General features: G+C 42.9%; 3 protein-coding genes across 4 annotated transcripts; 2 read left to right on the top strand and 1 right to left on the bottom strand.

The window, feature by feature from the left end:
* Nucleotides 1–31,713: 31,713 nt before the first annotated feature.
* On the top strand, nt 31,714–36,031 carry LOC115011731 (ectonucleotide pyrophosphatase/phosphodiesterase family member 7-like). Its single transcript, XM_029436942.1, has 7 exons — nt 31,714–31,948; nt 32,374–32,519; nt 32,872–33,501; nt 34,744–34,978; nt 35,372–35,392; nt 35,680–35,782; nt 35,977–36,031. Exons 1-7 carry the CDS (start codon nt 31,714–31,716, stop codon nt 36,029–36,031), a joined length of 1,425 nt encoding a protein of 474 aa, XP_029292802.1.
* Nucleotides 36,032–38,550: 2,519 nt separating this feature from the next.
* On the top strand, nt 38,551–43,997 carry cbx2 (chromobox homolog 2 (Drosophila Pc class)). 2 transcript variants are annotated; one of them, XM_029438559.1, is made up of 5 exons: nt 38,551–38,634; nt 38,730–38,773; nt 40,214–40,279; nt 40,618–40,687; nt 40,773–43,997. In XM_029438559.1, the coding sequence occupies exons 1-5, from the start codon at nt 38,563–38,565 to the stop codon at nt 42,108–42,110; spliced, it is 1,590 nt and encodes a 529-aa protein (XP_029294419.1). In that variant the 5' UTR covers nt 38,551–38,562; the 3' UTR covers nt 42,111–43,997. The 2 variants fall into 2 exon arrangements, with proteins under 2 accessions (XP_029294419.1, XP_029294418.1); XM_029438558.1 differs by having other exon boundaries at nt 38,562–38,773.
* Nucleotides 43,998–61,803: 17,806 nt separating this feature from the next.
* On the bottom strand, nt 61,804–63,241 carry nog1 (noggin 1). The gene has a single exon (XM_029438074.1). It carries the CDS (start codon nt 62,820–62,822, stop codon nt 62,154–62,156), a length of 669 nt encoding a protein of 222 aa, XP_029293934.1. The 5' UTR covers nt 62,823–63,241; the 3' UTR covers nt 61,804–62,153.
* Nucleotides 63,242–72,089: the final 8,848 nt, after the last annotated feature.

Here is a 72,089-nt window from a genome sequence, read left to right as displayed (position 1 = left end):
CTGAATGCTATTTGGTGCATATTTGTGGAGGATCCGCAGCGCTCTGACTCTCTTCTTAGAGTGCTACTTTTAGCTTCCTCTCCCGGGATCCCCCCCCCTAAAAAGTTACCTGATGAGCCACCGTCCTCACAGGAAAGGAGGAAGAGGAGGGTGGGGGGTAGAAACAGAGACAGAGAGAGAGAGAAAGCTCTCATTATTTCTCCCTAATTGCCCACGAGTGACCCTCCTGATTCCCCCCTCTGCAACCAGGTACGGTGCCTCATTACAGGCAGCCTCCTCAGTTCTCCCAGGAGAAACCCATGAAAAGGCCATGAAAGGCCTCGTCTGACAGGGGCCAGCCAGACTGGACCAATTAACAGGGTTTTTCTGTGCTCTGACTCGCCACACTGCAGTTTGCAACTCATCTACGGTGTGAGACTTGCAGACGTCCTAGGTCAGGTTGGGATGGTTTGTTCAGAAGGTAGAAAGGATAAGGGCAGTGCCATCCAGCCAGTGCGTCTGTGCCATTTACATGTTTCTCACGCTTCCTTTAACTTCTTTTCTCACTTTTTTTGGGACACGTGGCTGACTCTAAAACATTGCCTTTTTTATGTTGATTATCTTTGAGAAGGAATATTAAGTGAGAATGTATTAAAGTTCACAGCAGAGACATTTTTTAATGGTATATTCAGGGCAATAAAATGTTGTTTAATCATTTTGGATTTCCACTTAAGCTGCGACAGTCCATGGAAAGTTTAAAATATAGATGTTTTCTGGTGCCCTGGCATCATTGCTCCATGAAGGCTAAATGCAATTGTCTCTCAGCCTCCAAGTGCCAGGTGACTTAGTGTGTGTCTGAATAAATGACCCAGTCAAGGTGAGCTCCCTGTGTCAGGCCAGGAGCATCAAAGACAAACCATGCAACCTTGCCACAGGGCCCGTTTTCCTATCACCCGGAGAACTCCATTTTCACTCTCCAAGGCTTGATGCATTCAAGCCCGTCCTGATCTTTGTAATGACTGGTCAAAAACAAAGTAATTCCGACAGCCTTCTGTCTATTAGTGACATGAAAGACAGGACTTTCAAAGAGCGTTCTCCTTCCTCTTCAGCTCTAAGAGACACACACGTTCCCTTCAAGGTCACATCAGTTTCCACTTGAGTGATTCAAAGCAAAAAATCACCTGAACGTAAACAGCGCTGACTGATAGAGTGGAGGACAATGATGGGGGCCAGCGACAACGATCCCACTCAGCCAAAGAGTCCATGACAGCTGCAGTGACAGTGTATTTGGGCAGAGGAAAAAGGGGATGAGGGTTGTGAGGGTGGGGCTGGATGGAAGAGGGGTACTGATTGGCTTGCCATCTCATAGGCTGCGTGTTTGCCTGCAGGGAAAGGTCACGGGAGGGAACAGGAGTAACGAGGTGTGAAGGGAAGGCAGTGTCCTCGGCTCCTGGGCCCTAGGAGACATCCCCGGCAAGGTGTTAATGCAGATGCTGCAGCCACCCAGGTTCTGTTTATTACACCTTTCGAGGGAAGCCAGCCCAGAGTTTCACCATGAGTCAATACAGCTGAAAGCATGCTAATCAGAAGCAACATACTGGCAGCAGATCTGACTCCTACGCCCAGAAACACACAAACACAGAATGTGGAAAAGCTTGCTTGTGCGTTTCTTGATATTAGTAATGTTCACGTCACACTGTGAACATATTTCACTGAGAAAGAAAGAGTTCAGAGTCTTTTTGTTCTTTCTCTCAGTAATTGGCCGTGTCACAAATCCAGTTCATTTCTCTGTGGGCATGCCCACTCTTCTGTCAGGATCTGACCTTCGACCCCACACCATGAGCTGTGACAAGAGCTCATATTATTATACAGATGCTTCATGTAGTATTTTTAAACATCGACATTAACAGTTTTAACTTACACGTGACACCAACGAGAGAGCCAAGCAGGTTTGAGTGTCTAAGAATTCATTTCATTTAAAGTGGATGAGTTTTTGGTTGATATTTCCAATACACACGTTTTTGTATTTATAGACTGATTTGAACTTTGCACACACAGTCTTGGTTTGTGCACACATGGAAATTAATAACTGGTATATGCTGCTTTCTGTGTTGTCTTGGGGATGTTATTTCTAGCTGCTTCCAATAACTTGCATGTGGTATATTATCATAATTAGTTACCTGCAACAAGATGGTTTGGAACTAAGCAGCATGTTTGTAATGCAAGTGCAGTCACTGCAACATGTGAATGTTATTGTAAGTGAATAAGTTAATGATGTTTGAATATACTGACTTATTATGATAGTAGCTTTCATACAACAAGTTCCTTCCAAAAACAAAACATTTTCAAATATACAAAGTCACAAAATGACCTTAACACAACCTGACGTGTTACAAAGTCTTGTTTTGTTTCCAGAATGGTCCCTGCAGCCGCAGCAAAACTGCTGTCTCTCCATGAACTCAGCCTGAGAGGGGACCACGAGGGAGACCGACCCTCATTATGTGTAAAATATCATTAATTAACTTTATTGAATGAGTCACAGTATGGTTTCCACCACATGGTTCCCTCAGGGTCTCTTGCCCAAGACCCCACCTTGCCCTGTTCGGAGCGAGTGAGCCAGCATCCTTCACATCAGCCAGTTGTGTTAGCCGAGGCTGGTTCTAGGTGACTTTTCTCCCCTCTTGTCATTGCTTAGAAAGCTGCCAGTAATTTATAATGTTGTGACAGTCAAATAAACAGCACTGCTGCTCGCTGGAGTGAAAAGTCCTGTATTAAAGGGAATCAAAACAGCTCCAAATGGTGCCTTGAATGGAAATAATCTTGGTGTAAGATCTGTTCTGGGCTGGCTAATTTAAATTTGTTCAGGGTGACAGCTTACTGGAAGAGGGACATAATGAAGTCCATTATCATCAGTGGTGCAAATTCTAAAGAACGAGAACTCTCATTATCAGCGCTTTCCTGTATACGAAGGAAATATGTTCATCCATTATGAAATGTGCTGAGAATGACAACATGGAGCAAACATAAGACAATGTAAGCTGTGACTCGGTACCGGGGGAAAAAAAAGGAATGGAGCTCGTTGGAGACTGGACAAGTCCCTTTTTTTTGTACAATGCCTTCACTTTATTTAGGGATAAGGTGATGGTGATTTCACTGCACACCAGAAGGCCATGTATTGGATTCTAACAGTCAAGACTGTAATAGGCTGATAATTCTGATATCTCACAATGTTGTATACAGTGGTGTGCAGCAGCGAGACAGCCTGTGCTTTTATTTACACTGCCTTTTCTTGTGCTAATCTGACATCTGGTAGACCATGCCAGACCTTGAACAATGTCTTCCCAAGCATTATCTCATAAAAACAGAGCCTTGATAATGCTGTTCCATTCGGCAAGTAGCGGAAATAACAATAAGTCATTTTGGCCAGAATTAACTGATAAAAAGGGGGAATGAGGGAAAAGTCTCCAGATCTGTAACCGCCGATAACCACCGCTACGCTAAACTTAGGGAGCGAGGACTTCAAGCTGTCTCTACAATATATTCACTTCAAAGAGCGTAGAAATATGTTTGGTGCCAAAATAATCATCAAAACTGAGCTCAGTGCCAGAAAAATGTGTTGCTGAATGAATTGGAGTGGAAGAAATGTGAAAGCCAGGTGTTGGGGGGAGTCGCACGCACATACTAATGTGCTATTAAAAGTCAAGTGCACACATTCAGGGACAAGAGACTGAATCAAACACAAAGCAATGCACTAATAATTAAAGTGGCAACAGAGAAGTTTTTTTGCTTTAACTTATCATTATGAAGTTTATTACACAATGTAATTGCTATAGAATAATGATGATAAGCCTCGCTGTCACCACGCAGATCTATCTGTCACCGGGTGCGACCAAAACAGGAAGCGGATAGCGCTTTTGTGTTTCCCAGATATCCTTCCCCAGTTATCAACGAGAATCAAATGTAAGTTCATTGTAGTTACTTTCCCCAGGAGCGGAAATGGTGGACGGTGAAACAACCATGTACCTGTGGAAACCAAAATGCAGCGAGCGCCGTGTTGTTGGTAGTTGCTAGGTTCTGAGGAAAACAGAAGCGATCCATTTGTTTGTGCCGCAGCAGCAGCGCCAACAATTATTCCACTTAGAAACGTTAGGGGGGTCAACAGGTTTCCACATAACTCTCATGTGGCAGGACTGAAACTATCACAACTGAGTAACTGTCATGATCTTGGTTTTCTGTTTCCTGTTTTAGTTTGAAGTTTCACTGCCCCTTGTGTCATGTCTTGTTTTACTTCCTGTCCTTGTGTGTTTTCCCTCCCCTTCTGATTGTTCATTTGTTCCTCATGTGTCCATTCACCCTGCCCTTATGTCTTTGCCTTTCTCCCCAAGCTGTGTCGTGTTCCCTCGTTTGGTGTCTGTGTATATATCCCTGTCTGCCCCAGTGTGCCTTGTTGGATCGTCATTGATGTTACGTTGTGTCTTCCTTGTGTCTTCCTCATGTCTTCCTCATGTCCTGCTCATGTCTACCCCGTGTCCTGCTCGTGTCTACCCCGTGTCTACCCGTGTCCTGCTCGTGTCTACCCTGTGTCCTGCTCGTGTCTACCCCATGTCCTGCTCGTGTCTACCCTGTGTACTGCTCGTGTCTACCCCGTGTCTTCCCACGTGTCCTGCTCGTGTCTACCCTGTGTCTACCCCGTGTCTTCCTCTCATTGATTTGATTTATTTTGTTACTTTGTATTTTTGTACTTTTGCAAACTTTTGTTAATAAAGCTCTCTCGTCTGGCGTCCTGCAATTGGGCCCTCCTCTGTCCTGAATCGTGACAGTAACATCTTTCCTCAGTTCATGAAACGATAACAAGTGATGATAACAATGGTCTGATATTTAGAAATAAACTTTTTCAGGAACAGGTCATGATGAATGTACATCTGGGATTATTAACACACTGCAGATCCACCATCATCAATATCCTGAGAGTGATAGAAACGTTTCATTCAAGTAGCAGAGCAACTTTTCTTTCATCTGTCCCTGAAACATAAGGCTCCCACCAGCTTAGCTTAGCTTAGTTTAGCATAAAGACTGGTAACAGGGGGGAACTGCTAACCTGGCTCTGTCCAGGGAGTCCAGCTATAATTAACATGTTATATCTTGTTGGTTTAATCTGTAGAAAACCAAGGTTAAAAAAGCATTTGCCTTTTTTTTTTTTACAATGCTGCAATATTTCTTGGATGGAAGCAGCAAGTACCTTGTGTCTCCGCTGGTTGCCTGGCAACTGGTCCAAGCTAAGAAACAGTCCAATACATAACCCATGGGTGTATTCTAAGTATTGTATACTTTAAGGGCTTTTATTAGCATAACATCAGGACGTATCAACTGAATTTGTCCTTAGATGACGAATTACGTATTATTTTCTTCTTTCCCCTACATTTCAAGTATCCATTAGTTTCTTTATGTTTGTTGAAACTTGTTGAAGGTTGTGTCATCCATCACAGAGAGAATCAAGTCAAGTCCCATTATTGTGATGGCAATAATATTGAAACTTTGTATAGAAATCTCTGAAGACTTAACCTTCATTGTGAAGGATTAGACATCTGAGAGAAACTTCAACAGTCTGGTAATTGATTTTCATGCGCTACGAAAATGAATAGAAATCAAGGGCTGCGAGCAGGATATAAAAAAGTACGAAACACTACAACGTGCTTCTGAAAGCAGTCAATGGTAGTCGTTTCAAAATAAACCTCAATCTTCACAGGAAACAACTTGGTTACGTTCAGGGAAAGATGGTGGTAAGTTACGGTTTAGACCTGGTTTCCATCCATCCATCGTCTACCGCTTATCCGGGGTCGGGTCGCGGGGGCAGCAGCTCCAGTAAGGAACCCCAAACTTCCCTTCTCCGGGCCACATCCTCCAGCTCCGACTGGGGGATCCCGAGGCGTTCCCAGTGAGGAGATATAATCTCTCCACCGAGTCCTGGTCTTCCCCGGGGTCTCCTCCCAGCTGGACGTGCCTGTAACACCTCCCTAGGGAGGCGCCCAGGTGGCTCCTTACTAGATGCCCGAACCACCTCAACTGGGTTTCACACGGGACATTAAGTACGTGTCGCTCTTTATGCTTCCTGGTTCGTGATTACGTGGATTACACACAAGTTGATGGTGTGGGATACATACAAGTATAATCACTTTTCGTAGTTATAGCTTCATGTATATGAGAACAGCCTGATCTAAAAGGTTATTGTTTTATTCACATTTCTGCTAAAACAAGAGCTACTTTACCATATTGTGCTCGAACACAACTTAGAAAGAGATCATGGTTATTGTTATCGGCCCCTAAAATTCTACATCTGTGCATTTCTAATCAGCAGTAATCATTTCCTTTAATTAAATGCTCTGGAAGGTGAACTCTGGAACAGGTTCATGTAAAAACCTCAAAGCGGTGTTGAAAGACCTTAAAGTAGCTACCGTCACCTTCATTATGAAAATCAGATGCTAAACAAAAGTCTTGGATATGAGTGACTTTCAAGGCAAGAAAGACAAAGGACACATATCAAACACACTCGTCCTCTAACTATGTTCGCTGCAGTCTGTCCCTGTTCCATCTCACAGGATCTTCATGTCCCACACGTTCCTCTTCACCCACTCCTTCAGGTCAATATTAGCACAAGGAACTACAGCTACTTGATGTACCCCAGTCAAATTTACCAAACACTGTTTGACTCATGCTATTAAATCTGAAGATGAAAGAATCGCCAAGGGCAAACAGCTCCTAAGGCTATACACCAAATACCCAGACTCTCTACTTTTAACAGTAAGGCACAATTAAGAATTTAAATGGACCCAGCATAAATGTGCTTCTGCTGCCTGACTTTGAAAACATCCATAATTAGTGTCAAGCCTTAATGACATTGTGCAAAGTGTAAAGTCCAGCTCTCTTCACTGATGCACTGCAGATACGTTTATCCCTGTGAGTTCAGGGTGAAACCAGGAAATATGAGACAAAATGTACCCAAGAAAGAAAAATATAATTAAGTCAGGAGCTATAGACGTGAGCTGGAGGGGCCTCGCTGAAACCTACATCTTTTTTTATCTCAACACTATTTACTTTCAACATATAATTCCAACTCTATTACAGGAGATAGACAAGGACAAATATGACAGACAACAGACGAATGGGAAGGAAGAGTGAGAGAGGTGCAGTGAGGAGGGAGAGGGGGGGTGAGCTGTGAGAGATAGGCAGAGTTGGGGATGATAAGGAATCACAGATAAAGCCTCTAGGGTGCAGACGTGTTCCAGAGAGGAGTGACCAATCAAGATAGAGTGAAAGAGGGGTAAAATTGTGATAAGAGTGATGAGAGAGTGTAAAATGACTCAGTCAGCCCTGGCAATGGCATTGGCTCTGACCTCGCATTCCTCATCCCAGTTCAATGGAGTCCTGAGGTTCAGGGCTGTGCCAGCTGGTTGTAGGACAATTTGAACCTGCTGATTTCAACAAAAGCTAAAAAGCTGTAAAAGCTCCCATACAAAGGCATCCCCTGACTCTCACAGTGTTCCACAAACAAGGGTTTAAATGTCAACAAGTTCTCCAAACTAAAGGCGTTTTGTCATTGCCCTCCAAAATGTTGCAAGAGTTTCAACATTGAGAAAAAAAAACGCTGTTTCAGTCGGTACCTTTCATAAAACATATGACTTGTGCTCATGGTCAAGAGAATCCATCCTTGGCAGGTAGATTGGAAATCTGTCTGCAGTTTCAAAGTCACCTATGTTTGTTGACCCGTCCAACACGGACCTCCTCTCCAAAAAGGTTGTGTGGATCATTTTAAATGTTTGAACTAACAACCGATGCTGTTGTTTTTCTGCTGAGGGCAGTTTGATTTTGACAAAAGCTGCAACCTCTCCAGACCTTTACAGCGTTTTACACACACACGCTTGATTTGCAGGTTAAAAGACTTCTGGCTGTAAACAAGTCTTCCAGAACTAAATAACAACAACGTTCTAGAACAACAACCCAAGTAAGAGTTTTCTGATGTTGCTTCCCAATTGGCAGGACAACATTGGTGGGTTGTATGTCCTCTGATCTGCCACTGCTAAGGTAAAGGGGTAAAGGGTTATTTGGGTTTAGGCACAAAGACTACCTGGTTAGAGTTGGGGAAAGTTCATAGTTTGGGTTCAAATAAACTGACTGTTGATAGGAAATGACATGTGGACAGCGGCCTTCCTCACTTTATTGATGTATCTGTTGTTTTAAGATTGTTAGCAAACTGCCAATTCTGCTGTTCTTCTGATGCAAACAAAAGCTAAATGCTCCAACACAAAAGCCTCTGAAGACCTACGTCTCACAACAACAGGATGTACTCTTAAGTATTGGAGATCTGCAGGTCAAAAGACGTCTTGGTGACAAAATTAGGAAGGAAAGTGTTATACATGTGTAGGTTACATAACTATTGTTTCATTAACTCTCGTAAGGACCTGCTTCACATTGAAATATGATATGTACTTTAATAAGTGGGTTAGAAGAAGGTTTTAGTGCAAGTTTTAGACACGTACATCTGTTCCTCTGGATCAGCTGGTCTGGAACTGTAGCAGGACCCTGTCAAATGTACCGCACACTAACCTTTTCAAATAAACAGCTAGTCGAACAAAACAGGACAGGGATGTGTGGACGTCATCATAACAAGGAGTTGGAAGAGTTTGAGAGGGAGGCATGTTGAAGCCCGTTAGAAATCACAAAACAAGGTGCACCGGGACGTTGTTGCAGAAACACAGTGGAGGCAGAGATGAAGGAAAACGAAAGACACTTTTGACCGTCAAAACAAGAAGAAGTTGTCTCGTCTTTATCTTTACATTATTGACTGGACTATACAAGATCCTTTACTCAGTGGATTTGTGCATTTAATTGAAATGTGAGACACATTTGAACAGCTTGAACTATTACGTGAAGCCCCATCTTCAATCTCCCAATAACTCCACGTCATTTGAAAACAATTGTATTGTTCAAGCTCAGTGTAAATCTCAGTTAAATCAACTTTGTATTTTCTACCTGCATCATGCATTTTCATAAGCAGTTGAAGCGAGGGGCATATTTTGTTTTCTGAGTAGTTGACAGTTGCAAAGTGCACACGTATTGACAGTGATTAGAATCTGCGAGGGCTCACGGCCGATGAATATTCAAGAGCACCTGTCTGCAGCTGAATCCGCGGTTCAACAATGCGTGGTGGGAGCGTTCAATCGGAGTCTCTAAGATGGAGTCCTGCTACACTCTGCGAAATGTGTCGGGTGTGCACTCAACAGAATACACACTTTTTAAATCAAGTTGATTTACTCACAATACAAAGATATCAGGTCATTCTCTTTATGTGTTTAGTTTGTTGTAATTCTGTTTGAATCGCAGTCTGCTTTTAAGGATTTGCTCATTCACTCATGAAAAGTGCACCTGCAAGATTTAGCACTTTTATTTGATGAAACTTCATTGTTCATTTATACTCTGTTTGAATTTTATATATTTTTATTTTGACTATATTTAAAAGCTACTGTTAAAGACACAAAAACAAACTAAGTGGACACCCTGTCTACTTATTTGTGAGTACTTTTAGTCTTTTGGTTTTGGGCCACTTGGTTCCAATGAAGAAGAAATCTTCAAGCTTCAGCACAAAATAACATTTTAGACAAAAGTGTGTTTCTAACTCTGGGGAACAGTTTGAGGGGGAAGGCCTCTGTGCACGAAGGAAGGTCTGTAAAGAAATAGATTTTACCACTTTGTTGGCACAGAGTCCTAATCTCAACCCCGCCCAACACCTTTGGGAGGAACAGAAACGCCCAACATCAGAGTTGCACTTCTCTAAAGCCTTTGTGGAGGCTGTTGTACCAGCATATCACTGCCTGGGGTTATGGAATGAGATGTTGTGCGATTATAGAACATATCAGCAACTTGTGGCATAAACAATTGAACTAGACCAAAGCAGAAAGAGAAATCTAAAATCTGTTATTCTTGACACCAATCTGCACCAGTTCTGCAGACGCCCCCCTGCTGTGCCTCTCCTCCACCTTTGGCGCAGTTTACACAATGAGTCACCAAAATACCAAACGGGATCAGGCAGGAGTCTGCCTGCAAAACAAAAACAAGTGAAGGAGCCACTTCGCTTGTTGAAATCACACTGAAGAATATCATTTAGCCTTTTAACCAAATGGAGAGCCGAGTGTCTTGCCATGTGAGAGACACGGAGCTCTTCTATCATTACAGGAGTTCAATCTTCGTTGACTCATTTACAATAATTTAACCTAGTAAATATAGATCCGTGTGTTGGATACCTGCCTGACGAAGCCAGCTGGTTCAATTAAGAGTGTGATGTTATCTCTGGCACGGAGAGTGAAATCAGTGGGTGGGAGGCAGTGAAGCGGTTTCAGGGTCTGGGATTGATATCATTGTTTGTGGTATTTAAATGATGCTGATATTTGATAAACACGGATGTAAACTACACATCATCTCCCGCAAACAAGTTGTCAAAGCAATAGTGGAAGACTTTAATCCGAATTTCATCTTTACACCGCCGAGTGCATTAGTATCCATCTGCAGAATGACCGGCACTGACACAACACCGCCTGTCAATCACATCGTATTAATAAAAATCTTTTTTTTGTGCAATTAAGCTGCATCAGTGAAAACGCTGTATTTCGTGTGAAGTTGAACGCCGCTATAGATAGCAACTGTAACCCTGCCATTCTGTAACTATGGAAACAATAATGAGGTCACTGCTATTTTCGCTGGTTTACTTTGGAGATCATTACTGACGTCACCAGACTCTCAGCTCAAGTTAGTGGAAGTTGAGTAAAATAGAGACTGAGGGAAGTTGTCACACACAGAGTTACATTAAGCTGTAATGCTGCCGGCTGTAACCTTGAGTGATCTCACATGGAGCTCATTAGTTACTGCAAACAGTTCAATAAGCCATGTCGGAAACATCCACTTTTTTATTCACAGTAATTACATTTTGTTTGGCCTTCAATCTTCTTAGAAATTCTTCATCTCAAACTTAAATTATTTTAGGAATTAAACATTTGTTCGCTGAACGACAAGCTGTGCAGAAAATGTGAGAGGTCTGGTTCACCAAGCAGTCTGAAGGTACTTCTTCATAAAAGGTTCCCATCGCGCTTGTGGTGCGACTAAGATGTCTAAATTGAAAAAAATTCCTGCTGCAGCTTCTTCCATTCACAGTGGGGGGGGGGGGGGGGGGGGGGGGGCATCATTTGAGCACCCTATGATAACGCCTCCATCAAGTAAAGCACGAAGCCTCGACGAGCAAACCCAGACTTGTTCACCCTCCATTCACAGCCTTAGACTTCAGTGTCACTGCTGAAACTGAAGAACAGACAACGTGTCTGACACGAGAAGGACGGAGGGTTTGATCAATTGCTCCGCGTGTCGTGTCGAGCCGTGACCCTCAGGACGAGGTCACGAAGACGCCGATAGATGATGTTAAATATTCAAGCGTGATTCCATGTTACCTGCAAGTTAAAGGTTCTTTCTCTTCCTCATATACCAACTTAATACCAACAATAGGGGAAGATTATGGAGCTTTTAGTGTTACAAAACTGTCATCTCAGTTCAAATGACCCATATTTACATATATTTACATTTGGCTCAGACGCAGAAGTGGAGGTGGTGTGGCAAACCTACGCAAAACATATGCAGGAGGACATCGAGCCGTCTTTCAAGAAGTATTTCACATATACATTGTCGGTTTTAAAGACTTTGCTTTGGCTCTGGTTCTGATCACATTTGTCTTTTTCCCCAATTTCCTCTCTTGACCTTTTCTCAGAAAGACCGTGCTCATCTGGAAGGAACGAGTTGACTTTAGTTTGAGCATTGCAGCAGATACCACAGCTTTGTATGTAAGTATAAAGCAATCTGCTGCTTTTAAAACACATCAGGTCATAGTGACAATAGAAATGAAGATAATATTTGATAAACAGAACATAACAAGTAAACCATCATAAACTACAAATGTGCAATTTGTCAAAGCAATTGTTTCTCTCTGAGTGCATTAGTGTCCTACTTTTAGATATGTATCTGTAAGTCAACACTAACTAACGTAAGAAGAACCAATATTGATTGTAAATCGGACATGTGCAACACAAAACTCCAAATGTGTCCCGGAAAATTGCAAATGAGTCATTTTAGGTCCATATGGATGAAATATAACAGCGATACAATAATTAAAAACTCATCCCAGAGTTCGTATGTTATTTGTTAATGCTACAACGATGCTGTGTTGGTTAATGAGGGACAACTGAAGATAATGGAAAGCGATGAAGTGCACTGCACAGAAAGGCATCGCAGGTCAGATCGCTGCTCGCACATCGCAGCACTGACCAGTTTTCACACATTCTCTGAGCATCGGCGGGAATTTTGTCCCCCATGTCTCGGCTCTGTCCTTAACCATTTGTACTCTGGTAATGACTCCAACATGCTGTGTTCACTAGATCGAAAAGGAAGAGAAGATGGGGGGGGGAGGCTTATCGTACAGTTAAGCTGCAGCTGCAGTTTCCATAACAACTACCTGCAGAAACCCTGCTCCCTCGACCATCATTAGAATAACATTTTTACTCGTCAAGTAAGCATTAGCAGAATCTACGTGAGCAATGAGAAGGGAGTGACACGGTGGGATCAGTCGCCTGGCAGGGACGTCTCAGTGTGATTACAGGATGCTTCCCTGGGAACTGTACGCACGGTGTCTTCCAGAGGTTTGCTGTGCATAGTACATTATCTATACCCAGGCTGGGTTCACACTGAAACACACCAAAATAAAAAAACATCCCGCGCAGAGCTCGGGGCTTAAGAGGCAGACCCTTGATCATAAACGCTCCTTTTCTTTCTACCGGCAGGAACTCCGGCGAGCGACTCAAGGAGAGACGTGTCTTTCCCGTTCAGCCTCTCCTCTGATCATGCATTACAATATCAAGTTGAAAAGGGGATAATCAAGAGTTTAAAGAAAAAGTAAAGGGAGAGGGAACACATTAAGCGGAGGCTAGTCCAGGGTATCATTTAAAATCAGCGCTGATGGCTTCATCGCTGCCAGGCTGTATGGGCTGTAACCTTGAGCGAGGGCTGGTGGGGCCCTGGTGACCAGGGAGGGGATGGGGAGAGGGATTGGCTCTTTTTGCATTCACATTCTGCTCAGCAGGCACCCGGGGGCTATAACCCTGAGAATCCGTATTAGGTGAGCCAAAGTCACCATTAATATAGAGCACTGGGCCATACTATAACCTTACACTTCACATCTCAGGGGTGTCCTGAACTGAGAAAAAATGGTACTTTCGAACAATCACTTGGGAGGACTTTCAAAAGTGACCTCTTACCAAAGTCAATCCGTTTGCTTTTCTCTTTTTTTATTTATTTCATTTTTATCTGTGTTTGCTGGTCCTGCTCAATCTCTTCCATCTCTCTCTGGCTTTGCACGGCGGCTCCGGCCTCGTGCTCCATGGCCGGTCACGTCAGAGAGGCCGGTCCTCCTTCACTGGATGCAATTACAGATTAGGGCTAAAACACAGGTTAAGGCCATGCTGCTACCACATCTTCAGCCTCTCCAGCCTCCACTGAATACACGGCAGAGTGAGAGGGGCCCAAAGTAAATAAAACATGTTGAGTAACAGGAAGTCTCCGTGTGTAAGCGGTCGAAATGAGGTACAGTTAAATAAGGTGCTACGTGTAGACTTAAAGTATTAGAAGTCACATTTCAGAAACAGCTTGTTCTCTCGATATGTATCGATGACTCATCGCTCGTAACACGCAGAGAAACCTGCAGATTGTGAACTTCTTAAAGGTTATTTACAGCACGGAGAAACAGAACCAGTTTTAGCTCAAAATATCTTTTTAATGAAAGATAATGTAGAATATTTTGAAGCAAATCCATAATCTATACGCAGCCCGAACTTCCTGAAATCTCAAGAATTTAATGCCGACGATTAATTTGCAAAGTTGATCAGACAAGCTGCTTCAATCAACCTTTCATTAAGTTACTTCCAATCTCTTAATTATCAACAAAAGATTAGAAAGAGGATTACAAGCAAAATCTAGGGCTTCGCTTTCATCTCTTAAGGATAACATTTTGTTATTTTACCCAATAAAGTGACTTAATACATGCAGCACACCTTGAATTATAATATGAACGACTACATATAAAAGTGGATATAAATGTGGGAGTGCGTCCGCTGGCCTCCCGACCACGCTGTGCGGCACCAGGCTGCACATTTGGCTACAAAGTTGCTGGATCGTTTTTAGGCACCAAAAGAAATCTGCTTACAGCATAAAAAAGGGAGAGGGTGCTGTTTCTCTGGCAGAAAAACAACTAAAGCTTTGAGAGTTTCTGATAATAGCAGATGGTGGAGGGAGCGTGTCCCGAGGGAGGGTGGGCGAGGAGAACAGTCCTGCGTGTGACAGGAAACAGCGTGCTTTATGGGTAATGCAACGTTAGGGGAACGGCTTGTCGTGTGAGATAGAGGTGATGAAAAATAGAACACATGAATACTGCAGGTTATATTATCTTAATATATATATTCCAGGATTATTCCCGCGTAATCCTGGCACAAGAACAAAAAAGAATACATGTTTTTAGATGGTCGGTTCGGAATATTTTCATATTTACCGTTAAAAAAAGAAAACAATCAATGTGTGACAGACTATAGATTTATTTCCCGTGTTACATGGAGAGCATGAGCGTAAACCATACGGTGGTCGGCCTTGGGCAGGAATGAATACATGAATAAATAAATGAATAAGTTGTCCTACATGTGATATATTGTATGTTTTTAACACAACAAAAGAAATGCCTGCTCTGGGTTACTGGTACAGAATCTGTGGGTGGACGACAGAGACACAGTTCTTTGGGTTGTGGATGTTTTATATTTTAACTCACAATGTTTTCATCTGGGGACAAAATGTACGTTTGGTTTTACTTGAGGGGAGGGGATTTTGAGGTGAATGAAACTCTGAAGTTAGTATTAAAGTGGAATTTAATTTGTTGAGATTAAAACATTTTAAAATGTCGTTTGCATTGCATTGCACTGGTTTCTTAAAGCAGATTGTGTGAAGCTCATCAGTGGTTGTGTTTAGGCTATAAGCATGCTGGTGTTTATTGCACCTTCTGACAAAATACAAAAAGAATCATATTATATTTGATACGTCGGGCAGTTATGGAACTTATTGACCAAAATAATGTCTCTTTTAGAAACAAAAACAAATATTGATCATTACATTTGCAAGATTTCAATTTGGTTCTTTTTTTAAATCTCAAACAGGAAGCTTTTTATTTCGTCTTGTAGGAGACAAAACAACAGTTTCTATCCTTGTTGAGGCACAGATGGACTTTACATTTCCCACAGTATACATACACATATACATACATACATATATACATATATACATATATATATACATACATACATATATACATATATATATATATATATATATATATATATATATATATATATATATATATATATAAATGTGGGAAAGGATTGCCTGTGCAGTGCTTGCATCTCTGTCGGGTTTCCCATGTTGAGAAATGATCAATCCTTCCTCACATAGTGCACGGTGTAAGTGCAGCTTGCATCATGAAATGCATTGGGATTTACAGAAATGTGCTCACATACCTGCTGTATCATATTTCATACACACATTTTTAACACGATCTTAAAATATTAAGCGATTATAAGTTGCTTCAATACAGTAAATATTCATATTGAAATATAAGTAACAATATAAATGTTACTCTTATGGTGACTTTTTCTAAATTAGCAAAGCTTTTTCTGGCAAAAACGTGCGAGCTGCTACGTGACGGCAGCCATTTTTAATGGCTCTTTGCTGCCTGCAGTGCACTGATCATCCACCAGGGGGCAGAAGACACGTGTCAGATTGCATACGCTCATTCTCAGAAACTCACGTAGCAAACACAATACACTTGGTGTTATATTGAACGTTTAAATACTTTGCTTCAAGTTACATTACCTTACATTCATTTAGCTGACGATTTTATCCAAAGCGACTTACGATAAGTGCAATCAGCCACTAAATTAAACATTAAAAGTTGGTTTCTCGCAGTAGAATGATCCTGATGACCTGACGATAGAAACTCCTTTAAACTAGCAGCTCAACAAACAAGATTACAGATCAGGGAAGTGATTCCTAGAAATGCTAAACTGATATAGAATAAGTTCTACACGAGATTCAGAAGTGGTCCAGGGCACACACCCCAGACCAAGCATACAAATATCTACTATTACCGATGGATAAAAGACAATGAAACAGAGAAGCAGCAGGAGACGCCACTGGATTAAAGTCAACTGAACAATAACAGCCTGGAACTACAAGACACACACACGATCAGATTTAACAGTCAAGCACAGAAATATCTTGATGAAAAGTAAATATACTAATTCTAGCAAAAGAAGTTGCTTCCAGCACCGACTTATTAACACCACCTTTCCTAAACCTTAAACAAGAGCTTTGAGCGAGTAAACATAACTATACAAATATTGTAATAAGGTCGACACTGAGAGATATAGTTAGAAAGAGATGTTTGTCAAAATGTCTCATTAGTATGTTGTTAATATAGTGTGTAGTTTTTAGGAGACAGTGTGTGAATTACATTGTGGACAAACCAAAAACAAGCTGCAGCGAGAAAACAGGTGCGATGTCACGACTTCACCAACCAGCTAAATGTCCACTTCACCACTTCTTTATAAATGTAACTGCATCAAAACTGTTTAAAAAAAGCAGCAATCAGTTGGTGTACAATCTTTCATTAAAGGTGAGGCTGCCTTTGGCGCCTGTTGCCCTGATTTGATCTCGAGTTCAATTTGATTTCTGTCATGCTGTCATTGGTTTAACACTGACCAGTCCGTTGGGGAAGGCAATGAAGTTAGTAATTCATCTCAGAAAAGGGCAATGTCAGACCCAGCCAATCGCTAAATATAATGTGCCGCCAGCCATTCATGGGATCTTGAAACCAGGATCACCTTTCACCTTTGGCCTTTTTGAAATGGGCAACCTTTGCCGGCTGACCCGTTTAAATCCCCACACCTGCTGGGAAATGTGTCCGGGGTACATGAGTAGGGAAAGCATTACTGTCACGATGCCCTTGCACAAAGCAAGTGTTTTCGTGTAAAAACATGCAAGCTAGTGTCGCTAGGAGTATTTCCGAGTAGCAGAAATCTTAAGTGATAGTCGAATATTTTCAGAACTTTATTTTGAAGGAAGCTTAGATGGGGAATGACTGGCGACAGGTGTTAGCGAGGGTCAAAGAATATGGCCGGCTTGCCAGAACAGGGGGGCAGATTAAACTCTCCTCTTCCTCAAAACAACGGCTGTGAAGCCACCACATGCCCCCAGGGGTTGGGGTGGAGATGGTGTTGTGGGCTGGAGGTGGGGGCTTGATTATAATGATTGGCACCTGTGAAAGAGGGTTTGGGCAAGTGCAGGGACCATATCAAAGAGGATCAGCCGGGGCACAGTGTGACCTGACTTTTATTAGGTGCCAAAATGAAATGGTCGCTCTATAGCCCCTTCAAGAAATCATTTAACCAGTCACAGCTGAGAGAAATACACGCATGCATGCACACACTCATAAAGTCACACACACACACACACACACACACACACACACACACACACACACACACACACACACACACACACACTGTATAGTAAAGACTAAAGGTTGCTAGTATACATAAACCATGCGTTGAAAATGGGAGGTATGTTGTTGGTAATCTGTAAGACTTGTTGAGAAAAGCATCTAAATAGTGAAATAAAACGTCAAAGCCTTAATTCACTTGATTTGACAGCGAACGAACGCTTTCTAATTCAGAGTTGGTTTAATTCTGTTGACTGAAGTAATTTCTTTGAATATTTCCAGGCTTTTGATTCCACACAGACAATCACAATGTGGTGTGAGATGTTTTTGTAAATAAGTTCGTACGGGGATATTTGACTAAATCATTTCAGATCAAGGTCCCCTCAGAAATGCTTTTGAGCAATTATAAAAAAAAGCAGTTGGAGTTTGCTCAGTTGTCATGGCGACAACAACAACAACAAAAAAGCCAAATCTTTCACATTCAACAAGGATATTGACAACGAATGGACGGCACCATTTTCTAGACTGAAGGATGTTGTACGTAGGAATGGTTTGGGTTTTTCAGAACTCTGGGGACTCCATAATCTGGGACGTGAAGAAAATGAATAAAAACCAGTTACGTATGTTGAGCTCTGATCCCGACGGGGAAACGTCTCCGTGCTGTTTCAGAAGCTACTGACCAGAAAGATGTTTAAACCGGCCTGAAGTGAAGCAGCGGAAGTACAGCAGAAGGACGCAGCATCTGAAACAGCTTGAACATTTAAGCATGTATATTTTTATTCACGAGTGTAAAAATAAGTTTGGTTGAAGCACTTGTATTGCCAAAGGGAAGTTTGGCATCCATGGTGCTTCTCAGATCCCTGTCCTCTAACCCTGCGAAGTCTGTGCAGAAAGTGGAATCAGTTGTCGGAGCAAGAAAAGTTGATAAAAGGGTTCAAATCTTTTAGAAAATAAGCAATCGGGGTGCACAAATTCAGGATCAAATTTAAAGCACCATAATTCTAGATGCACATGTTGTTTCCAAAGCTCTATGGAAGAACTAGAACACTTGTTCACTTCCTGTCTTAGAATAGAACTGGACCATCTTTTTTTTCTTTGCATTTTGTCTATTCTCAGTGTGTAACTGTGAGCCTGGACTTGTGTTCAAATGGCCTACAGCTTGTTCATAACAGATAAGCAGCAACCCCCTCCCCCCGCTCATCAGACGTTTCTCTGTTACCATTTCCTCATTTGTTGTGTCTCCACATTGGCTGAGCTTGCGTCCCCTTGAGGGGCTGCTTCACTCATGACTTCCACTGTTGTGTCTCGGCAGTCCTCTGACTTTTGCACAAACATATCGATCACTTCCACCCCTCCTCCTTTGTCACCTTTTCTGTCCTGGGCTAAAAATACACTTTCACAACCAATCCATGTCTCCGACGTCCGCCTTCAATCTTCTCTCCTTCATCCTTTGACCCCCCCTCTCCTTCGGCTTTAATCCTTTTCATATTTCTGTCTAGAATGTTTGTTTCATCAAAAACCTGTCTTGTAACCTCCTCCACAGTCTGTGACCTCAAGATGCTATATTGTTAATCTGAGGTCAGGATATGTCCTGTGCATGAGGAATCGCATTGGATTCCTTTGTGAAAACTCAACAAATAAATGCCGATTGCTGTGTTATTTGGTTCCTCTAGCTCATAAAGACATGACAGCCCCTAGATGTTTACAGAGCCAGGGACTTTACAGGGGTCAATAAAAGGAAATGGCTGCTCAAAGGAGCAGTGAGAGTATGACTTAAGACCTGATCTAAACAGAAATAAATAGAGAACACACGCCTTCAAGGCCCCTCGTCCATCGTCAGTGTTTAATTCTATGAGTCTTGTACCCACAAAGTGTGTCTTAACTACGTGTGTCTTAACTCTGCCCTCGTTTACCCTCATTGATGAAATCTCACCTGTGATCCTCTTATCTCTTTGACAAGACTGACAATAACAAGCGCGAAGGTCACTGCAAAGACACTACTTTACTCTTGAAAATAACAAGTTTGCTTTCCATAAGGCTGAAGAAGTGGCAATAATGTCCAGATCAGTGGACCACACGCATACCCTTGACAGTACAAGAAACGTCTATTTGCAGGAGGCTTCCAGAAGGTCACGAAGGCAAGGCCTCGACTAGAGTGTCTCAATCAAGGCGGTGCAGAGGCAGGGTCACCTGATGGCCAACGCCAGCTGTTGCAGAGGGTACTTAACCCTGGATGAGTAGCTAATGGAGGGAGTCATCCAGAGCAGATTCACCTAACCGATTTAAATAGGCATCCACTCACAAATGCATGGAGAAGCGTGGAACTGCTGAGTGCTACGAAGCCAAAGGTGCTATTAAGGGGACAAAATAACACTCAACAATATCCACAGAAGCTGTTTTTGTGTGCACTGAGCAGATCGTTTAGGGAGCGTGACATAAAGAAAAACATACTTAAACATTAAGATTTATTTTATTATTTCAAAGTAGCATATTAAACCTTTGACCTGTGATTATCTGTGTGTTTACCTTTGCAGGATAAAACAAACAGAAAACAATCTAAAAGTTAATCAATGTGTAGTATGTACGAATGCAGAGAAGAGCCCGACATATACTCATCACACTGATAGGAGTCAACGTAAAAATCAGGGAAAAACATGCGGTAAAAAACTGGACAACATATTAAATCTGATCGCGCTGTAACGAAAAGCGAGCAGTGATAATAATAAGCTCTGATGGGGCCCTCTTATGGCCCATCGATTTCCAATAGCTGAGATCATAGAAAGCTGGGGGGGTAATTACACTGTGCAAGCAGAGGTCGTCCTGAGCAAATATCATTATCATCAGATTAGAATGAAAGGCTGGCGTGGGTCGAGCACACGGGGGTGAAGGAGACGCAGAGGAGAAGCTTCTCTGCACACGAGTCTGACCCTTCATCTGTCTCAATGTCCCCACCTTGCTCCCCACTCCACGGGTCAGCCCTACATCACACTGACACAAACAAGGGGCAGGTCACTGAGGCGCCACCATTCATCAGTGAGAGACAAGGCATATGATGAGAATGATACCTCAGAGTAGCAAACACATAAACAAGGGGACAACACAGACTGGGACGTCTGTTCGATGCAGAGCTGATACGGAGCACCAGAAGGTTTGTTCTTTGGTGGAATCGGTATGGACGACACTTTGGAGGCTGGATTTATGAAGACGTTTGTAGTATTTGAGTAATAAAGGGGAAGATCTGCATAGGTTCTCCTCTCACAGAAATATCTATTGTTGATTATGTCTTGTATTCATTGTTTACTCTTTAAAATGTCAGAACATTGTAAGTTCCCAGAACCCAAATTGGCAATCCCAAAACCCAATGATATTGATAAACTATTGCAGCGCTAATTTAATCCAAATAGTTGTAGTTGCATGATGGTAAAAGCTCAATCATATTACATATATGTATATAAGTCATTGTTTTTAGTCCACACTTCCCTGTGAATTGTTTGGTACATCAGTTGGGCCATTTTTATGAATAACACACCACATGCATAGGAAATATAGGCAAAACTGGCAGTGCATAGCTGGTTTTGATTGTCAGTGTCTGACCCCATCAGAATAAACCAGAGAGAAAGAGTCGGAATAGAAATGCACATTTTCAAAGGCGCATACATTAAAAGCAGAATCCCTTCCCTCTCCCTTTTACTCTCCAAGGTGTCATTTGTGGTTCAAATGAAGTGTGGAGAAGTAGATGAACCATCCACAGATGATTAGGTGGGAGGGAGTCCCAGCAGGCCTCACCTCACCCATCTCCCTCACCCTGCAAACTTCTCCACAGCCAACCCCTCATGTGCGAGCGCACAGATCCCAGGTAGCCCAGGAAAGAGGCTGCGAGTGCCACTCTGACGAGCCTCTGACGTCTCTATCTGCGCCGCTCAGTGTGGGAGCTGGCCCGGGCCACCTACATTAACATAAACAAGGCGTGCTGCTGGGGTCCGCCTGTCAGGGGCTGTCACCGCCGAGGACAGAGGAGAGACGCCTCTGCATTAACCTCCAGGCTTATCTCACTCTCTGCGTCCCAAAAAAAGTGTGGATTAGTGCTCAGTCAGGAATTGCTTTTGGGTCCTTGTCACTCCTGCACGATTATTGAACTTGCTCTTCTATACCGAGACTATTATTCTCATCCTTCTCTTCCACTTTGCCAAAGGGAATCCCTGGGGTTTTAAAATGGCAACCCCGCAGGATCGGAGCTTCTCTGATTTTGGTGACACCTGTGGTGATAAGTTGTGTTTACATGAGCCAAAGAAATGTATCCGTGACGATCTCGATGAATCGCCACAAACAGGAAATGCTCATTTAGGTTTTCTGTGTTTCATTGGTTTCCATTATGGAGCTCAGGAGGTAATGTGGTCCTCCGGTGGTCTAAGGGTCGGTGGTTCGATCCCCTGCCCCTGCAGTCAGCTTGTCGAAGTGACCTTGGGCAAGATACTGAACCCCTACTGATGAGCCGATGTGCACCTTGTATGGAGCCCCTGTATGAATGCTGATGTGTTGTAAAGCGCTTTGAGTGATTGCAAAGATTGGAAAAGCGCTTTATAAATGCGGTCCATTTACCATTAAGTGTGGACCACTAGAATAGATGAAATAAAAAGGTGCATGAAAAATACAATTCGACCAGATCCAAAGTGTGGTGGACCTGAACAGAACCAGAGAAAGAACACCAACATATAGTTCTGCCATCATTATCATCAGTTTGTGATTAGAGACACATATTGACTGATCCGGGACAACACTATGGTACTCCACCCTGACCCAATAAGCCACCGTGACTTCATCCACTTCTCATATACAGTCTATCCTCTGTAGATGCATATAGATCACTGGAGAAAGTTTTATTTCTCCTGCAGTTTAAATCGTGCATCAAGGGATTCGTGCAAAAAAAAACTAATGTCATGTTTACAAAAGAGAAGCACGAAAAACATCAAGCAGATGTGATAAAAACAAAGTATTCAGAATGATCATGGGACTGGGAAAGGTTCAATTACAAACTTGAAATCGAATTATTATATAATCTTCTTTTTATGATTGAGGTGTTCAGTGGAAGCTTTTCTTAAAATTCTCACTGAGCGCTTATTCAATAGTCGAATAAAAGGCTTTATGGAAGCACAGATTCTGTGGACAGTACTGCTGCACAAATTGAAATGAAAAATGTTAACTCAAGGTCTACTTATTAGCTTCTTACACAGCAAAAGCCATAAGTGAACCTTGAGAAAAGATTTGTTAAAACACTGTTTCAGAGGTCAAGAATAAACTTTCACACTTTATAGAAGTTTGAAGTTTATTTTCTTGTCACGGCCTCATTTCAAGCAAACTTTTTCACGAGAGACGTTAGCGCACGATACATCGCAAAACAAAAAGGTTTCCCCTGAACTTTAGCTATACAGCGTGCAGAATAACTTTCTTTTTCCTCCATCGCTTCCGAGCCAAAGCGACATCACCAGCGCCTAAGTATTCCTTCGGCACATTCTTGACATCCCTGCGTTGGTGATTTCCGGGGGAAGGTGCACGCTCCGGTGTCACCAACGATGATGTAGCGTGAAAGGTAAAGGTGTTCCAGGAAGGACGTGCGCTTCACTGACAGCAAAAGTGAACAGCTTCTCCACCCTCCTCTTCGTCGGCTCCCGGCCAACAAAACATGGCAAGGGGTGTACGGCTGCGACATTAAGAGAGCCTGATCCATATCTCCAGACCTCAGGCCTAATCAAACAGGCTGAATGTAGGGAAGGAGTCAATAGCTGCTTAATTACTAACGAGAGTCATGACAATAACAATCACGTTCCTTTCCGGCTGACGTAATTAAGGGAGGCATGAAAGGCATACCGAGGGAGAGCCGCCTCCAAGCAAGGCAGCAATTAGGGCAGGAGCTGAGGAGGCAGCTCGTGGCAAACACTGTCTCAGCTTTGTCTTTCGTCTCACACCGTGTCCTCCTTTCAGGCATCAGTATCATCACTTGGTGCCATGCACCGACAGCGCCGGGCTTCATTATATCTGTCCTGCCCCATCGGTGGAGCGAACGCCGTGTTGTTCCACCGGCTTCCTCCGGCACGTCGCTTGTGGCTGCCATGTTTAATGACCCTCCTCCTCCTGTATCCAGCACTCAGTAGGCACAGCGTGAGACGTGGGGAAACACTCAATTTCTGTAATGGCTTGAAATGGAGTAAATATCACTCGCCCTCCTGCATTTGTTACTCATTCAAGCCCCGTTATCACTTGCTGCCTAATTTCCTGGTGCACTGACAAAGGCAGAGGGCGTTTCCATGGAGAGGGAACCCTTGCGGTTTTCATGCTTCTCTCAACTTGGCACTCTGTTCATTTCACAGCAATTATACTGAGTCATTCCACACGTTCTGCCACAGAACTCAAGGGAAGGACCTTTCAGCTAATTGCTTTCAAATGGAAATAAAAAATAATCACACGGCTACTTTGTCAAAATGACTCCTGTTATGCAGCATTTGGTACGGGAAATTGATGTGGGATTCCTTTTAATGTCCCATTTATTTATTCTATTTCCAGATGAAAACCTTTCTTTAAATGCATTTGGGTTGAAGTCCTGACACTGCATGCCCCATGATGCTTCACTTTCTCAGACACCAACATTTTCTTATTTATAGTTGTTGTTTTTCACCTTCAGTGTGTGTGCTTCTGTTTCTGCTGGAGCAGCGTCTCTGTGGTGTGAAATGCACTCGTCAACGCATATAAATGCTGTTATTTATTATGACATTAATATTTAATGATGTGTTTCATAGTTATTGACTTTGTCTTTACGTCCATACAGCGCACTAGTTTTTCTTTTTTTGTTTATGTGACGTGTGCAAGGTCTGGGAAGCAGAAGAAGGAGTTCTGGATTGTTCTTTCTGCTTACACACGGTACGAAAATACAGATTTGACGCTGTGTTGCGTACAGTAATTAAAATGAGTAGCCCAGCCACAGAGTGTCTGGTACCACATTAATCATGTATGAGATGCCAACGTGTGCTCAATATTCTTGTAAAACACAAAACTCTCTAAACAATTACTGGATCATAGCTTTTGAAAAACAGTCTGACTGTGATGCAGCCACACTTATTGGACTTCCGGGTTTAGACTCAATCTATGGAGATCTCAACAGCCCTCAACTCTTTACTTCTACTTGTTTTACTTCATGCTTGATTGAAACAAAGAAAATGTACATAAGTTCAGAGCAAGAGAAGAAGAAAAGTCTGCAGCCGTGCTAGCTGCTCTGCCATGTCGTACTTAGGCTTTGAGCGTAATGCTAATACATCATATATATAATATCAGTATGCTAGCATGCTCACAATGACAATGTTAACATGCTAACATTTGCTAATTAGCACTAAACTAAGTGCAGCTGAGGCTGATGGGAATTAGTTTTGCAGATATTTGGAGCTAAAGGAAAGGTCAGGAAATCACCAAAGTCATTAAGATTTGTCTTTTCACTGGATTAGAACTGAGTTGTTGGTGGCGCTGGATTAAAAGTTAGGGATCAATGTTGTTCTCCTTCTTCCTCTGGGGACCGTGAATCTGTATTAAAGTGTTCAATCCATCCAGTTGTTCCTGAGATATTTCATTAAAACTAACTAAAAAAACTAAAAGTCAACCTCATGATGGCACTAGAGGAGAAGTCAGAGTGACTAAAGTCATAACCTCCTCTGGAGAAATGTAATTCATTCATCTAAACGTTGTAGATAAGTGGTGGACTGAGCTAAAGCTAAGCTGCTACGTGGCTAAAAATGTAGCTTCTGCTCCAAAATAAATGCCATACATTCCCTAGATTCTCATCTCAATTCCACAACTATTAAACAAACTCCTGCTCTGCAGGCTCAGTGTAGCTGTAACCAAAGCGTTCGCCAGCAACGCTATTTTTGTCAATACATATCAAGCGCTGTAATATGAACTGCAGCGGGCTATTCTTTCAGGTTTAGCGAGCCTCGTATTGTTTTGCCGTTTGAAGGCAGGCAGGCAGGCAGAGTGGTGCTGATGTGTTGACGTATGGTGGGAGGCAGGAAGAGGCAGCTGCTGTTCATCTCCACGAGAGGAAGGCCACTTTGAGAGGATGAGTGGAGAGGGGCCTTTCAGAAGATCTCTGAGTCAGAGCGAGTGGGGAGGCATCAGGATATTATTAGGGAGGTGTGCCTGCTGCCCTGCTATTATGACTGAAATAAATGCTTCTGCTGCTGAAGATACACCTGCACCGTGCTGTTTCATCAGGTACTTCATGGGAAAGTCATTTCCATCAGATTATAGAGCTAATGTCACTAACGATTGTTGTGGAGGAGACAAAGGCCATTAGGATGAAACCTGCTCACCGCAGACGGAGGGAGGGAGGTTTAGAGAAGTGAAGGAATTTCAACCTGAATCTGTGCGAGCTATTCACTGCAGTTAATTCTATTATCTCCTCGTCTTCAGGTACAGTTTAGTAACCTGAAGCAGTTACAATGTTTGACAGAGCCTCCAATAAAAGACACCCAATGGGACGCCTGCTTTTTTATTCTCTTGAATCCCTCGGCTGACTGAGGCTCCACAGACTCTGTATTATCTCATGTGAAACAGCCACACTGCACTTAATCTCTAGTTTAAATGCACTTAAATAAATGATTGAATGTATAGCGCAGGAACCGAAATGTCACTGATGAGCTCCTTTTTGAAGCTTTGTGTAAAACATAAAAGGCAGAAACGAAAATGTTAATGAATTGTCTGAGGAGTAGAAGATCAGAGGAGCCAAACGAATTTCATATCACACCTAAAGACCTGGCATTTAATTAAAGTGGCCTGAAAAATGGCTGCCTGGTTGGCTGACAACAGTTTCTCTTGAAGCAAATTAAAGAAATCAATTACTGCCGTGTGAAAGTGTAATGCCAGCACACTGGAGCCCAACAGCGTCACAATGAGACACCAGGCCAAGGGGAGAGGAGCGAGGAGGAGGGCGCCTCCATCATGCCACATCTGACTGGCTCGGCTACAGAGTTTATAACATCAACCTGTTACAGGCAACAGAGCCTGAAAGGGCCCACGCGCTGGAATGAAGCCGCAAATCAGCCGAGCTGCCTCCACAAGCCTGAGCCTCCTCCACTCTGCTCCCAGCTCTTACTCATTCTCTCACCTTAATTCTCCCTCTCTCGGTCTCACACACACAGCACACACATATGGCACACACACACACGCTGGGGTTAGAGATATTTTAAGGTATTTAATGGCCATTTACTACATACTGCATATTGCATGTTGGCCCATCAGCGCGGTCCTCTGCTAATATATGAAAAGTGTTCCTGGCTACAGATATCTGTTAAAGCCGTAATTGCATTTTTAATTTAACTGTGATTTTTGAGATCCCAACATTAATGGACAAAGCAAAACAAACATTGACCAAAAAAAGTAAAGCTTGACTTTAACTGCGAATGTTAATGCTGCACAGGACGACCCTTTTGCACTTTGGACATTGTGGAGCCAGGACAACAAGCCCTGCAACTGGAAATACTGGAGTGATCACCGCAGCCTGTTCTAAACAGAAGGACAAGTCTGGCATTGTCAACAGAATCCATCCCAAAGGACTGACTGATGACATATCATGGTATATGACGCTCTCAGGGATTGTATATACATACTTTTAGTCCACAAAGAGTTCATATGATTATGCAACTTTGAGTGACAGCTGCAAGGCCCATGTTTTCATTCATCACATTCTTGTAAATATACTTTTAAATTATGTATTGTGGCGTCTAGGTTGTCTCAATGTTTGAACTCATGTTTCTGTCTCCCACAGGAGAATAACGGTCACACACCTGTGCACACGTAGATCTATTTAAGATCAATGTTGTATGAATCGTGTAAAATAATGTTGCACGGCGGTCCAGAGGGACGGAAACGTTAGAATAAACAACACATTGTGATGCTGAGCGACAACGTGTTTGTCTGTCGCTCAATACTTTCTGACCTCCCTACGGAAGATACGCGTCTTTAGAACAAAGACGCACATATATATATATATATATATATATATATATATATATATATATATATATACTGTATACTGTATATAGACAATACAACGTTTGGATTAAGTTTCAGGTCCAAGATACAGAATTCACACTGAAAAGTGATTTTTGGTTTGACAAATAATCAATCAAAGGAATGTAATATTACCATAAAATGTTGGCTTTTCTTTTCAAATATTAGCATTTCTGTAACACTTATCACACCTGGTAAGTTGAAGACAAGGTGAGCTTTAAGGTAAAAGTACAAATGAACTATTTTCTAAAGGTTAAGTTGATTTCGGCGATTTAGACGATCATTAACTGTATTTCAAATATTGTCCACAATCTCTGCAAGCAAAACATAAGTAGGAAAGAAGAGTCCCATTGTCAGTACAGGCTGTTCAAGAGAGCGAGTGGGGAGTTAATAAAGAGCAAAGCTGATACACTGTAGGTTAGCTACTGTAAGAGAAAATGATTACATGCTAGTGACCTGCTGGAGGAAGATCTACTTTATTATAGGAATATCTGCTGTCACATTCCTGCTGCTCAATTTTAATACATTATCTTACGTACACTGTGCCATTCAGGCGGAACTGACTGCCGGCCTCTCTAAATGTTAATCTCATTGTTATCAAATGAACGTCAACACACATAACAGGAGCAGAATTCACATGTAGACTTTATCCTAGGATACGGAGAAACACTCAAGGTCAGTTTGAGTGTGTAGTTTGATCGAGTGCTGACATAGACATTAGAAATCTGATGCAACCCCTTACGAGTAACCATAACGATGGATTTGAACGGATTTGAATCTGTGACGTCACACATAGGTGTCTGGAGAGCCGGTGTGAAGCTCGACAGCCGTCGCCATCATGGCAGTGCCGACTTCAAATTCAAAGGGTAAAGAGGTGGATCGTCGGTGTATTGTCTCGCTTTAGGAGGAGCAGTTGTTTGCACTTCCGTGTTGGCTTCATTTTTCATGCCTGGATGTTGCTGCTGCCCTGAGACCTGCTGTCATCACACACACACTGTTTCAGCAAGGCTGTTAGACAGGTGTGCAGCAGTCCTCTCCGTGCAGCACAGCAGCCATTATTCTGCAGCTCCAGGAGCTCCAGTCCCTCTGTTGAAGTCTGGTCTGTTTCCCTGATAAGTCTGCTCCATAATGGGGCCTGTTGGAGACTATTGGCCTGATACACAGTGGATCAGCATGCAACAAAACATGCCAAATACGAAGGAGTGGGGAAGAATGAGCTATGAATGATGTTCATATGCTCCCATTATGGAACAGCCATTTATGTTCAATGGCCACTCTCAGTACCAGTGTAGGAAGTTGGCCCTGAAGAGGTGCTTCGGTGAATTCCTACTTTCACATTGGAAGCAGTCCCTCTAATGGAGTATATAGGGCAAGGTCAGTGGTGAAGCAAAATACTTCAATTTAAACCTGCAATAACTGATGTCTTCGCCCGCTTTTAGGTTCATATACTGTAGCAAACGTATTTACAAATCTAGCAGTTATGGAGCAATATTATCCTTCATTTGGAGTCATGTTTCTGGTTACCTGATGAATGGAAGTCACGCTAGTGTAGCTTGCAGTGGTGTTGTTACAGGGTCTTTAGAGCTTTTTCTATAAAAACAACTGGCTGCTGCAGACTAAAACAACAGAAAACCAAAACAATGAGCTGAAACTCACGATAGAGTTCGTAAAAGCAATGAAAAGCTGCAGATTCGAGCTGATAATTATGTGTAGGTTCATCACTACGAGCGACACCTTCCACATTGTTTTCACATTGGATTATAGATGCTTTAAGTAAAAGCAGGAAGAAGTGGGGAAGTGCACGTGAACAATTATCAACAGTCAGTGTGAAGTTATTAATCCCTTCACCTGTACCTTGAACAAGTTCATCAATAATGTAAAAGAACCAAAAGTGTATATTGGATTTATGAAATATTGATAAATTGAACCTTTCTTTGAGAAATGTTTATCGCACATCCAGTGGAGGTTTATGTTTGAACTTTCTTGCATGTAACTTGATATTAAGCGTGTTTATGTATTTTATACTTGGATCTCTTTCATCAGCAAGTCCGATTGAAGAGTGAACATTTTATACGCATTGTTGAAATATAAATAGTTTTCTTGTTTGTTTTTTACTCATAAATCCAACATTTATTAAAACCTTTCTGACTCCAAATGTTTAAATGAAATACTGCATTTAGGATGATATAAGAATGCATCATTTTATACAACTCTGGTGACATTTAGGTGTATTGTATAAAGATTAGAATAAATCCTTACATCCCGGCACGCAGCACTGAAACACCTACCTACATCTTCTCTGGCTGCAACCGAGCAGCTTTGCTCTACATGATTATTCAGAGAAGCTTTATGTAAAAATAAATATGCTAACAGCATCAGGGAAACATCATTATTTGTTATTTTGTGTTGTAATCCAGAGCTCAAGTGAGTAATCTTTCTAACTCTTTTAAGAGTCGACAATATGTCATCAAATAACTGAAAACATTTCGTTTCACACCTGGACGTTCTCTCTTCATGCAAGGTTTATTTTCAAACAACCTTCACCAGGTAGAACTAGCATTACAAACATTCTAAATATAGTTCAAATATCCAGTTAGAGGACCACAAGATGATGGTTTATACATGCATTCAATACATTGTTAATATACCTGATGTTGCCATTTTCTAATTCTTTGACTTTGGTACAACATGTGGTAATAAATCTAAAATTGTGTTTTAGTGACGGATTAAAAGGTTTGTAGTGTGCAAACAGAATTCTACATGAACAGAAACTTTGCTAAAACATACAATAATGTATCTCCAGCTTGGGAGATACCATGTTCTTAATGTGTGTGTTAGTAATGTACTCTGGCTCAAACTTAAGAAGTTGTGGCTTTCCTTCTGGGGAAGGAGTGCTGCAGTGGTTGTGTTCGGACAGCAGGGAGTGCTAAAGGCAAAAGAATCCCTGAGGGACCTCTGTGCAGGAATGAGAGGGTCAGATAAAGTTTGCTTGCCCCTCAAGTGTGTGTGTGTGTGTGTGTGTGTGTGTGTGTGTGTGTGTGTGTGTGTGTGTGTGTGTGTGTGTGTGTGTGTGTTTGATAAAGTTCTCATAGCAAAGATCTGACACTTGCACAAGTCTCAGCAGTCCAAAACACTCCTCCAAATCTTGCTGACAGTGGAGACGAGCGGATAGAGTTAATATGAGGAAGCTAATGAATATGAATGAGGTAAATGAAAGCTGATGAATGTTATCCCTTATCTCCATAAAGATTGGACAATTCCCTTGAACCTCTGCCAAGGACACACACAAAAAAAAGAACACATTTGAAGAGTTAGCTTGTCTAGAAATTTGATGGACGTTGAAAAAGTTACATCACAATGCAGTGATCTATAATGTCTGGATGAGAACGCCGGGTATGATCTGAGCGGGAGCACGGAGGAGGCTGCACTTCATTTTTTAATAGTTTGTCCATCGTCATGGCCATTTTAAAAATCAATATAGATTTAAAAATATATTTTAACAATATCCTGGGGCATTAAAGTTATTCAAATGAATGTCTATTAGGATATTTCCCTCCCGAGAGACCACTGCTCGCTGACGAAGAGATACTCATTTTCCTGGTGTCAGATCAATCATGCACCATCCCAACTCAAGGTGAAACCCATCAAAGTGTCATTCCCCCATCGTCAATGATTCAAGGGAAACTCCGACACACAGCGGTGCAGGCAGACAAACAGAAAGACGGCATCAACGAGCGAGTTAGGGGGAAACAAACAGCCATGATGCCCGGAGAGATTATTCTGCTTTACTGCCAGTCCTCAAGAGCAAAACAGGGGGGGTGGAATCCACTGTGTACAAAACTCTGAGTCGTAAAATTGAGTCATAAACATCATCAGCATGTAGAGTGTGTGCTGAGATAAAGTCTGTCCAATCTACGAGATAAGAGACGTTCAAGAACCTTTGCTCAGAGACGGTTGGCTTCGGGGCGCTCGGGTGAGATGACAAAGAGGTGGATCATCTTGTAAATGAGAGTGTTAGCCGGAGGATAGAGTCAGTAAAGATCTGGGAAGTGCAAGTGTTTGCCATGCTGTGGATCGCAAGCCTCTGCCTCCTCTTGGCGGCGTCCGTTCTCGGAGCTCCGGTAAACAAAGAGAGACAGAAGGTGCTGCTGATCTCCTTCGATGGATTCCGGTGGGATTACGACCGGGATGTGGACACACCGAACCTCGACAGAATGGCCAAGGAGGGAGTCAAAGCCCTGTATGTCACACCTCCTTACCTCACTATCACCAGCCCTACACACTTCACCCTGTTGACAGGTAAAGAGTTTCATTTTCTACAACAGTGCTTCCTGTTGGCAGGGGATCTGCATATCATGGAGGAATAGAAAACCGCTATTAGTTTACTTTGCTAGGATTGAAAGAAGCCACAGGAAAAAGGAATTAGTTGTAATTGAATGTCCCAGGGTCCAACAGCTTTTATAGCTGAGTAAGATAATTATGCTTGGATGACTGAGGGAAGAATTCTCTGCTCCCTTTCTTATTTTGACTCTCAAATCATCAGAGCCAGTTAAAAGAAATTTAACTTCCTTGAAATTAAATTCCTCTAATCTTCGAAGTTGGTCATAAGACCTTGTCCAAAAGCTTCATGCCACTCAGCCCGTTAAGTTGATAGATTTTTAATGTGAATGTGTCACGCTATGAATAATGAGTGCAAGCAGACTGACAGTGATTCTCTTCTGCAGGCCGCTACATTGAGAATCACGGGGTAATCCACAACATGTGGTTCGACACAACCACCACTGAGAAGAGGCCTTACTATCAGACTCAGTTTGTGAATGAGTGGTGGGACAATGGCACTCTGCCTATCTGGATCACAGCGCAGCGACAGGTCTGTGCAGAACAATTTCCATCTTATCACTGTGAGAGACTGTTTTGCAGTTTACAGCACTAGAAACCATTTCTCTTGACAAAACAACTTTGAAGGCCTGCTGAAAGATGTTCAGGTAGATCACTGCAGTGCTGTTGCAAATGTTTTGAGTTGCATGCAAACAACAGCCGGTGTAAGGTTCAGCGGGAGGTCAATGCAAATGCAGAAACTACTGATTTGGTGTGCTTGTATGTCGACCCACGGTATGAACAGATCAACCCTTTGGCATGCTTGTAACCATGTCATGGTTACAAGCACATGTGCTGTATTCATATGTGTGCGATGTTAATGCGTCTTCTTCATACTCTTCCAGGGCCTTAAAGCTGGCTCTCTTCACTTTCCTGGCACAGCTTCCAGTTACCAGGGAGAGGTTGCTATGGTGCGAGAAGTAGAGCCACCGTTTTACAATTACAAGAACGAGACGGCTTGGAAGGAAAACACAGACAAAGTGATGCACTGGTTCAGAGACGAGGATCTGGACTTCATATCGATGTACTTCGGGGAGCCGGACGGCACAGGACACAGGTACGGCCCCGACTCCCCGGAGCGCCGGAGGATGGTCGAGCAAGTGGATCGCACGTTGGGATACATTCGACAATCGGCTGAACGCCATGGGCTGGTGGACAGCCTGAACATCATCGTCACAGCAGACCACGGCATGAGCACGGTGTACCGAAATGGTCTGGTGGAAGAGATCACCCTGAGAAAGATCCCGGGCTTCTCGTTCAGCGACCTGTCCTTTCACCTAGTGGACTTTGGGCCTTCTGGGATGCTGTTGCCGAAGCCGGGCAAGCTGGAGAAGGTTTACAACGCCCTGAAGGGGGCTCATCCGCACCTCTATGTGTTCAAGAAGGAGGAGATGCCAGAGCGCCTCCACTTCACCAAAAATGATCGTATCCTCCCAATCATTTTATGGGCCGACCCTGGATATGTAATCAACGGGGTGGGTAGAAAAATAAGACTCAAGTTCTCTTTTTATATCTTTTTTTGCTCCCAAATTGGTTGTTTGAGACCTGCAAGGCTGTAGAAATACTGTTCGATGTTACCCAATCAGTTGGAAAGTTTAAAACCATAGAAAGATGTGCAGGAGGAGTTTTCTGCCCGCTGCAAGTGCTATTGATTTACCCTTTAAAGTGAACAGTCACCTCAGGTTGCCATTTGTGCCCATCAACGTGCCAAGCTGTGCAGCTTTAACACAGCAGCAAAATGTGAAAACATTACTTTACTACTACTGAGATTGTGTTTATGACTAACTGATAGAACTCATTATAAGGAAATCAAATGACAAACAGCAGTTTACTCCAGAGATCTCCTTCAGAAACGATTACATTACCCGTTGAATTCATCCAACAGGAAATGGTGAAACTGGACGCTTTGCAAGCAGAAAGCAAGGAGTTAAATTCTAATCTTATTACATTACAATTTCAATCAAGTGGATTTGCGCGTCCTCGGGATAATCCAGGCCCGGCTGATGACATGCAGTGCTCTCGAATGCTTCCTGAAGCTATTCATGCCTCAAAATTCAAAATTAGCGTTTGCATTAATTCACTCGGCTGGGCGGTAACTTTGCATCTGAATGTGTCAGTCAGTTCAGAGAACCATCAAATCATAAGAATACATAACTGATATCATAAATATGTTTTCAATTGCTGATAATGAGGGAAATAATCAGCCCTGTGAAATCCTCTGATAAAAAACATTGATGGATAAAGTCTAGAGGTCACGACCAGCCATGATTCTAATATCTGACTTCCTATATGGCCACTTAAACTCCCTTTAGTTTGATCTCAGAGAGCGATAAGCATGTTGAAGCTGTTACGTAATTGCTGAGATAAGGGTGTTCTGCATGAGGATATTTCTATCACATCTTGTTGCTGATAAACAGAATATATACTACAGAACAGCGTTTATGCTTTATGTTTTATGAAAATCGTTCTTAGTGATGATCATTTAGACTCTTTCATTGGTTGTTGGAAGTCACAAAGAGAAAACAGTCCTTCGTTCTACAGTGTGGAGACTCTTTCTGTTGAGCAATACCTCCCTCTGCTGTCGAAACAAGAGCATCAACTCTGCTGCGGACGGCATCCTGTTAGTGAAATCTCTGCTTTATAAAAGCTACAATCTAATTGAATGTAACAAACTGGGTCATGCATGATATGTTATCCATCCCTCTGTGTCCTTGCAGTATTTTCCGGTTCAGTTCAACAAGGGCGAGCACGGATTTGACAACGAAGACATGGACATGAAGCCCTTCTTCAGGGCAGTGGGTCCAGCGTTTCACAAGAACCTGGAGGTGGGGCCCTTTGAGACGGTGAACATCTACCCCTTGATGTGTCATATCCTGGGCATCCGGCCGGAGGTCAACGACGGCCACCTGAATGCCACCAAACACATGCTGGTTACCAGCGCTACGACTCAGGGTGAGTTTATATCAGACTAATGAGTCTCTCCCCGTGGCCTCCAAAGTGTGTCGCCCCAACACCTGCTCCTTCATTACCAGGCCATTCATCCATCATTTCCGACATCGCATATGTCCAAATCAGACGTGGAGTTTACTGTAGGTTAAAACTAGAAAGTAGATCCAGCGTTGCTCGTGGTACCTCTGCAAAGCTTTTAGGAACGAAGGTCTAAAGACCTGATGCTGAGTATCTGGTAATATTCTGTTTCTCATCGTCTACAAATGCCATGAAAAGACCGAAATCAACAAAATGTCTCTAAATATTTGACTTTCTTACCTTGTCTGTTGAACGTGGCCCAAAGCAACCTTTACCCAAGCAGAAAGAAATACTGCATTTGTTGGGGACTATTTTCAGCAGCGGATGAATCCACATTTGGTGCTAAAGAGTATTTCTGACAGCTGAATCATTTTGTGTCTGGGCCACACAATTAAGAAGTAATAGAACAGAATGCAAAGGTTGTGATACCGCCATCATGTTGATGTTTGATGTAAGTTTTGCTACTTTTAGGGGAGAAACAGAAAAGCAATAAAAACAACACTTTGGTTCCATTTAATATGTAGATATTCAATATTAGCACAAAATCCCAGCAGACTTCAGCACCAACTCTCCAAAAACAAGCAGTGAGAATATGAATGTGTTCTTTCTGTGTGTTTCAGGGGGAGATATGACGTTCACTGGACTGGCGGCAGTGGCTGGATTTCTTGTTGTAGTTTTTATAGTGATGACGTCCCACATAATACTCAAGAACAAACGCAAGATTAAAAGGTAATGAAAACTTGTTTTAATGTCATTTACTGTTTGTCATCTGTAGAGAAGAGCACTATGGGTAAAAACTGTTTTTAAAATATGGAAATTGTATTCTAAATAATTAATATTTCAAGTGATTCCACTAATCATTACATCAGACCGACCTCTTCACACGTGTAAACCCAAAAACTATGGTTTCTTCTGTGTTTCAGGTCAGGAAGTTCAGAACACCTTCCTGAAGAAAAGACAAAACAAACTACCTTTTGATCATCACACCAACACAAAACACTAAACACTTGCTGCGACAGTCTGACATTGAGAAGCAGCTGCGTGTTATGGTGCGGACGAACCCTCTGGGTGATTCTTTTTTTATCCCATGTGAGGAAATGCATTCTCTGCATTGCACAAGGAACCCAAGAGCAGAGTTGTGCATAAACAGTTTTGTTAATTAGAATTAGTGTTCAGAAACTGAGAATACAAATGATCAGAATTGGGGAAACAGAATCTAATTATTACAAGATTAATAATAATAATTTGTACTTGGTTGAAACCTCTGATGTAATGTGTGACTGAACATGGTTTATATGTATATTACTGTTTTACAACATGTTGTCATTAAATGTTTACCTTTACTTATGAAGTCTTATAGCTGCAGTACCGTTCGTTGCCTTGAATAAGAGTATTACACTATTTAATAGTTAATTGCTGATTGTAGAAGACGTTTTAATTATTTTAAAACCACAACAAAGTAAAAAAAACAAGAAGGAAGCATGAACAGAAAAGAATACAGCGTTTAAAACAATAAAATAAAGATTAAATACTTAATGTTTGTTTTTAAGATCTTGTTTTAGAAGAAAGAAGCGATTATATTTGATCACGTCAATCTTTATACTTTCACTTACAATAAGATAATAAGTGTCGGAGGACGGTGGCTGCGCAAGGACAAATTTAAGCAAACACGTTCTTAGTTACCCGCCTCTCTTCCCGTAAAATGCGTCAAGTTAAATACGGAAGTACAACACTTCCGGTTACGACTTTCAAAATGACTTAGTGGGAGTTTTTCCTTCAAGCGACCATAATGTGTGTACTTTTTGTATTTCTATCAACCAAAAATAACAAAAACTACTACAAATGATTTATAAGGTAATTTTTCTAATGCATGTTTTGGTGGTATTTTAGACAATAATGCAAATTCGACAATAAAACAAATATATTTCTTGGCATGTTTGCTTTGACCAATGGTTGCAGCTCTAAATCTTATAGCCTTAAATATTTTAATATTTTTTATTAACTGACTGGTTAGTTTGGTTGCAAACAAAGCCAAAAAACAACAATGTTGAAGTTACCTAAATTCTTGCCGTTGCATGATATTCATATTGTTTAAATAAATGTTATAGAAAGCATTGTTTTATTCTATTTTTATGGTGTGTTTTTTTACATCTGGCCCGGGACAGCAAATGAAAACCATTTACAATTCAAATCAGAATTAAAAATCAGAAACAGCTTTATTGCCAAGTAGGTTTTCCTTTGGTATTTTGATGCATAATGGTCAAAATAAACATAGTAAAAGAAAAGGAAATATGTTAATAAATGAGCACTGACATTGACAAACAGATTCATTATAAGAAAATGTGGTCATAAATATTTTCATATAAATCCCCAATTTGTATGTTCTTTATCTATTGATATTTGATTGCTATTTAATGTGTTCAATAATTTCTTCTTCTTTTTTTTTTTAAACGTCCTAATTTATTAAGACGACCACCACCCACATAATGAACTATATATTTCTAGAGATATTTCTTATATAAATCCCCAATTTCTTTATATATTAATATTTGATTAATGTATTTATTCTCTATGAGTTCTCTTTAATGTGTGTTCAATAACAAAATATATTTAAAAAACGTTCTACCTAAGCAATTAAAACCACTAACTACACATTCATATAAATCCCCAATTTGTATTTTCTTGTATTCCATGTATGTATGCTCTTTAATGTGTGTTCAATAAAAGAAATGTAAATGATAAAAGTATGTAAGACCACAACCAACATAACTATATATTTCTATAGATATATTCATATAAATCCCCAATTTGAATTTTCTTTATCTATTGATATTTGATTTATGTATGTTTCTCTACGAGTGCTTGTTTGCATTTTAATGTGTTCAATAAAACACATTTAAATGATAAAAAAAAAACGTTTTGCCCAAGTAATATATTTATTATATATATGTATATATTTCTATAGATATTTTCATATAAATCCCCAATTTGTATTTTCTTTATCTATTGATATTTGATTTATGTATGTTTCTCTACGAGTGCTTGTTTGCATTTTAATGTGTTCAATAAAACACATTTAAATGATAAAAAAAAAACGTTTTGCCCAAGTAATATATTTATTATATATATGTATATATTTCTATAGATATTTTCATATAAATCCCCAATTTGTATTTTCTTTATCTATTGATATTTGATTTATGTATGTTTCTCTACGAGTGCTTGTTTGCATTTTAATGTGTTCAATAAAACACATTAAAATGATAAAAAAAACGTTCTACCTAAGTAATATAATTATTATATATATAGCTATTTTTATATTAATCCCTAATTTCTTTATCTGTTGATTTATGTACGTATTCTCTACAAAAAAATATTCAAAGAACCAAATTAAGAGTTTTATTTTGAAGGCCAGACTGGGAACATCCGGTTCTGCCCGCGCGTAATTCCGATTGGCTGGACGCGCCTCTTCTCTGGATAAAGGAGTGTTACTCGGGGCGAAGGCAGACATGGAGGAGCTGAGCGCCGTGGGAGAGCAGGTCTTTGATGCGGAATGCATTTTAAACAAGCGGCTGAAAAAGGTCAGAGCTGCGAAACATTACGAACTTTAATGCGCGTGCTTCTTCTCGCGCGCTGTTTACAAACGATTCTTCCGCTCTTGGTTTGTTTCTTGCAGGGAAAGTTGGAGTTTCTCGTGAAGTGGAGGGGATGGTCATCCAAGTGAGTACAAGTGGTGCTCCGCTCAGCCCGAAACAATGAAAACAACAACAACGTGTCGCTTGTTGCCTTCAGTAAAAACTGTTCTTTTATTCAAATACCCCCCCCCCCCCCCCCCCCCCCCGGGTCCGATCACACGCGGAACCCTCCCCAGTGCAGTTTGTGCAAATACAGCTCATAAATTACGCCTTTTACATTTGCTTTCTTTTGTTCAAAACACCTCGAATTTGGGAAATTAGCACAAAAACAAAAGAAAAGCAAGATTATATCAGTTTCATCTTTCCGGTTTCACACACGTCCTGTTTATTCGATTAATCGAGATGTTTTGCTCGTTTTTATTCCCTACTTTAAACAAGTTATTTGTGTGGGACTCGAAAACCAGTCAGTGCTATTTGATATTGTGTTTATAACTATGTTATATGTTAGATACTCATTTCTACAGTTATCTTTTATGATGCATTTATGTTCCTGCTTGCAAGGCTCCAGTCTGCCTTCATTTCTTGTCACTTGCCCTTTTCTGTTCACTCCACATTGTTGCTGTAATCCACCATCAATGCACACTGTTGCCTGCCAGCTTCATGGCTTTCTGTTAGAACCACATCCTTTGTGTGTGTGTGTGTGTGTGTGTGTGTGTGTGTGTGTGTGTGTGTGTGTGTGTGTGGGGAAAGGGTGGGGGTTGATTATTTCAGTGGTGACTGCTGATCAGAATAGGCTATTCAAGAACAAGTGATGAGGAGAAAGATGTAGTTCAGAACACTCCGAGGGGGAAAAACCCCCAAAGATTATCTGTTTTTTAGTTTGTTTTTTGCAGTTAAGCAAGTTTTTATTCTCCTAAATGTGTATAAATGATTAGTCACTTGTGCTTTAATTTAGATATTTAAGAAAAAAAATGATTTAGCAATGTGCAGGTGCCACAAACAAACGACTAAAAACACCCCATGCTGTGCCAAGACGAGCACAAAAACAAAGTTTTGTATTTTCATCCCTTCCCATAAATGTCAGAGCACTTCTCTGACCTAAAAATGTTCTTCCTTCCTGGTGTGTTCGTCTGGTTTTTCACCACCGGGAAGAAAAAGAACTCAAAAGCTGAATCTGATTCAGTAGCTGTGGGTGGCAACTTTGTAAAGTTTCTGTCGCTGAAGAAAAGCCAAACGTTCCCCACATATTTCTCTAACAGCCCCAGAAATGTCTCCCCTTTTTCTTTCTTGCCTTGGCAAATTGATCGCAAAGCTTTTGGAGGAGGAATTCAAAACCGGCCTACTTTCTCACCTCTGCACAGCTGGCCAGGTCGTCTGCTTCAGAGTTCAAATGATTTACAAGTCGATTTAGTCTTTGTTTTTATGCTGAATGAGCACATTTCTTGTGTCTTCTGCAGGAACAATCTTTAAATAGTTTGTCTCAGATAACATTATTCTGACGCTGTGATGTGCGACTCTATTTCAGACACAATAGCTGGGAGCCGCAAGAAAACATCCTGGACCCAAGACTGTTGGCTGCATTCAACAAGAAGTGAGTGTCCTCATCGAGACGTGAACACACGTCTAACTGTAACACACACACATTAACAACACAACTGTCAAAGTTGTGTGTGTCCTTCGCTGTAGGCAGATGTGCAGCCTGCTGGGTATCTGGGTTGCGTTTACAGTCTTTAGCACGTAGCGATTGATCGGAGGCTAACGTCAGCAGTATTGAACTTTGCATTCGTGATACAATAAAATGTCTTATTTTCTTTGCTTCTTGTCAGAACGTAGACGCAGTTGTAATCCTAGTGATGTTACAGATACTCTGCTGAGCATTGATTGGGTCAAAGAACAGCTCATTAGTTACGTGTTGTATTTGTTTTGCAGAGAGCAAGAGAAGGAGCTTCTGCTGCTTAAGAAAGGGAAAAGGCCGAGAGGACGACCACGGAAAATTTTAGTAAGTAACAAAAAGCAGAATATTATTAATGATTTGTCGGATTATTACAAAGTTTCTGACATTTGTTCTTTTTTTTTTTTTTTAGGAAAATGTTCCTGAAGCAACAAAGTCCAGCAGCTCTTCCTCCGGCTCCTCGACATCGTCCTCCTCCGACTCCTCCTCGTGCTCCTCCTCTTCGTCCTCTTCAGAGGATGACGACGACAGCAGCCACGTCAAACAGGCAAACCCGAGTGTCCGAACACGAGACCTTCACCCTGTCCCGCAGAAGAAAGCTCAGATCGTCGTCGCAAAGCAGGAGCCCCCGAAGAAGAGAAGCAGGAAACCCCCGTCCCCTGAAGTGAAGGAGCTCCAACAGAAGGGTCCTCGCAAAACGCCCAAAACGCCCAAAGATGCAGATGTTCCAGGAGCGATCAAGAAGCCCGTTCACCCGGCGAGCTTCACCTTCATGGGTTTTCACCGGGGCTCGCCGAGGGATCTGAGCGGTCAGAACAGGAGCTCTGTGACTCCGGGCGCGGTTGTTAAACACTCCATAAGCTCCGCAGGATCTGGCAGGTCAGTGCAACCTGCCTCCCTCTCCCTGAACAAATCCAGCCAGAGCAGGAATGTCACGGAGGGCAAACTGTCCATCTCCAGCATGACCAGCGGGACAAGTCTGGATTTGAAAGCAGCTGCTAGTAAATCAAAAGGAGTAGCAGCGTTGAATTTGAATACATCCAAACACCTCATTCAAGGAACCACTCAGCATACACTAAGCTCCCCCAATGGACAAAGGAAAGCCCAGGCCCCTGTGTCAACACTGCAGCGGATACCCAATACTAAAGCAGTGGCTGCCTTACCTTCTAAAAACGCCTCCTCCAATCAAGGTTCTGGCCCGCAGCCGCTCAACCTTCGGAACAAACCGGTGCAAAGCAAAGATGCTCCCGGAAACTGCACAGCTCCAGCGTCGGGCCTGAGAAGCCCAACAAACCCCGCGAGGAAGACTAGCGTCTCGCAGAATCAGGAGTATAATCCTCCCAAGAGTCCGGCGACCCCTGGAAGACTTCAGGCCAGAAAGAGCCAGGCTGGGGCGGAGAAGGTCAAGGAGGCGACTGACATCCAGACCCCGAGAGTCCAAAGCAGGCTGGGGAAGAGCAGCGTGCAGAAGTCCTCCACCGAGGTCCAGATCCAGCAAGAGAGATCGGCCTCCAAAGACGGCAAGAAAGCCGAAATGAGCACCGGGGAAGAGGAGAGCGGCTCGGACTCGGATCAGGATTCTTCCTACGTAGGACAGGATGGCTCTGTAGCGGTCCAGAACCAGGACTGGAAGCCGACGCGTAGTCTGATCGAACACGTGTTTGTAACGGATGTCACCGCTAATCTAGTTACCGTCACAGTCAAGGAGTCGCCGACCAGTGTGGGCTTCTTCAGCATGCGCAACTACTGACGGGACTCCACACACTGCAAACCAGATGGGCTTTGAAGCAGATCGGGGGTTTCGGGTTCTGAAGGAATTTAGATAAAAACCTTTTGGCTGGAGAATTCCTGAGGAATGCATCAGGGACCAGAGGTTAACGTTCTTCATCTTCTTTTCTTTTTTAGTGAAAGACCAGTTTTTAGGTTTGGAAAGAAAAGAGAGCGAGAGATCCGACTTCAGTTATCGATTGTTATTATTTATTTGCTCATGTCTACAAAATTGTTCGAGGAAGGGCGACGCCCGCAGAGGTGCAAGGGGCTAGGTTTTGGGTTCAGTCGGTTCAAAACTGGGGAGAAAAATAACTAATCCATCTTTAAAGTTGTAAAGATGGAACTCCAAAGCCCCACGCGTGTGAAATCTGACCATTTATTCATGGTAGGCATGAGCAAGAAGCCTCTTTCATTTAGTTCAGTGTTGTGAATCCATATCAATCAATAGCTAATGTAAACCAGTTTTTAATCTTAGTATAGAGTTTATTTTTTTAACATTTCATAAGTTAGCTACCTCCTTTATTCCCCGACGTTTGCTGCATATGTATATGAATTTCTCGTGGGATAGGAAAACCTTTCCCTCCAGGGTATACCATAATCGTGTGGATATAATTGTTTTTATATAGCTCTAAATGTATTGGACTCTAATGCTGTGTTTTAACTTGTGTTAGTACCAAGCAGCTTCACTTCTGTGTCACTTAAAGCCTCCGAGTCCGACGCAGTGTGGAACTATTGTCACGGCGCAGCCAGTTTCTCAGGCCGCTTCTCCAGACGAGCTGAAGCATGCGAGGAGTGAGATACAGTATCTCTTGTTCTCCCGCTGCCTCGGATAAGACTCGGCCGGGGGTTTGCTCTTCTGCAGTTCTGTCCTTCGTTCACCGGCGACTCTAATCTGCTCAGACTTGTAATGAATATGGACGCAGAGCGGAGAATAAGTGCTTGTGTTGACATGGCGCGGTGATCACGGACAGTACACCTGGCGATGCTTCCCAGGAGCCTTTTGAGAGAGTGGGAACGGTTGGGTGTGGACCATTAACCGCTCGCCATTGTTTCCGTCGCTGACCACAAAACCCCAGATGTCATCGAGTCTGCTGCTGCTGGTGTTTTGAAAAACAAGATTTGGTTGTTTTCTTCTTCCCCTCGCAGCTGCAGGCGTCTCATTTCACTCAGGAGCTGCAGGCTCGGCCTCTCCCAAAAAAAAAGGTCTTTATCTGATGTAACGGAAAAGAAACCACAACAATGTGCGCTACTTTCTGCTCCCTCGAGAGGAGTTCAGCAACAAAGCACTTCGACTGAACTCTTCCGTCTAATCCTGCTCCGCAGACTGTGCCTTTCTTTCTCTTAAAGACTCAACACAAAGGCATTACCCCAAAGATAGCTAGAGTTTCAGGTTCAGTAGAAGGAGTAGCCTCAGAGCACGGAGACGGAGAGGAACATTTATCTAAAAATATATAGAAACAGACATTCGATGCCTTATTGAAACAATAGATTCAAGTTTCCATTCAGGACAAAAACAGAAGTGAATTTGTAGTGCTTAGCATTTACTGTCGACGTAGCTCCAGTTTATATATTCCTGTCAATCAAAGAGCGGCATCAGGCAGTTATTTATCACGAGCATGTGATGGGGCTGCGGGGGCGACGCACACGTGTTTGTATGAAAGTGTTTTTTATTCTATCTGCTTTTTCCTAATTCATGAACAAAACAAAATGTTTCCAGTTGTGTTTTTTTAATTTAAGTTTTAGATCTACTAACATCTCAAAGGAACGTCTTTACAATCTATTTATTTCAGATCGAGGTAGGGCGGTGTCATCGATCCTCGGATTGTGCCACCTGTCAAATTCACTAATAAAATGGTGCAACCTCACGTGTGACCTTGTGTGTTTATCAGCGTCTTAAATGATATGGCTGCACGGTGAACGTGTTATTAGCTGCACGGTGAACGTGTTACTAGCTGCACGGTGAACGTGTTATTAGCTGCACGGTGAACGTGTTACTAGCTGCACAGTGAACGTTTACTAGCTGCACGGTGAACGTGTTATTAGCTGCACGGTGAACGTGTTACTAGCTGCACAGTGAACGTGTTATTAGCTGCACGGTGAACGTGTTATTCGCTGCACGGTGAACGTGTTATTCGCTGCACGGTGAACGTGTTATTCGCTGCACGGTGAACGTGTTACTAGCTGCACGGTGAACGTGTTACTAGCTCCACGGTGAACGTGTTACTAGCTCCACGGTGAACGTGTTACTAGCTGCACAGTGAACGTGTTACTAGCTCCACGGTGAACGTGTTTACTTAGCTGCACAGTGAACGTGTTATTAGCTGCACACGTGTATTAGCTGCACAGTGAACGTGTTATTAGCTGCACGGTGAACGTGTTACTAGCTGCACGGTGAACGTGTTACTAGCTGCACGGTGAACGTGTTACTAGCTGCACAGTGAACGTGTTATTAGCTGCACAGTGAACGTGTTATTAGCTGCACGGTGAACGTGTTACTAGCTGCACGGTGAACGTGTTACTAGCTGCACGGTGAACGTGTTATTAGCTGCACGGTGAACGTGTTATTAGCTGCACGGTGAACGTGTTATTAGCTGCACGGTGAACGTGTTACTAGCTGCACGGTGAACGTGTTACTAGCTGCACGGTGAACGTGTTACTAGCTGCACGGTGAACGTGTTATTAGCTGCACGGTGAACGTGTTACTAGCTGCACGGTGAACGTGTTATTAGCTGCACGGTGAACGTGTTATTAGCTCCACGGTGAACGTGTTACTAGCTGCACAGTGAACGTGTTATTAGCTGCACAGTGAACGTGTTATTAGCTGCACGGTGAACGTGTTATTAGCTCCACGGTGAACGTGTTACTAGCTGCACAGTGAACGTGTTATTAGCTGCACAGTGAACGTGTTATTAGCTGCACGGTGAACGTGTTATTACCTCCACGGTGAACGTGTTACTTTATTATTTTCTGTTATTTTTCAGACTAAATGTGTGAAATAAATCTTTAATTTGGTCGTTTTTAAGTCTTTATTTTATAATAATGACAAAGCAAAAGTACATGAATAAAAGACGGAGCTTTAACGTATTACGTCCAGCCTTCATGAAAGAAACAAAGCGTCTGGGAATATATAATAAGTGTTACACACACACACATACGTGTTCATATTACACATTTTCCTTGGACTGTTAAACGTCTTTGTTTTGCATTTGTTTAAATGTTTGTTTCTTTTAAACATCCAAACCTTCTGAGTTCAAACGGACTCCCTCTAATTTGATAATGAAAGTAACCGTTGTCGTTCAGATGAGTCGGGCGCTTCATATGTGGCTGATAGATTTAATCTTTCATTGCACCATTAATACGTCACGTGCACTTCCCATCTCCTCTCCACGACGGACGCATGTGCTGCAACAAACACTAGATGGTGCTGTTGCACTTGAAGGCCTCAGAGAGCGCTTCACTTCCTTAATTACCCAAAATGATATAATCTGTTCGTTCACAAAGTGGAGATTAGAATCTTTAACTCAAAGCATCTCATTATATGCAGCACACATTAATAATAGTAGTTCAGCAGCATGCACTGGTGTTTCCTTTGCAGGGAGAGACAATGATACAACAACTGTAGGCTGTGATCCCACTGCATCCTCGTCTGAGGGGCTGGATAACAAACCTGCACATGGCTCGGACATGTGGTGATGGCCTAGTGGTACGGCTTCCAAATACAACACCAGGAGGTCGTGAGTTCAATACCAGGGCTGTCACCATTGTGCACCTGAGCAAGGCACTTAACCCTGAGTTGCTCCGGGGAGACTGTAGTGAGTTCTGGATAAGAGCGTCTGCTGAATGACCTGTAATAATGCCAACACTCTCTCTGTATGGACCAGTGATTACATTTCAGCCACTCATTCCTTTTGATTTGCCTCAGATCTGTGTGTGTGTGTGTGTGTGTGTGTGTGTGTGTGTGTGTGTGTGTGTGTGTGTGTCTTGGCGTCTACAATGTCCCTCGAAGCCCACACACTTGGAGTACCTCCACAGGAGAACAGGAGAGGCCGACCGCAGAATAACTTTTGATTTGGCACTTAGTCGTTCAAATCAAATAATCTCCCCGTGACAGCAGCGCGGCCCGCGGACAGCAGAGGACCGCCGGACCCTTTCACCGCTTCCCTTCATCCCTCTTGTGTTAATGACCGTGTGCACGATATGTTCTCTGTACAGAAACAATCAGCTGACTAACATATTCTTATATTTAGTTATTATATTTACTATGTTTGTCTTCATGGAGCCTCCCAGCCAAATCTCTTCACACCTTGTGTAACCAGAGTGACATTAAGCATCTTGAATACTTCTCTCCGCGTCACATGAATTATTAATGAAGACACCTTATTGTTGATAGACTCCACAGTGAACTGATTAATGCATCATATTGTAAAGCAGAGTAAACATTTGTATATTAATTACTCACCCTGTGTTACCTTGAATATGCAAAGAAAACTTTGTTTTTCTTGCAAGAAACAAAAAAAGGAGCCGATTGAACAGGAAAACATCCGTTTACAAACTCTCACACAACTGGTGCAGAATAATAAAGTGTCATTCATCCATTCATACGTTCACTACTTCACAAACACAACTACGTTCTGTAAAACCTTAGTGTTTAAATCACTTCTGCAGTCTCCGCAATCCAAAGTTTAATAAATATTACGGTTTTACGAGCGGGATAGATGAGACTTGGATTATTCTGCACGAGGTCGTGTGTGAGTTGATGTTTTGCTTTTGTTAAACGAGGAGCATTTACTTCAATTCATCAAAACTTTATTATTTGTTGAGCGTGAAACAGTTCAAGGTAACACGGGGGAGTAATTGACATACAAATCATTTTGTGGGTGAAGTATTCCTTTAAGTGCAAATGTATCACAATTGTACAGCACTTAAAGTAAATTTAAATAGTTACAGGACATTCCACGACTGCTTCTCAGCCGAGCGAGGAAAGTGGTGTCAGAAGCTCATTGTGCAGCGTTGTTATTGTTCTGCTGAAGAGACTAAATGAAGGAGAACGTCTGCAGCACCTTTCAACACGCAGACACCCCTCTCCCTCTTTCACCACCCCTGTATTTACACACTCTTAAAAACACTGTCACGCAGCCGGACCAACTGACAGAAGTTATCATTACACAAAGCGCTCGATTCCATAATTTATAGAGATCCCCGTCCCAGTCATGTGGAATTCTCCCAAAATAAATTCAAGTAAACACTTAGGCGACAAAGAGGCACTCACAGTGGCCTGGTATGCATAAACAGTATGAACAGTGTGACAGTGTAATCCCCCCCCCCCCCCACCACCACCAACACACACACACACACACACACACACACACACACACACACACAGAGCCAACAACCCAGCCCAGCTCTGACTTCAGGCTGGGGTTGGATATGAGCCTAAACCCCTCACCCTCAGCGCCGATGCACCAACCCCGACACCTCCCCCCCCACACCTGACTCCTGGCAAAATAAGCCAGACTCCAATCCATCTTCCATCGCAATAACACCCCCCCCCCCCCCCCCCAAACCATGTTGTTTTGAAGCATTCAGCATGTTCATCTCCGGAGATGTTTTCGTCTTATTGTTTTAGCAACACAAGATGCCGTAAATCAATCAACTCTTTGCTAAACTCTGGCCTTTGTTTAAAAGCCAGAAATAAGCTTTTCCATGATGCATTGTTGGAAGTAAGCAACTGATACAAAGGATGGAAGCAAAGAGATGATTAGGGACGCTTGGGAACTTATTTAAGATACCTTTTCTTTCCAGGGCAAACAATAATCTACAGAAGATATTGTCAGAAAAAGGAATTCTAGTCAGAAAAGTAACAGTATAACTATATATATATATAACTATATATATACTATATATATATATCTATATAGTTCTGGTTTTATGAAGGCTCGTACCAAACAACTACCTTATTTCCCACTTCCATCCTTGCCCCGGCTCCAGGCTGCATGTTGCCTAACGTGGGTATTTAAAGGCCTTTACTGATATTGATATTTGATTGTCTCTGTTTGTGTTTGTGTTTGGCCTCCTCTCTACCTTGAGGATTGTAACCAAAACGGGGCTGCTGGAGTTTAAAGCGCCTGGGATGGTTGCTATTCGATTTCAAAGGGAATGTTTAGAAACCTGATCCGACCCTCCAGCGAGCATACCTTCTCCACCCACGTCTCCCTCGCCCCTCATTCTAAATCACTCCACTGGAGCAGTGTAAACAAACTTCAGTTTGCTCTCTGATATTGAGAGGTTAAGACAAGCGGCAATCCTCCACTATGACAACACGGCCTCAGACAGACGATGTCATCTGTCTTACCTCACTCTCCATCCATCACTACGCCGGAGTCGACATGTCTGACAGTCCCACTCTCGCTTTTTCTCGCTGGCACAGGCCTCCACATCTGTCACATTTTCCTCCAAGCTTACTTTTATTACACCAGATGAACCGCCTCCTCCGCTCTGAATTCACGGGACACCTGAAGGGCGAGCGGGCCGAGAGAAACCCTATCGATTAGTCACGGTGTCCGATGCCATTCATGGCTCCGCGAACGCTTTTACAATCGCTTCTCCGCTACCTGTAAGACGCGAGAGAGCGATTTCAGAGGCATGTTGTCCGAAAATAATTCATTTGAAGGTTTTACGTGCACAGCAAAATGTAAATGAGTAAATAACGAGGTGAATTATTATAAACTACAAACTATATAATAAACATTTCACGAGTGGTTTCAACTTTTGAGCTGGAAAAAGCTGAAAAGATAAATAGGGATTAAAAGGTCGGATTCTTCTCCTTTTCTCACCTCATTTAAATGTATATTAATATATATTTATATATATATACATACATTTATACAATATTTAAAAGCGTGAGCTAATTATAAGTTAATTAAAAAACGTTAAAGTCTCCTCGAGTCACCAACATGTGGAATAACCACGATTTATTGTTATTTAGAGAAGGCCAGCTCTGTCCTGGGGAGACCTCTGAACACTGAGGTGGTGGGAGACAAGCTGTCCCACCCCCACCAGGACACTTTGTCCCCACTGTGCAGCTCCTTCAGCGACAGGCTGCTTCCAGGCCCCTGGTAGACCACCGCACCAAGAACACACTGTCCCACCACTTTTTATCAACGACTGTGTACTTATATTACTTTTACTCTATTTTATTGTATTTAATTATTGTGTACTCGAAACTTTACTTTCTTCTTCTTTGGCTGTAACACGGTACATTTCCCCGTCGTGGGACTAATAAAGGATTTCTGATTCTGAAGTCCGACAGAAGTAAGTTTACTTCTAAGCTAAGCTAAGGTGGTGAACATGCTAACCATCGGCGTGTTACCGAGCACCACTGTGCAGCCGCAATGACTCTTTCTCACCAACAGTAAAGCATTTAGTTCAGACGTGTTTGTTGCCTAATAACATTCATAACTAAGTATTCATTCAGCGCTGTCACCAAACAGCAGAGCGAACAGGAGGAAGTGAAATATAAAGTAGGACAGAAGGCAGTCTGAGGAGAACAAAAGCACTTTTTGACATGAAGACCTGTTTCACTTCCAGCGAGCGGTTTCTCTTTTCACACCCGCAGGGCAGGAATACGGAGGAATCTCCCTCTGCTGTGAAACTGAGGTAACAAAGTCAAACTGTATCTCGCAGGCAGAAGGTGCCAGCGGGATGTTTGCCCCTCTGATCTTTGTATAATCTGCTCTGGGGAAGACACAGCTACTCTCCTTACCGCCTTCAAAGGCTCCTTAACGTTCAGCCTCACATCCTAATCTGATCGAGGAGGAGAGGAAATATTGACAAGACAAAGCAGCATAATGTTATGATGCACTTGTGGAAATGGAGCTCAAATATTGACAATTTAACCAAATAATTAAAAGCATTTCAATAGATAAGTTAATGTCACGTCTAAATCTACAAAAAAAAGCTTTGGCGTTCGCAAATACTCCATAAATTTCCTCCAAAACTAGGGTCCTTCGGTCAACCCACATAAAGCCCGCGGCAGCAGGAGAGGCGCGCTGATGAATCAGCAGCAGGTCGCGAACAAGGCCCGGTGCCGGCGGACCTGTGTGCGACAGGACAACTCTATCGGTGAATTTCACAGGTCATTACTCTGGCTCCAGCCATCGCAGCCTCCAGTGGCTCTGGAGACGGCCAGCTTTTTCTCAGAGACAACAGCTTACTGGGCTTTGTGCTAGCTAAACAAGCGTGTCTGTCTCACAGCAGCAGATTAATGTCTAGATAGAGGGGTTTTGCTCCTCGGGGAGACCTGCAGAGGAGCCATCCTTCAACCTTTGGAGGCCATTACACAATAACAAAATAACAAAATCTTGAGAGAGCGGCTCATTGACTGAACCGCGTCCTCCGGGGCTGCAGAGAGCGTTAGATGGAGAAAGAGCTTTCTGAATTAAGAAAACATTTCTTTATGTTCTGCAAGATCGAACAGAGCTGATGGATGAAGAATAATAAGAAAAGCATAAAGAGAACCGCCATGTCGCGCTGCAACTCATGATTTTACATCAAATATCTTCCCGCTTACTTGGAAATTGAATATATATATATATATATATATATATATATATATATATATATATTTAACAGGCAGTCCAAAACCCAACAAGTAGCTGAAACCAGAGAATGTTTGGCTTCTTTTTTTATTTTTTGGGTTGAGAAATGATTCATTCATTCAGCCCGTTGACTAATGGATTAATCATTGCAGCTGTGTGGGCCGTCCTGCAGCTTTAAGAGCATTTTCATTGCGTTGTATCTGTGAGAGGGTCTGTGTGGTAAACACACAAACCCTCAGCACTTCACATGAATGACAGTAAACAACACAGGATCTGTGGCTGCCCCCCCCCCCCCCCCCCCCACCCCCACCCTGAGGAGAAAGGGCTCACACAAACACGGCATCTGACCGGCTCTTAATTTGTTTAAAGCAGCCCATTCAAACAGGATCATCAACAGAGAGAAAATCTTATTTCCAAGCTGTCGCCATGGCTGGAGTCGAGCTGTTTAGGAGGGGGAGATCAGGACGCCGCTGACGACTCAGCGCTGACTCCCAGCACACACAGCTTCACAGAGGCGCCAGGTTGTAATTAACACTTTGCAGATTACGTTTACAGGACCAACATGGTCTGCCTGAGTTTTATTACCACCTGGGTTGCACTTCTCCGGGGACACAAACCCCTCTCTGTTTGACGCCGGCCTGTCCCGTGTGAGAGCGTTTTGACAGCTTCAGATCGTCGTGAGTCTTCTGGCTGCTCATTCAAGAGATAATGAGAATATCCGCTTGCTTCTGCAGGTTTTCCACGACTGCATGAAGACACACGTTGCAATGTGACATTATTAATCTATTTCTGTCCCCTCTTATCTGCAGCTTTCATTTATTTACTTGAGCTCACGCTGTTGGTGTAACAGTCTTATTAGAGGAGCAGTGAAACTAATCCATTTCTTGGCAGCAGGCGGCAGACAGCTGGGCAGTGAGGAGTCGCACCAGAGTGGCTGATATAATTGCGCTGTAATCATTTTCGTGCAGCTCCTCGGCTTCTTCCGAGGCTGCGAGCTGCGCTTCAGGTTAACATGCTATGGTAATAAAGCAGCCATTAACATGCCGATGACCTCAGAATATGAGAGGCGAGACTTTCAGCTTTCATCACTGCAAGTCATTTAGTGCAGAAGTATCACACACAGACATGCATAGTATTAACCAATCACTACTTCCTATTAGCATGCTTATTAGTAGCATGTTGCCTCTTTATTAGTCAATATAAAGCACTCATTACATGGTGCATGAACATATTCTACGACTAGGCTATTAACTTAGAGGTTTCTCTTAATAACCGCCTAATCACTGCTTAATAAAGGTAAGTAAGGAAGTGTTTGTGCATGAATTAGGATCTTAATGTGCTTTGCTCAGTATGTGCGTTATAAGAACAGTCATTCTCTTAATAACACGTAATACAAATGGTCTCTTCTCTGTAACAAAGCACAAGTGTTGATAGTGTCATCCCCTCTCTCTCCCACTTTCCTGTCCTTCTTAAACTGGACTAATAACCGCAGTAAAGGAGAAAACATACGATCTGAAATGTTTGAAAGTTGTTTTAACGTGTACTTTAATATTGATAAATGTGACATTTGTCGGAGGATCAAACTCTCGATTTACCTGTGAAATCCTCAGAGTTCGTCTCGTATCTAAACATATCGTATAAAAGCTTAGCTAAAGTCCTGCGCTAATATTCGTGTTAATCATGGACCACAGCAGTCTGCATCCATCACCCCTGAGACAGGCAGCTGTGGAAAACATCTGCACACATCTGTACCACTAGATGGCAGATACCCCCAGAAATATCTCAATGCAGTCACGCACTGTTCAGCAGCTGTCATTAATATTCCTTCAAGGAAAACTCAAAACTGATGGCTTCCAGTCCGTGTCAGAAAACCAAAACAAGCTTCAAGACTCAACGGCAATTACTACGGAGAGTTCATTATAGATCCGAATACAGAGAGGTGTCCGTCTCCACGGAAAAAGCCTGGCTTTCCCATCCATCTCCCCAAAAACCACATTTGTGTCTTAAACACTTCACACTGAATCAAACTGAAGTGGAAACCAACTTTCCAGACCAGCAGCACTTCTTTCCACTCCATGGTGATATATCTGTTCCTCTCTTTTATAAGCTCTTCTTCTTCTTCTCTCTCCGTTCAGGCAGCAGCTGCTTTGCTCCCAAAGAATAGGTACCTGACATCTGTAAATGTGTATGAATGCAAAGCAAAATGCTTTAATGATTTATCTAAGTATCCCGGTGACTGACAGACGTTTATGCCTCTGATGTGTATTTATGTTAGTTGGTGTCATAAGGAGATTTCTAAGAAATTACTGATCATTAGTATTTTAGCTTTCAAATCAACCGCATCTTATGAATAATGGCCAACAGGCAGAGACAGGACGAAGAGACTACAGTCATGACTCAGAGCTGATTACTGAGGGATCACTGTCACACTTTTAATGGACTTAATCAACTGACAAAGTGCACGCACTGCAGTTCTAACAGTTCTTGTCCCATTAAGCTCGGTGTCTCTCAATCAAAACAATAACAAAAGATGGTGTTTGGTGGCGTCGTGAAGCAGTGTGGGACCATGGGAGTTTGTCATTGCATCAGCTTCTCCCAGTTAGGATTCCTTCCAGTGTCCATCGTTCGGGAAGCAGAATTATCCGCAGAGGTCTCAACCTCTCCAAAACAAACACACCTGGTGAGTAAAGCCGGTAAAAACACTGAATGAAGCAAATTAACGCTAAAAATGAGTGTTTCCCCGGTGGACACTGGGCAGAGGGGCTGCGAGCTAACCGCTAACATTTGCTCAACTCTCTGATAACTTAAGATCCTGACGTTCAGGAGGTTTTTACTGCGAGCCGAATTATCCACAACCACAACATATATACAACACAACACATTATATAATATAGATTTAGAGGTTTTCAGTGCAGAAATGTTACATATTAAACCTTTAATCAGGGTAAATAGACCTTGGTTACCAAATGACCTTACATGACCTTATACAGATCAATTAGAAGATCTCTTCCTGAACAGATTTCATAGTTTAGTTTTTGAAATCATGCTAAAATCACATATCTAACATATCTTTTCCACCATAAACGAACCGTGGGACCACCTTTTGTAAGCGGCATCTGTTCGGTTGTTTGTCCTGCATCAGAGTTTGATCGACAGCTTTCACACCAGCCCAAAGGAACCGTACTAACCGGGCAAACGGACGTGAGTTGGATGAGAACATTTGCACCACTCACAAGTCTGTGTAAGCACGAAGCTGGAGATGCGAGGAGATTAGCTTAGTTTAGCATAAAGCCTGGAAACATGGGGCAACAGTTAGCCTGGCTGTCTTCAAAGTAAAAACTAATCTTACCAACAACTAAAGCTTGCTAATTAACGTGTTGTATCTTGTTGGTTTAAATCCTACACAAACACGAAGCTAAAAACGGCAATTTGTGGTTTTAGGAGGAGTGACGTGCTTGAACTATTTCGTGACAAGTATCTAACCCTTCAGGTGAAATGCGAGATGCTTGTCAGGCAGTTTTCTTATTCAACAAGTGAGATATATACACAATGAATATATCGTTGCAACATATATCTCACCGCTGAAATCTGGGATTATGCCTGAAGTCGGCTGCAGTCCTGCCCATGGAACATACAGTATTTACGTGACATGTTTGTGCAGCACCTTGACAGAATGCAATTATATCAGCAACCCACAGGCGTGTTAATGAGGGTGTTCTGTCATCAGGATGGAGACATGAGGTTGTTTTAGTCTCAGTTTCTGCTGCCAGAGGGCTTTGCTCCTGATAACCTTTATGTAGTACTAACTTTTGGTAACTCTGCGTTTAAGAAAGGCTGCCAATACTGTCGTCCTCAGTGATTCTCAGGTTGTCTTTCGTACTCCGTGACGACCACATGGTGAAACCTGTATGAGAGAAGTCTTCGCAGACGAGGTCTTGTGTTCTGACATTTCTCTTTGACCGTCTCACTTTTTGCGGCAATAAGCACAGAATTGGCTTGTTGTCCCTCACTGGTGGACAATAGACTGTCAGTATCATGAGGTTTAGTAGCAAGCAGAGACATCGTGATCATCAGATCACATAGATCATAGTAGAAATCATGACCTCAGCTGGGTCAGGAAAGCCCCACTGGGTGATATGCACACAAGCAAAAGGCCCATGCAGACAAGGAAACACTTTCCTGAATGCTTGAGTGCTTCATACAGCGTCCATGCTACCAGAGCAGGACTCCTGCTTATAGGATGCAGAGTTTACCTGTAGTGATTTTATCAAGCTCCCACATAATAAGCAATTCTACCTTCATGTAGTTGAACCTTGGAGAGTGTTGAAGCAGGTCAATCCCAAGAATTGAGAATTGTCCCGAACCACCCAGAACCAAAACCTCTGGCCGAGGACGAAGACCTTGAGACTCGTTACAGATCTAGAGGTCAATCCAACAATGTAAAGTGAAGCGATGCGGTTCCTTGACCAAATAAAACTTGTTTTTTTCTTGTAGATTCGAGACTTTAATCTCAGAGGATTCCTGACGTCACAAAAGAGTTTCTTCTGGTAAGATTTTCCACTTGAATCTCTTAATTTATTACCTACAATGGCCCTCATAAAGCTCCCAGCTTCCTCCAGGCTGTTTGGTTGCTTTTCATGTTTCTTCCTTCCTAATATTGTTTTTATTTGTTTGTTTTTTTCCTTTATTACTTACAGTAGAGAATGAAAAATTGGTATCAAGTGAATATGGAATGGTATTTTAGGAACCAGAGCAGCACTCTTCGTATTACTCTCTGAAGTTATTGTACGTGAGAGGCTAAATCAAAAAGGGGTTGACCTGCAGAGATCCTGAAGTACCTCTGAGAACCTCACAGACCTAAAGAGACGATCAAACCACAGAGTAGAGGAGATTAATAAACATCCTAAAATGGCTTCCGTAGTTGTGCAAGATGACAGGACGATGATGGCCCTCGGGAACGGATAAACCTGAATATGCTTGAGGCTTGAGAGGTGCCAGCGGAGGGGGTGCTTGGGAGAAACAGGGAGACACGGGAGAGAAATGATGGACGGCTCACACGCCAGCCATTGTGAGAAAATTATAGCAAGGTGCCGCCAACTGAGGCAGTGTGGCGTCCAGCCAAAGCCCCGGGAGAACAAAGACCCAGGATCCCCTGTGTGTGAGTGAGTGCCGGCCTGCGGAGCCCCGAACCTTCATATTTACATGTGACGCTCAAGAGTTAATTGCAGTGAATTCCTGTGCTGGGTGCAAAGTGGGGGCCGTTGTTGCTTTATTTTACATAACAAACACGCTGTTTCTCTCCGTTTCCAAGGAAGTTGAACCAAAGATACAAAAAGGGTTTTGAGGTCTTGCTAGAACTCTTCAGCCAAAATGAAAAAACTGTTAATTATTGCTTGTTTTTCATGTGGTTCAAGGATGGCAAAGTAACGCTGTTCAATCACGGTGAGAACAAATGGAAGCAGTAGGTTAATACCCGCTAATATGTCGCTTATTTATTCTGCGTTATCGTAGGAGTCTTATTAACTGCATTGGTGGCTCCCTGAGGAAAACATGAAAGTTGCACACATTCCTCCGATTACCCCGTGTGTTTGGGGAAAAGATTTGTATTTGATATAGCTTCTCAGGAAAATGTTCTTGTGTGCGCTTTCAGCTGCGGGAGAGCTAAGAGGCCCCCTTTAACAAACCAGACCTCATCCTCACAGTAGTTGATGGACAAAAGCCAAAATGTGTCAGGGTTGCTACAGTTCCTGATCTTTCGTAAACGAACAGTGCCCTCTCGACTCTGTGGACTTGGCAGCGCTGGCCCGTGCACATCAAAGTAGGGTCTGACCTTGCATTCCAGATGAGGTTTGGATTAACGAGCTGTGGACATCAAACAGCAGGATCACTCCCCACAAGTCATCAAACCCAGCTCGATGAAATTTACAGCGGACAAAAAATGCTGGAAAAATCAACATCAACCTTGCCACGCATCTCGGTTTTTGAACATCGTGACCATGGACGAGGAGCAGCAGCAGCAGCAGAGAGGATATTTCAAAAGCCTCCAATTATCTGATGTGTGGGAGAGCACAATGAACTGGGCCGCATGCCAAACAGCATCCTTTACCAAACAAATAAAACTTTTGACAGGACGTGTCTGCCTTTCACAGGACTGCACACCAACAAACCGCTCAGGCGGGCGGTGATAAACGCTTCTCATAATCAGTGCTCACTGATTTCTGTAACCTCATTTAACAAATTACATTCATACTTTTATTTTATTCTAAATGGAACAACATAGTGAAGATAGAAGACATAAGTAGAATACTAAGGCCAAGGTATGAATTGAAAGATAAACCTCCACCAACGTGGTTCGTTAGCAGTCTAACCTATAAAAGGTTTTACCAGATATTTATGGGGTTTAGTACAAATTAAAGCCACAGAACAAGTTCTTGTTGCAGATCCTGAAATTAAAAAGGATTTCTTAAGGCCTGAGTATGTTTGAAAGTTTGTGTGACGTTAAAGTGCTTAAAGCTGTTTCAAACGGCCAATTTCAAAGGTGGGGTAAAAAAAAAATGGGGATAACGGAAAATACTTTCACGCAGTTTCTCCTTGAAGGCTTTTCCAGCACGTGTTTGTACATTTGAAAAAGGACAAATTTAATTGTGTAAGGAGGATCTGACAATCACTGGATGAAGTATACCGAGACCCTTTTATGTATTCCTGCACTTACTTGAATGACAAGAATCAGGTGGGTGGTATAAAAGATGTGATATGATACTTTGAGTACAACTACAATACACACTGGACGGCGCTCTACTAACATTGCATTGCTGCATTTCCATTATCGAGTAATCTATCAAATAATTTGTACAAATGGCGGTTCAGACGTGTTTGGTTGCCGTTAAAAGGACAGTTTCATGCGACAAGAGAAGGACCTGGTACCGGAAGTGATTTAAGTCGAGTCGTACCACGCTGTGGAAAAGCTGCAGAAGTATCATCAGCGTAAGATCAGCATTAAAGCTGACAACCTGCAAGTGCATTCCCCCAAAAAGCAACGCCTCTTTAAAAAAGCGTCCTGGCCCCCGAGAGGCGGTTACCTCCAGGAGTTACTGCGCGGTGAGAAAGCCCCTCCTCATAGAACGTATAACACAGTATTTAATCTATTATACATATCAAGTCCACAAGAGTTAGTAAGAAAGAAAGAAACTCAGTTAACAGAAAGTTGTATTAGCAACACGTTAGCCTCAGAGAGCTAGCATGATGGCTAGCTCAGTTAGCAGATACAGATCGCCGAAAAACAATCACAATCCGGCAAAACTTTAAAAAGTGCTTCTAGATAATGATTCAGCAGGAATTTAAAGAGTAGATCAAATATACTTATGCCAATATGTTCTCGATACCAGATCTAACAAAATGGCGGATGTAACCTCGTTATTAAACGAGCCAGTGGTGTTCGCTGATAGCAACACCGTCAGGTCTTTTTGGACAATAAACTAAAATATTGGAGGAAAACTTGAGGCGTCAGGTTCATATGTGAGCTGTGTGAACTACAGAAACAGCTGTTCCCTGTTCCACCGGGAGCCAACACCTGCCTTCATTCAGCGATGTTTCCCAGAGGCCTCTGCTGCAGCCACAGCTGGACAGCAGCTACTTCATATTTGATCATATTGACAGATGTACGCAGACAAATCACTCCGGTCATTAAAGCAGGGTTTGTCTTCACTGACATACTAATTAAATGCAAAGTTAAAATAGGTCCGAAAGATCTCAATTCACCGATTTAAAAAAAACGAATCGAAAAGGTTTCATTCCCTCGTCTCAGGTCTGAAGAACTTTGTTGACCTGAAACAACATGAGTTTCAGGTCCAACAGTAACATAAAGAGCATTTTAAAAGAAAACAACAGAGGATAAATGATTTAAGAGTGGGTAATAACGCTCTGTATCTAACCCTAAAACAGTAGATAAAAATATTCTTTCCAAATGACGTATATTTAAATAATATGTCTTCAAATGTCACTAAGTTTTCTCCCGTCTTTTTAAGTTTAAACGACAAATCAAAACTCTCTGAGCCACCAGCGTTGTGAAGATCAAAAGGTATGTTTCCGCTTTAATCACCTCGTGTATCATTTTATTACAGAGTTGTGGTCCAAGAGTATTATTTGTATAAACATCCCTCCGCAGTTTGACTTCTACAACCTCCGCTGGCGTGCTCGGCTTGTTGTTGTGTTCTTAATGAAGGTGCCACGAAGGCGACCTTTTGGCCTATTAATGAGCCAGGAGAAGTTATTCAAACTAATTGTGTAATCTGTAATGAAAAATGAACGACTTGTGTTTGATATTGTTGGAAAAACTAAGAAGGAGAAGTTTGCTTTGATGAGGAGAGTTTAATCAGCAGCAAGGTTTTGGCTTCAGAATATCTCCATAGAAGAAAAGAAGTTGATTAAGGGAGGGAGGGAGTAGAGAGGCAATAAAAGGAGCCCATTCCCAAAGAGATCATTACGTTAATGGATGACTGGTGGGAAAAAAAGCATTACATTGTTGGGTATTTCAGACTGCAAAAGATCTGCGGACAGCCGAGCCCGCTGAGCGCCTCGCTGAGCGGCGACGCTGAGAGCCAGCTCAGAAGTGACGAAGGGCATTAGCAGCCCTGCATCCTGCAGTCTGCAGCTGGTATTAGCAGGCACCGAGCGCTCTGTCAACACGTATTACTACACACACAAATCATCCGACTGGTGTCAGCACTCTGCCTGCGCTTACTGCAGGAGAAGGGAGCGAGAGAAACTTGGAGAACTTTTGTTTCTCAGGTGTGACAAAGAAGCGTGAGGACATTTGACTTTGTGGTAAAATAAGAGATGTTGAAATGTTTACAGCGAGCTGACAGGGGGAAATGGAAATTCACTCGTCAGGACGCTAAGATAATAAACTAAATCAGATTGAAATATAATAGAAAGTAATAAAAAGAAGAAGAGTGTGTCTGATGTGTGGCAGCTGCTTTTAATCCTTTAACGCCCGACTGTGACACACAAAACCTGAAATAGGTGGATGTCCACAGCGCCTTGTCAACTGTGGAGCCTGACCATCACGAGCTTTGTGCAACAGGACAAACAGCATCATGCAAAGACGAGAGGATCACCGTCAAACACTGCACAGTCCAACACACACACACACACACACACACACACACACATCAAAGGCTCTTTATTATTGTTTGTTTAAGCCGTATTGTGGAGATCATCGCCCTTTACGTTGCTATCCGGTGACAAGTACAGGGATTTGTCTGCCGCTTGTGTACGTGCGGAGCCGGCTCTGAGGCTAAGGAGCATCATTACGGACTAAACACAAGTGAAACAAAACACAGGCTTTCTGGTGCCCCACTGTCTACCCCACGGAGGCAGCGCACAGGGAGGGGGGGCCTTTAGTCAGTGTGAGAGAGAAGCAGCCCCACAAAACTCAGACCATTACAGCAAGTCATTTATTGAAAACTGTTATTTGTTTTACTTCTTAAAGTCTTCACGACTCCATCTTTACAAACGCTCGTCCGTCGGCCAACTTTGTCTAAACACGCAGAACTTTGAATTCTGGGGAAGATCCCAAAGAAACGCTGATTAAAATAACAACAATATTTCCTTTTTGATGAGATGGTGCAGCCGGTAGAAAGAATACGCCACCACATGCTTTTAATGTTCTTCAACATTTATAAAGAAACTTGAAGGAAGGAGTTGAAGAGTTGAAGAGATTAACTGGAATCATCAGAGTCAGTAGAAAATGGATATTATGTGGTGGTAAAATGAGAAGGAACCCGCCGGCCAAATGTGAAGCAATCACAGATTACACGGCGGTGCAGCAAATATTCACATCTCGTAAGTAAAAGTATTAGAAGCCAAATGCAAAATGCATGTATTGTTATTATGAATATCATTAATACAGTTTAAACTGTATTTTAATGTCGCAGCTGGAACTCATTTGAACTGTTTTATATATTATTTGGTAAGTTTTTAAATAGTATAAAGTAACTAAATGAATAATTAAGTTGTGTAAAAACTACATTACTATATTTCTTTGACAGCTATAGATAGATAGTTACTGTGCAGATTAATACTTTACAAACATTAAAAACATATGAAATATGATGCAATGCTATAAGAAGTTTAATTAGCTCCGCCTCCACCTGATCTAACATGCTGCTCATTTGTTTATGCACAATTATAATAATGATTTATATCTGCTGAATGCTTCTACGTTTAATACTTTAAGTACATGTTGGTACTTCTGCACCTTTATTTAAATACAATTCAGGACTATTATTCTAGTATTTTACTGGCTTTAATCTATAACATCTTATTTCATGAGGATATCTTCGTCTCTTCCCACTGTTGTGTTTATTGTTGTGGTGTTTCCACTTGTCGTTAAATCAATTACGTTTGAATTCCTCAAAGTGTGACTGGAGTTTTTATCTGACATGTTCCCAGCAGGACTTTGTATAATTGAGGTTGTGTTTCTAACATTGATTTATTTTGAATGAGCAGCAGCTCAAGTATATTCTATGTTAATGGCTGCAGAGATGTAAGACAGGCATGTGGAGCATCAGCTCCTCCCTGCAGCTCCGCTCCTGCTGGGCTGCAAATGGGGAGGAGGGCTTGAGCAGATGAAAATATGAGAGCTGTTAGCAGCTGCTGATTCCTTCAATCACTTTCCTCTATCAGCATGTGATGGCTCTGATGTACGACTGACACTTTCACAGTGATAAGATAGTGTTGGCTAACCAGGGGAGAACTAGTGACCACATGTGGTCTGATATCACATTATTGTGTCATAAATCCATTTTTAGAAATGCTTCCAAACCCCTGCTGTCCATCACCAAATCGTATTTTGTTCCTTTAACTACTAGAGTTACCACATACATTGTAATACAGTGAACTGGACACCACGGGTGCAGTATAAGTGCATGATTGTAAAAAGTAGGTGATGCGTAAAATGGTGTTAGCGTGAGAACTTGTGCGCACTGTGGCAGGTAACCTAAAGGTATCCGGAGGTTCAGGCTGGGAAGACGTGATCGGAAGAAGCGAGAGAGAGAAACAAGCATTTAAAGTCATTTCAGTGTCGTTTTATTGTACGAATATAAAGAATAAATAGCACATTTCCTTAATTTACAGGATAAAACAAGTCACAGATACACGGCTGTATCAATATTCCACGTTTAAAGTCCTTACGTGGCTCTATGCGCCATGTCTCCATAAATACAAAATATATAACCAATATTCTCCACAAATAAAGTAGGCTCTGGTTACAAATAATACTGACTTTGTACAGGGGGCTATATAGAACTGCATGGCACCGCATATACAGACAATACATTCCTACACTCGGTAGTGCACGTGAAAAAAGAATCACAAAAATAATGAGCTTATAATTTATTATTTAGAGTCTTTTTTTGTTCGTGTGTTTAACTTGAACAGGAGCATTTGCAGTCTGTGATGATCGGGTACTGCACCGGTATCCACGCGCATTTCAGTCCCCCTTTCCTCTGCACGCATCTCCATCTCAGTATCGTCAGGTGGGTCGAGTTCGCGGGTTTACACACCATCCCCTCCGGAACCGAACACGACCTTTTGCTGAGACAGCTGCCCACCCGCACGAATCGCGGCCAGAACCTGTTCCCCAGGTCGGTCCACGTGTACACGACCGGGCAGAACGAGTACGCCCACAGCCACTGCTGCAGCCGCCGCTTCAGTTTCTTACTGGGCTTGTGCTTCTTGCCGAACTGGACGTCGAAGTCCAGCGCTCTGATTTCTTTCGGCAGTACTCCACCGGGCTTTTGGACCTCAGAGTCATCGAGCTCATCGTTTCCGGCGTATTTGTCCTCCACGGGCGGCAAAACGGACAAATAGCGGCTGTCAAAGTCTCCCAGCACGCTCTTCAGCTCGGTCTCGTTAAGGTCCCGCTCCTTGGGGTCGAAGACGGGGTCTGGGTCCTCTTTTAATTCCACAAGCGGCAGACTGTCACTCGGGATGGGGCGGAGAAGGTAGTAGTGCTGACAAATCCCCCTGTCCATCAGAAGTCCGAGGGAGAGCACGAGCAGATACATGGCTACACACTGCTGAGTCTGATCCATGTCAGATGCTCCAGTGGTGAGATCAGTGCGCACGGGGAGCTGCTAATGGGCCACTTTATTGTGCGCAATTACGCGTGAGCTGTATCCAAACCTGCGTCTCGAGTGTCCCTTAAAATTCACAGTTTCCCATGATGAAAATCCGTGAGAGAAATATAAAGAAGTTCAGCATCAGTAGAACTTATTTTTTATGACAAACTTCGTGAGAGCTCAGATCTGTCCTCGGTCTCCGTGCGCGCCGGGCTCGGCATGATGCTCCCCTTGTCTCCTCTACAGAAAAGCTCCGAGCGTCACCCGCAACCTCCGTTATATCCTCCACACGGAGCGTGACGTAACTCGCGTGCCCCTCTTTGAATGTGGGTTTGTTGTCTAGGAGGAGATCCCCAATACCTCCTTCTTCCACCGCACTGAGGGGTGGCGGTGGGGGGGGGGGGGGGGTGCAGGGAGAGGAGACGCCCCCTGTCGGTCTTCCAGACAACCTTAAATCAGACACACAGTGGGAATGATTGTTGAAGTCTTTCATCTGGAGAATCCTTCTGCTGCAGCTTCAATACAAAGCACCCAAAGGTACCTCAGAGTCTCGCGGCCTCGCAGAACACCCAACACTCCCTGAAGTGAACAGAAGCCAGGAACAGCTCGTCCGCGTGCTTTGGCACAATTATAAAGCACTTTTATGATACTTTATACTGAAGTCCTCCACTACGTTTATTTGACGTGGATCAGATCAGACTTTCTTTACATTATTTTCTCTCAAGTCTGTCTCGAGTAACTGGGAACATTTCTGCTCATTTAAAGTCACATTTAATGATTTGGTGAAGCAAATCACCAGATCTGATTTGTATCTTTCCATGGAGCTTACACATAAAGAGCAGAATCTGTATATTAGTAATAAAAAAGTACTAAACAAATGTGGAAATGCTCTTCAAGCATCAGTGTAAAATACAAACACTTCTAAATATTAGCATCAAGTCTGTTCAGATATTTATTTTTAGTTAATATAACTTCATTTACTCACAGATGTTGTTTTTCTTTAAGCAGCCAAACATTGTTCACACTCACTAAACTTTATCTTGAATTCAAGAGGAGATCTCCAAGTTTACAAATATACCAAAAAATGCATAAAATGATTCACAAGATGGTAAAAAATGTGTGAAGCACAAAGAGCAAGCTGCACGTTAAGGGTGCATTTCAATCTGTTCATTAATGACTTGATTTGAGTGTAATTTGCTCCATTAAAGATCGATCATAAGACAATCAAACAAGGCACACAAGCAGAATCATATCACCCAATTAGCAGAACTTTCCTTTATTAGACCAAATGGCCCGTTCGCTTCACTTTTTGCAGTGTATTTACTGCTCATGTCCAACTCATGAGGGACAATATTTCTGCCTGTAACGGTGCCACGGCGAGCCTCTCAATAAAGCCGGCCAAATTAGCGCCCAAATAAACAACGCTCACTAAGCAGCAGCCATGGAAAGTATCACAATTTGCGAACCTGTCTAAACTCCTGCTCAGAGAATCATTCTTTGAAAAATAATTTAATGGAAGAAGTTAGCCAGCTGCTACATCAGCCATAAACCATCCGCTTGAGATAAATGCATCTCTGTTTCTTTTTGAATGAGCTAATTCACACAAGCATTTGAGCGACTCATTTAGTTTAAGGTAAATGATGGTGAAGAGTCTGGAAAATGTCACCCTTGTACTTTTCATCTGACCAGCACATATCATAAACTATCGCCTGACAGATCAATCTTCTCACAAACACAGGTTGAACCAAAGAAAAAAGCATTTAATACACAAGAAGCCGCTTCATTTTGAAGCATAATGCAAAATGAAGATTGAACTTACGTGCAGGGATTTTCAAAATAAAACCGGCGTGTTAAATAATATTTCACCGGCTGGCTGGAGTATTTTATTTCTAATGTGGCTGCATGGGTGAAGTCCAAATATGGTTCTCATTAAGTGTCATCAGGATTGCCAGGCTCATTTAACGCTGAGTTGTTTTTGTTTCTTCTAATCCCTTCCTACAGTTTTACCACAGGAACATTTTGATAGTGAAATATTCCTTACTTAAAAAGACAGGCTGCTTGAGACAGACGCCTGCTTAATTATTCTCCAGTTAACCAAACACAGTTCCCTTTGGCTAATAAACCGGCAGATGTAATGACCTTTTTTCTTTTTTTTTTGCGGGGTCTGGTTCTTGAGAAGACTTTTAATCCTGCGCTTAAGGATATGTGTTTCAAAATGAATCTCCTCGCTTGAGCCGTGCACAGGTCATTGCACCCTTCCCTGCTGATTTCTCCTTTAGTGAGGAAAAGCAGACTTCTCTCTTGGCAGGCAACTTCAGCGCCGGCACCAAGAAAAAGGCACGCTCAGGTAGAAACACACAAAAACAGAGAAGGACTCAAGGATTCTGATAACCTTCATCCACGCAAGAGCAACAAAAGAACACACAAAAACTTGAGATATTTAGAGAAGCAATGATCCAGACTTCAGAGGCTTGATGTCGCCGCTCTGTGCGGAAGGTTATCAATGACAGAAAGCAGCTACGGTGTCATTCCAGAAAACACAAAGCACCTTTCACGCTTTATCTCCCTCAGTTCGCTGTTTCACACCTCGTGCTAATTGAGGCCACGTTGCCAAGCTGAATACACACAGACATGAGGTGGGTGCTATTCTGTTTGCTCTGGCACTTGGGAGGTGTGCAATTTGCTAGTTTGTTTTAGCACTATTTTCCATTCCTCTGCAATCCAAGAGCACACAATCACAATAATCACTCCTGCTGGGAGCTTAATTAAAATTAATTGCTACTTCTGACCCACTGGCCACGAGAGCGACGGCACATTTGCATCCGAGCAAGTCACACTACTTTATTTATAAAGGACTTTGTTACCTCAATACTGTTCAAATAAAAACTTCCAATGGTGATTTTTACTCGCTCTTAGTGCGTTTAGAGACAGATTGTTCTGTGCGATGAGTATTAAGCGTTATAAATGTTTAATTCTATTCACGGGGAGGCTGTGCGATCATTCAAAATAACAGTTTCCCTCAACCCGAGTGCACTATAATGATTAAAGTCGGATAATATATTACTCTAATGGACCCTTTATGTCGACTCGCTCTCATCTTCAGGCTGCAGAGCGTGCTCATAAATATTTGGGGCTTAATGAGCACTATAATTAGCACATTTAGCTCCTTTTTCCCACAGCTTGCAGAGCTGATGCTCAAGTGTGTGTTCCCTCCACTCCTCCATAAAAGTTTTCACAGACACAATCTCTCTGCATCCAAACAAAGTCATTAAAGCAACACACAGAACAGAGTACTCAGTGATTACTCTGCACACTCACTTTGTGTTGAGGCATGCAGGTGACAGACGAGTGTATCAGTATAATACACATTAAACAAAAAGAAACGTGTCAGAGCTGCAGGAGAAATATGTTTAACTTCTCTTGTAGTCCTGGAGAGATCACACAGTCGATAGGATTCAAAACGCCAATGAGAGTCAGGTATTAAGAGTTATACAAAGGGCACAACTGGGTCAACACTGAACTACTCAACTCAAAGTCTCATTGTGCTCAACAAGTTGTAAAATCAAACTGCACTTCCTGGATCAAATTTCATAATCTCATCTGTACTTGAAGCATGATCCTCCACCAACGCAGCCATTTATATTATTTAGCTTTCTTCTCTGCCCACTACCGTACGGAACGGACTTTTGGTCTCACTGTGAGGACAATTTAGGTCAACTTTAGCAACTTTAGCATCCTGTTTGCCATATTGTCTACAGCCTGTTTCATCATCTCTATAGAGACAAGAATCTGAGCTATAAAGTCTCTCAGTCACCGCAGAAAACGCAGCTGTCGCACGACCAATCTGAGTATTCTCAGATGCTTGAAAGCACCTGTGTCCAGAACCGTCTATGGTGAAGCAACACAAGCTACACATCCTTGAATGTTTGACAGTAAAACCTCCATCATCACCACGGGTGGCAACGCTGACTTCGCTTGCAACTGCCTGATTGTGCCTTTACAATTTGACCAAAAGGTATTTGAGTTTAGGGCCACCTGCAGGTATAAACGGGAACGACTAGAATGGCACTCAGAGAGCGCAGACGTCCACCAAGGCCATTGGCGCTTTCACGCGCTCCTCGGACGGTCCGAGTCCCCGAGTAGGAAGTCGTTCTTCTGACTTCGGGGTGCTCGTGAGTTCTAAAGGTGTAATCTGGAAGAAGAAGGAACAAGTTCATATCGGTTTCCGAGTTCTTTTTCCCGACTTGAGGAGGCGCTCGTGGGAATTATCCCAATAAGGAAATAACGACAGCACAGATGCCCGATGCCGTATTCTGATCCGCTCCACATTGACCGATGCTACACCCTTCCATTGCAGTAGTTTTCTCCGTAATCCTGCTGACAGACATGACCCTCCTCGGCGAAGGTAACTTCAGTCAACAGGATCCTTATCAGCCTGCACTGGTGAAACCCTGGTAGGTGTAACACTCTCAGGTACGTGGACACACACCACCACCATGTGCTCTCTGTTGCTTAAACATGTTGGCTTTAGAACAACTTTACTGGAATCAAAGTAAATACTTGTGCTCTTGATGGATGATTCAGCACTCCATCAACCTGCCGTGTGATATAAATGAAGCCTGACGAGCAGCACAGACACACAGCAGGCGTCTGCTACGGCTAGCGGGGCATTTCGAGCATTTCAGCGCCTGGCCGAAGCCGAGGCGTTGATCCCCACATGGTGATCTGGCTGGACTTTTACAGATCATCAGAAGCCAAAGCTGCAGCCGTGCCAGAGGCTCCTGTGAATGAGCAAACAGGCCAGGAGTCAGGGCGTAGTGGTGGTGTTGGTGGTGTGTGTGTGTGGGGGGGGGGGGGGGGGGATGACGGGAGGTCGCGGTGTCTCCAGCCCCTACAACACAGACGGCTGTTTGTGCCATACAACCCCCACCGACCCCACCTTGGTCTCAAACTCTCAGCTCCTAATTCACACTTCATAAATCAAGATGACCTGTCCTCATGTGAATTCATCTCTCTCTGCGCTGGATAATAGTGGCGCTATTGTTCCACGGCGAGGATTCATTTCAGAGACATAAACTATCCTGGAGGCCGATGCACGCCCTTGATAGCTACGGCAGCTCCTGGATGTCCACACGGAGACGTCCAGGACCGAGAGTGCAGTCCTCCCGTGTCAGGCCACGTCTGGTTGGTTATATTTTCAACTTCTCTGGCAGCTAAAATAGTTCCAAAAATAAGAACACTAATTGGCCAGTGTTTATTTCTGCATGGGAGAAATACTCTAAGTGTTTTTAGCAGGTTGTTTGTGGCACGACGGTTCAACAGTCAGGGCTCTCTGGGAGGTACGGCTCGGTCCACTGCATGGAAAAAGAGCCGTCTCTCCCCTTTTTTTAATAAATAAGGTCTTTTATACGAAAATTGGTAATACAGTATAGTTGTGTGTGAGGCTGGCAAGGCAGCGTGTGACATCATGAGTGTTGACTCATGAGCAGATGAGTGATGCACACTGAGCTTTTTTGCTTCCTCTCAAACTCATGTTTAGTGCCACAGAAACAGCAGTAAAGCCTCTTTCTACTTCTGTCTGTCTCCCTGTCCCTCTCTCTGCAGCTCGCGTGGGCTTCGGGGGGGGGGGGGGGTCTGGTAATGAAGCAAGTGTTCCTATGCAAGGGGCCTGTCAGCTCTACACACAGCAGACCTCTGTCACCTGTTGCCACCAGTGGGCGACAGGCGTGCAGCCAAGCCTGGCGGGCAGTAGCGGGGGCCGAGCTCCACCTATAGACAGCTCAGCGGGGTGATTTTCTCTGGAGGTGTCTACGGACACTCGTGTATTATAGGAGCAGCGGCACAAAGCCGGGCCAATGTCTGAGTTTTTACACCCCGTCGTCTCGTGTCACTTTGGGGATTGTTTGGCACGGGGGCAAAAGTAAAATGGATGGTGCAGCTAATTAGTTCTTTCTTCACTGCATTAGGTGGGGAGGAGCTCTGCAGGCAGGTTTCTTATACAAACAAGCTCGTTTGCACGGTGTGTCGCCGGCATTTTAGACAAAATAATAAGACAAAATGACAGAGCGGGGGGGGGGGGGGGGTCCAAACAGTCCAAAGTGTTTCTACCTCGTCCTGGCTGCATCCCTGATCCCATCTTTCGTGTGTCTTTGTAGAGTACAACACACCTTTGGTCAGTCTCGATGATGTTGCACTGGGTTGTACTTGCTGAAAGTGAAGAATGGGGAAAGTACCAAAGAATAATCTGCATACTTCCTGGTTGATTGAGGCTTTTGGAAAGTTGGATTCTATGTTATGTAACTATAAGAATATCATTTTGAAGCGCTGTTTTGGTTGCAAACAGCCGTAACCACTTGTGGATGATATGGCAGAGACTCCTCAGCATCTGCAGAGGAGGCAGTTGAGCAGAGTTCAACTTTATGCAAATACTCCGCAATGCAGTGCAGCCACGGCACGAACTGCAAGAGTCTTAACAACGACTGCAGCGGTGTTCATTTCACAACGACAGCAGCACACAGTGATCAGTCAGGAGGGCTCGGAGTAACTTACTTACGCTAAAGTTAACAATGACAACAAAAGTGTTCGGGAGAAAGAAAACAATAAATAGCTATTGTCTAAATGTATGTAGGATTCACCTACTTAAAAAACAAGTCGCTGTGAGTCGATATTAGTTTTTCCAGGTAAACTGGCTCTTTGTTCATCTGAAAAAGGAAACAGTGCAGCAGCAGATGAGACTGACAGCAAGAGGAATGGGACTGGAGTTAGGAGGAAGGGAGGCAGTGGTGGGGGGGGGGGGGGTGAGCGGTGGTGGGGGGGGGGGGGGGGGGTGGTGCCTGGCCAGCAGTCAGCGCTGCAGTGGAAAGGGTTAACACGAGACAGTAAAGTGAATCCAGATGTGCTGTTATTATTAATATCTCTGGCTGATGAATGGGAAGGTAAAATTACAGGCGCCAGCCAGGGAGGCCCCGTGTGTTGCCCTGCCACCCAGGCGCTTCCCAGCTCACCTCCACAGCTCCGGCAGCCGCAGCAGAGGAGGGAGAAGGGTGAGGGCGGCGGCGGGGTGAGGCCGGGGGCGGGGTAAGGCCGTCAGCGGGGTGAGGCCGACAGCGAGCCTCCACGTGGCTTCAGCGTGCAGTCAGACAGGTAAACAGACAGGCAGACACTTTCAGCAGAGCGATGGAACAGACGCACGACTTCTGCTCTGTGTCAAGTTGTTAAACGTCAAATTCAAGGACTTTTCCAGGACTTTCCAGGTCCATCTCCCTCCATGCTTGAATCAAAGTTACAAGACTTATTTATAGAGTAGAGAGTACAAGAACTTTAATTTCTATTCTTTCAGTAACCCATGTCTATTTTCAAGGCCTTGTTTTCTTTCTTCCTCAAATTCACAAACTTTCAAGAATTTCAAGGACAATGCAAACAATAGATTTCTGAGGTGATGTGCAGATATCTTTGGATATTGAAGCTTAATTAAATAATCCGACACATTATTATTCTGATATAAGATGTTTTGCTTGACACCAAATATTTCCATCTTCTCACAATATCTGCTTATATGATGATAATAATCAGACAAGCAGAAGAAGTCTCAATTATTAATCAATTCATATAAAAACAAAAGCAGAATCTACAAGTGAAAATATTTATCAGAGCAAATACTCTCAGCATGTTGACGGTGCAATAAGAATATAATTGAAAAAGCCCTCACAGATCTGTGTGAAGAGAAAATCCACGTTTGTTTAACCATCAGCCGCTCTGTGGGCTCGATAGGAAGGAACCTATAATCACTTTATTGGCTCTATAAGCGCCTCACACCTCCTCCACTTGACACCTCAGTCAGCCTGTGTGTTGTGTTGGTTCAACATGTGACACGTGTTGTTGCTGTGAATTTAAACAGACGTGGAAGGAGACGGGATTTCGTACCATTTCTGGCAAACAGAAATGTTTCTCTCCTTTTCCCCCCTTTCATCCTAAAACGTGACGCGACGCGACGGCAGTGAAGCTTCTGTGTTGTGTTATTGAACAGGAGCTCTGCTGGTTCACATCAGAAACATCTCAGAAACACACACACACACACACAGTTGTTAAGACACGTGTTCATGCTTCTCACATGTTTCGTTAGTCATCATCCAAAATATCAGAGCCAAGTTTTGCACAGCCGATAGTTGTTATGCGTCCCAGGCTGCGTCCGCAGTTATTCGAGGCCACACTACGCCGTCTTTATATCTCTAAAGCTTTTGCACTTTGCAGTGGATGCATTTAAAAACGTGTCGTGTTCCCGTTGCTTTCTGCAGCCACATGACTGTGCATGACTGAAAGGGTGTCAATGCAACAGCTACCATTCATGACCCAGAATGAAATCAGATGTATTATCGTGCACATCTGGCCGTCTCCGGCTGCTTGAAAATAACAAAAGTGGTCAATCAATTCAAGCGCACGCCTTACCAGAAGATGTTGGTGCGTCCATGCAGGTGTTTTCCAGACTTATCCTATTCAGGGTGACGGCACGCTGGAACGCAATGGGCGATGAAGCGCCAACTGAAAGAGGAAGAAAAGAAACACAATATTTCTGGGGGGTTTTTCTCGTTGTAGGAAGCAAACTTTAAAAAGACTGAAACTTATGGTTATCTTCTCAAGGTGGTATAACTTGGCAGAAAGGAAGGAGGTCCGTGTAGAAGAATGGGGGCGACACCATGCAGCTGTGTTTGTCTAAATGTACCAAGACCTTCACAATAAAAGTCTTTTGGAAGGCATTGACAAACAAGATATTTTGTCAGTTAGGTGTGTGGCCGTAACCCAACGTCTCGCTTTAACACGGTTTTCAAATCATTCCACGCCAAGGTTGATACGTGCGTCTAGAACAAACACTTCAGTTCATTCAACATCGGCACCAGAAACTGATATCGTCCAAAACATCAGAAGCTGTGTAGTAGAGGAGCGGAGGCTCCTGCCCGCTGTAGGATGGAGCAGGAGGTGGAGGTGGTGGGGGGGAGCGTAAATCCAGTAGGGGAGATGGAGCCTGGCTGGCCACAGGGGCTGTTGTTTTAACCATCAGACGCAGGGAGAGGGGGGTGCAGAGGTTGTAGGTGGGATTTGGAGGGGAGTAGCGGGGGGGGGGGGGGCGTCCCTCTCGGGTTGCTGCTGTCCCCAAACTGTCCTTAGGGAGCTCCCCCAGCCAGCCTCTCTGTCGCTGTCTGCCCCCCCCACCCACCACCAGCCCAGAAGACAACCTCACGCTGG

This window comes from Cottoperca gobio, chromosome 8, assembly GCF_900634415.1.
Source record: "Cottoperca gobio chromosome 8, fCotGob3.1, whole genome shotgun sequence".
Lineage (NCBI taxonomy): Eukaryota > Metazoa > Chordata > Actinopteri > Perciformes > Bovichtidae > Cottoperca > Cottoperca gobio.
Note: the sequence above shows the minus strand (reverse complement) of the source record. Positions and strands in the feature narration are given on the sequence as shown.

Excerpts from the sequence above, each read along its gene's own strand:
- nog1 (XM_029438074.1), bottom strand. The coding sequence starts at position 62,822 with ATGGATCAGACTCAGCAGTGTGTAGCCATGTATCTGCTCGTGCTCTCC.
- cbx2 (XM_029438558.1), top strand. The coding sequence starts at position 38,607 with ATGCATTTTAAACAAGCGGCTGAAAAAGGTCAGAGCTGCGAAACATTA. Across the intron at positions 38,774-40,213 it reads TGGAGGGGATGGTCATCCAA|ACACAATAGCTGGGAGCCGC; the intron begins GTGAGTACAAGT and ends ACTCTATTTCAG. Across the intron at positions 40,688-40,772 it reads GACGACCACGGAAAATTTTA|GAAAATGTTCCTGAAGCAAC; the intron begins GTAAGTAACAAA and ends TTTTTTTTTTAG.
- LOC115011731 (XM_029436942.1), top strand. The coding sequence starts at position 31,714 with ATGCTGTGGATCGCAAGCCTCTGCCTCCTCTTGGCGGCGTCCGTTCTC. Across the intron at positions 33,502-34,743 it reads CTGGATATGTAATCAACGGG|TATTTTCCGGTTCAGTTCAA; the intron begins GTGGGTAGAAAA and ends GTGTCCTTGCAG. Across the intron at positions 34,979-35,371 it reads TACCAGCGCTACGACTCAGG|CAGCGGATGAATCCACATTT; the intron begins GTGAGTTTATAT and ends GACTATTTTCAG.